The sequence below is a fragment of the Rhyacophila brunnea genome, unplaced genomic scaffold, assembly GCF_057557595.1.
Source record: "Rhyacophila brunnea isolate RB1 unplaced genomic scaffold, BYU_Rbru_1.0 scaffold_40, whole genome shotgun sequence".
NCBI classification, from domain to species: Eukaryota; Metazoa; Arthropoda; class Insecta; order Trichoptera; family Rhyacophilidae; genus Rhyacophila; species Rhyacophila brunnea.
This window is the reverse complement of record NW_028233069.1, coordinates 628,119-700,207: the sequence shown is the minus strand read 5'-3', so window position 1 is coordinate 700,207 and position 72,089 is coordinate 628,119. Positions and strand designations below refer to the sequence as shown.

The 72,089-nt window shown below is 25.4% G+C and overlaps 2 non-coding genes and 1 pseudogene across 2 annotated transcripts; 2 read left to right on the top strand and 1 right to left on the bottom strand.

Annotated features, from left to right (window-relative positions):
- Positions 1-27,111: 27,111 nt before the first annotated feature.
- On the top strand, positions 27,112-28,332 carry LOC147066701 (uncharacterized; annotated as a pseudogene).
- A 7,603-nt stretch (positions 28,333-35,935) lies between these two features.
- On the top strand, positions 35,936-36,007 carry TRNAP-UGG (transfer RNA proline (anticodon UGG)). The gene has a single exon. It is a non-coding gene; the product is annotated as a tRNA-Pro (tRNA).
- Positions 36,008-42,368: 6,361 nt separating this feature from the next.
- TRNAK-UUU (transfer RNA lysine (anticodon UUU)) lies at positions 42,369-42,441 on the bottom strand. Its single transcript has one exon. It is a non-coding gene; the product is annotated as a tRNA-Lys (tRNA).
- Positions 42,442-72,089: the final 29,648 nt, after the last annotated feature.

Sequence of the window (72,089 nt, the reverse complement as noted above, 5' to 3'; positions counted from 1 at the left end):
CATTCTTAGTCAGTGAACTTTCTTCTTTCCACACTTACTAGTTCAAGTGTATTCCTAAATCCTATTTTTATGCGATGCTTCTGTTTCATTGTACATTTCTATAACCTTTATATTGATTTATCATGTTCTCAATATAAAATTATATTTTTGTGTGTATGGTTAATTTTGGCATTGTGATTTTTAATTTCTCTTCAAGCATGCGGGATTGATTTCCCGCTGGAGAATAATATCCAAACTCTTGTCTGTTCTACCTTCTCATAAATCTTTTTCGTTGCGTATCTTATTCTTAAGGCCTATTAGTTTAATGATTGAAATTAGTTTAAAATTAAAATTGAATTTTGGCAATTCGAAAACAAGTCATTATTGAGATTTCAATAGATAACTGTATATGTGCTCAAATATAACTAAGGCGAATCTATTATATTAAAAAATCATGTGGATTAATTATTGTAAGCTCCAACTTAAAAAGGTTTTTTTAGTAACAGCGAATATTTGGAGGCTAATTAATGAAAAAATAACAAGCGATCCCTTAATACCGATTTTAAGTAAAAATGTGAAGGGTATTTGATTATAATAATGTAAGTTATAATACACACGACTCTTCGGCCTAATAAATTTCTATCAATATGTTTTACGTCATTAACTCAATAATATCGACATCACAATAAAATTATATTAAGCAATAAATAGCACTTTAAATTATATTAATGTTAATTTTATGTGATAAACCTGAAATCAAGATCTTACCAAATACGAATATGAACGATATCGATATTTTTATAGTTTTTGATATATAGTTGTCGGTAATTGGAGGAAAATCACGAGTACTAAGCTTTATTAAACTCATATTTAAGAAAATATGTGCACTCATGAATTGGATAAAAAAAATTTCATTCTAGCATTATTTAGATTGCAATATTATCATTCTTAGTTTAAGTATGCAAAATTTTTAATGTCCATTGAAAATTAGGTTTATATTCAATCTAATGCGAAAATAATAAAAAAAAAGCAACATAAAAAAATACATATTATGATGGAATATTTATTGCTAAGCGTATGTCAATCTAATTACTAATAACCAAAGTATATCTCTTTTATCGTTAATTTTATTTTTTTTATTGTGATTTTAGATTTTTTCTTCAAGTATATTTGACTGGCTTCCCACGAGCACATCTATACATACCTTTAGAGAACTTCTCATATTTTTTGTGGCTATTTTTCGAGAATTTACTTATGACGTAGTTTGAATTTAAATTTAATTTACAACATCAATTTCTTTAATATATTTCTCGTGATATAGTTTTAGAATAAAAACATATGTTACGAAGCATACAGCATTTATTAAAACAAGGGCAATCAAAATTAATAAGTATTAATACAGGGGAATGAAAAAAATCTAGCTTAAGGTGTATAATTTAAGATTATGAAACAATTATATCCCAAACGATTAATCTGACCGAAATCATTGCACTATAAATTTTGTTTATATTTAACCGAGAATTCGTTGTGCCATTCTCAAATATTTATATTGAAATCTGTGTCTATTGCAGGTTATTATTTTAATTACAATCGTGATAATACAACTTATTGTTTTCGATTTAGAATAAAGATAAATCATAGCGTGGGCTTGCTCGATCATAAGGTTTGCTAAATCCAATGATAAGGAGTCAATCTGCTATCTGAAGCGGAGACAAATGAAAACAATATGTTTAAAAAAGACACTTAAAACATACAGTATTAACTGAGAAGGTGTATGGTGAAAGTTTTTGAAGAAGATGTGATTGAAAGAAAGTTCAATATAGAAAACTCTATAGAGCCATCTAAAGTTTTCTGTGTTTTTAATGGTAGTGAAAACAAACAACACATAAATTTACATTGATAATTAAATGCACAAATATATTCAATTTCTTAAACTGTAGAGCTAAATCCAAAGTTAATGAAAAGAGCAAGAAAATCCAATTAACCGAATAAATACAAATATATTATATAATACACATATATATGATTTATCTACTCTAGAAAAGTATCACGAGTTTTACTTGATTGTAAAGAATGTGAAAGGGAAACGAAATAAATTCCAATTTTTTATTTTATATATAAATATGTGCGATTGTCATGCTCTAGAAAACCATTTAAAGTTTTTCTTGGGTGAAAGAGTAAAAAAAATAAGATAAAACAAACCTACAGATAAATTAAAACAAATAATCTCATGTCTTATGTTTAAATAAATATGTAACAAATATAATTTATATTTAGAACTGTTAATGTACTATAATCGGGGAGTGTATTATACCATGAGGATAATTATTTTATTAAATATAATTCATATTATGAATATGTTGTGCTTAAATTAAAAAACACACAGAAAATATTATGATATTCCAACTTTAATTGCTGTTTATTATGTTTTTCTTAAACGACTTATATTTTTTCTTATTATATATTGGGTTATAATGGACTTTGATTTTTCTTTATTGATTTCAAAATGATGATTTTATGATGGGTATTATACCTGTTTAAGTACGAAAATTCGCAAATTTACACATAATTACCATGATTTATAGCAATATTTTACACCTTGTTATTACTTTGCAACAGATACTTACAAAAAAAGTTATTTTATTTTTGATATTGTTTGTTCTTTGACGTAAATAACACATAAATAGAAAGTTCATTATATAACATGTCACGTTTCTGTTAAATTAATACAATAGTCTATGATGAAATCTTGACCCCGTTTGATTTTATCCATATAATAAACGAATCTTGATCAATTTATATTGAGTATGAAATCGTTTTTATGGTTACTTTAAAATATAAGTTTGTTGCATGTTATGTATTTGTATCTTAAAATAAATTATCTTTGATGACAATTTATGCATATTGACGTTATTACTTAACCTTCAAGTTTCCGATTTAACATAAAAATATTATATTTAAAGTTATAGTAAATTTTTATCAACTATATCGTTTTCATTGTGCATTGAACGCTTTCTCCAACCTTACCCAATTTTGTAACAATTCTAAGCGTACTCTTCTATCATTTTTTATTCTAATTGTTTACGGAGACTGTGATATTTTATATAGAGTTTGTAATCTCCATTGTAAGCTCGGCGAAATATTTTTTTTAATATAAAATCATTCAACGTATGTAAATTTATCTCTAAGTGGTTTTTTGTCATTTAAAAATCTGGGAAACCATTGATTATTTACCCGGATTAAGAAGCCGCGCCTCAAGCCATTTTTTTGAAAAAAAATTAATTCCATTAGAACATAAAATTTTCTTTCACAATAATTCAATTATGCCTGGAAAATTCTGAATCGTTGAGATACCCTTAGTTTTCAATGTTTGTAATCAATAAAATTAGCCAAAGTAAAATGTAGATACTTTTCTATATAGTAGAAATAAGAAGAAAAAAACTCCTTATAAACATGAAAATACCAACTTAAACACAATCATCTTTCAATTTAAATCCTTTATATACTATTTTGCCTTCGAGACTCGCCTAAACTTGTTATAGGATAATTCTTGATCAATGTCATAAGAAGATATGTAGAAAAACACAAAAAGGCATAAAAACTATTGAAATCATTCATAGATAATATTGGATATTGTTTTAATAATTAATAGTTTATCTTAATAAGAATAAAATCTTTTTTACTATATTTTTATAAATTAATAAAAATACATGATCAATGAAATATTCGACTTTTCCTTTCAACAGCGAATTTATTTTTTATTAGCAACAAACTATTAAAAAGTCACTTATACTAGATTTGTTTCGTTAGAGATTAATTTGTAAAAGTTTATTGTTTTTCTCTATGTTGAACCACGTAACCATCCTTTTTTATTAGGATTTAGATCGCCAAAAAGAAATTCATTGGTTTACTCAAATTATCAGAATGGTTTTCGTCTATTCTAAGTTAACACGAGCAATTAAAATATTGTATAACAAACATCCTAACTTATTTCTTATATTAATTTTATTGCTGTGTTTTAAATGTATGCAGAAATTGTAAGATATAATCTCATGTAAATATGCCTAAAAAACAGCCATTAAAAATATTAATTTACTGTAGAAACAATTTTATCATAAAATGTAAGAAATTTGGTGTTTTTTACTGTGAATTTCTAAATAAAATAATTATTGTTTATATGAGAAATAGTTGGACGAAATCCCAAGAAAAAACCACTATATTAGAGACTTTTGACTACTTATGTACACTGTTTCAAGAAAAATAAAATAATTTTTTGATTCTATTCCTAAAAAATAATTCATAATAAAATCCAGTTTATGCCGCTGTCGATGTGTTTTTATAAACTCACATACATAATCTTTGCTTTCTATAATTATTCTTGCATTGAGCATTCTTTTAGGTCTACTAAATAACTTTATATGTTTTTATCGCTCATCGTGTAGGCGAGTGTGTCTTTTACATTATTATTCGGAAAAAAACTTTACCATGGTAGCAATATTTAATAAAAAAGCCGCTAGTGCTAAAAAAAATTTGAAATGAATCTTTACTTTGCCATGGTTCAAAATGTAATTTCGTAGATACAATTTTTAACATATTATCTCTATTCTAATTATTTCTTATCAACACATACAAGATAAATTGAAATCACCATGTTTTCATATAACTGACTTTTTTGACGCCAAAAACCATTTTATACAGAATCTTTATGATATTTATGCTTATTTTACAAAATAAAACACTATATTGTGTTTATAGGTCGTATTTAATGCATTAAAACACCAAGCTCACTCTTTAAATAGTTTCTATGTGTATCTAGTAGTTTATTTATTCTTAATTTTCATTAATTTACACATCTTAATGGTATTTATTATACCTACCTCACTTTTAATGCAAAAAAATATATTATTCTGTTAAATTCGAGGTTCAAGGGCTGAAAAATCTTTTAAATAAAACATAATCAAGAAGTAAAGTAAAATTACTCAAATTATATTTTTTTTCGCTTATTTAAAATTGTTCTCTTGTATTTTTTAGGCTTAAAATTTGATTCATATTTATAAAGAACTTTTATAATATTTTTTGGTTGGATTGTCTGGTTTTATTTAAGTATAATGTTTTTTTAGACAGTGTTATTGAACATTATAATTTATAGCTCTTGATTTTGCATTAAAATGAATAAACATATTATCAAAATAATCTGTTTTGATTATATATAGGTAATATTAAAATTTAAAACATATAATGGTGTTTTAAATGTATAATTTTATCATTAAAAGTGTCTATAAATATTATTTGTGATAAAAGATATTCAATTTTATGAGCAAAGGATAAATTAAATTCGAAAATTGGGATGTGGGGTATAAGTCTAATAAATTAATGTGTTTAAATGCACTGTTGGATGTAGTTTTTTTGGCAATAATATATCTGCTTTATAAATATCTATATATACTGTAAAAATTGATATTAAAAATTAAAGTAAAATATTGAATGATAATTTTATATAAAAATTTTAAATGATAATGTATATATATGGTTTTAATAGTACGCCAATAATCAGATATTTTATTATATAGAATCAGAGAATGCATCGAAGTCGAATCATATTCTTATATAGTATTATATAAATGCACATATGAATTAAATATATAAATGCACTATATAATGAAGTAAAATGTTATTTATAAAAAAACAAACCTAAAAAAAAAAATTTGTTATAATATTATATGATATATTTTGTGTTGAATATATTTTATTTCTAATTTTAGACGAGAAATACGATTACAGTATGTCTAAATCTTTGATATCTGTATTCAAATTTAAGTCTTTGATATTGTAGCGTATGAAATTTTGTGGTTTTTAATTTAAAATAATAATTTTTATTCTTAAAATACTAGTTGATATTTAGCTTTGCTATTTGCGTAAACATTTGGTTTTTTTCCAACAATAGAACGTGATTATTTATTTCTGTGATATTTCTTAGTAGCTTTACTCTAATTCCTGATCGTCTTTATTCTTTGGTAGTAATTAATGCTTTATTTTATGATTTAATGCACAAATTCATTTTTTTAATATTGGTATTATCATAGACTTACATAATATGGAATTAGAAAGTATAAATAAAATTCCACTTTATTTATATTTTGATTCCATGGTCTACTATACATACTGTAATAAAATCATTTTTTTGTTTAATATTCAATGAATCAAGTGTAATAATTTTAAAAATGTAAAGTGTATTATTATTATACCGATATAAAGGTTTGTTAGTTTTTGTCACTAATTTAAGAGACATAAATTTGTTGTGGTGGTCACAATACATACACTAGTTATTATAGAAATAAAATATTCAAATTTTTTTTGATTTCCATTGAAAATATTTTTTTTCCACTTAAATTGATTATCATAGAGATTATTAATTATTTAAGATAATTGCACAAAAAGCATCTGTATGCAAATTATTTATTCTCTATAGTATGCATTTAGTTGTATTTTTTCTTTTATATGTTCTAGAATTTTTTGTGAACTACACATATCCTCGTTTTTAAATACAAACTTTAAATATAAATCATTTTTTTACGTTAAAAAGTCTACTTACTTATTTTTGTGTTTTTTTCATGGCATTAAATAAGTTTTTAGGCTTCAAATGGCATATTTAAAAAACATTATTGTGTTTTTTTATATTTTACAGTGGTTTTTATAATAAATAAAAAGGCTTTTTGCTGTACGTGTAAATTTTTAACTGGATTGCGATTGGTATTTAAAGATTTTCTAAATCTTCGCATACAAATAATAAGATCTGCTGGTTTCAATGTTACATAATTTCATACCATAGCTGTATGTTTTTATATAGTAATATTTTGAAACCATCATGTTTGCGAAATAAGGATGTGAAAGAATTGGAATAGAATAATCTGATTGCTTTCTAAACCTTTATAAAAAAAGAAAATCAATAGACAAATACCCAACGTCAATTTAATCAATTGTTGTGGAATATATTGAGCTAAAATTAATCTCGAAAAATAAGGGTAAAATTATTCGAATTAAAAATGAAAATTGATAAAATATTATAATTAAAAAATATGATTTTTTTCTTGAATTTTAATTAAGTCAAGTAGATTTTCATATTCTTTGCCTTTATTATGATCAAAAAACAAATAACCTCCAACTATTATTTAAATTGTTCTTTTTTTTGCTCCTTTATCTTTTTATAATGTTATTTAGCTTTTTGTTGTATGACTCATTAATTTGAGTATGTACTAAAGAATCTGGATCAACTAAACCAAATTTATGTGTGATCCTATGGTTTTCATGATAATTTAACGAATTATCATGATAGCCTTATCATTCATCTGTGTATACTGCATACCCTCTCTGACAACTTCATTCTAGAAATCATCAGTGTTTTTTTATCAGTTTCTAAACAACCGTGAAAAATCATTTGCAGTGAGATTTGCTTGAGTCTATAATAAACAAGTTCTGGTATAATCTGTTGTTTCTCTTCCTCTATGAAGCAAAACCTTATAGTTAAGCATGTTTCACAGCTTGCGTAGCCCATTAAAACCAACATTCTGATTGTATTTTACTATACTTTCTATTATTAAGTTCTTAACCATCCTTACTAACTCACTAGGGCATATATATTTGATCCCAACAATCTGGCATATAGCTATTAGTGGAAGGTTTTTTGAATAGAAAAACTGAAATATTAATAGTTCCCAGATTTCGATTAAAAATTTATTAACCGAATATTTTTTCCAATAGATAAAAATTTATAATAGCTTAATAAATATACCTATGGTTATAATAATCACATCTATATATTTTAGCTATTAAATAAGAGGTAAATGCTTCCTTAAAAGCCACACAACTTATATTTATTAATATTTTCTTATTTCTGGAATAGAATATAGAGTGATTGCTTCTAATTTACTTTATAAATTTGACAGTTCTTGTGGATTTTTTAAATTATTCTAAGCAAAAATAGACGAATCCTTCAGCTGGAGAGTCAAATTTGTCTGTGGGCCTAAAAATCAATGTTTATTTGTTAAAAAACCCTTCAAAATATTTCGCCATTTTAAAAGGAAAAACTAAAAATACAAAGATTTCTTGGGCATATATAATGAATTTAAACAAAATAGATGTATTTTAATATAAATTTATTTTTAAAAAATAAAATAATAGTTGGATAGTGCGCAAAATCCCATGTATGTTATGCTATTCTTTGTAGTGTTTTTATGATATCTTTTTTTTATTTCGACTATAACAAGAAGTAAAAACTCTAATATTTAAAATCTATGTTGGGAAAATAATTTTTATCCAAAAGAAGTAGTTTTTCGAAGATTGCAGCAAATTTTTGTTCAAAATACTAATCTACCGTATTTATCATTTGATGTAGTATTCAAATTTTTATATTTCACGAAAAGGCACCAGTGATAGAATTTTAAGTCATAATTTTATTTTTATACCGAACCTGTTTGACGAATTCAAGAATTAAAATACATACTCGGAAAAAATATATTTCAATGTGATAAAAAACATTATATATAGCTGAAAAAATTTTAAAAGCTTTTTATTTATTTTCATCGGCTTCGAAAGCAAATAATTACTTGGTTTTTATTGATATAAAGAGGATATGTCCAGATACATCATGCAAATATTCGCTCGAATGCAGCGATTTATTGTTTCATCAAATTCGTCCAGCTGCGCTTTGGTGAAACTTTTAAAATTGTAATCGGACATATTAGGGTTTCCTTTGTTAGACAGCGGAGTAAATTCTTTGTTTATTTCTTCTAAAAAAAATTCGATACGACTTACTACGGTTTCTAAGTTCTTATTCAAAGCAACATAAATGTTATTTTGAATGCATTTTAAAAAGTAAGATTTACATATATTAACAAATAAAGTGATAGAATTACATGAATTAAGAATATTAAACATAAATTTATCTTTGGAATCACTTGATTCCAATCTCTCAAAAAGTTCCATAAAAGTTGGCTCGTACTTTTGAGTAGAACAAATAAATCCACCCATATATGATTCGGTGGTAAATCTTAGAAAAGATGGTAATATAGGCTTTGATTCATAAAAAATTAATCTTTTTAATGCCATATAAACTAGTTGATAGGGAAATCCTTTCTTTTTGTTTGATATATGACAGTGTATTTTTTGGAAAAATCCCCTAATAGATGATGGTTTTATAGCCATAGTTTTTAAATATGTTGCTTTCCATTTATTATTCCAAATAAAGCAAGTCGATTCAATAATAAAGATTCTTATTTTATATTGAATATTAAAAAAAATCTCCGAATTTTGGTCTAATTTTATATTCATATTAAAATTGAATTTTTTGTTATTTAGTATTCGCATTATCGCAATCCAGTACGTATACATCACAAAATTATTAAAGTCTATTTGTAAGTCCATTTGTTTCGATTCAAAGTACATTTCTGACATTTCTTCTCTATCAAATTGAATGAACTCTGGCAGTATTTGACTTAGTTTATGGTTTTTTTTTATTTCATTTAACTCTTTAAAGGCTTGTTCTTTAAGTTCCGGAGAAATCAACACGTTCGGATTATTTACATTTGTTACGCGTGGGTCACCTTTAGCCACAAATTCTTCGCTCAAAAGCTTAATCACATAAATCAATTTATTCATATCATCCAACTCTTTAACGGAATCTTGTTCTTCAATGAAATTTCTGATTCTTGATAAAATCGACATATATCTTGCATGTAATATCAACCATAATTCCGAATCAAAGTTATTCCAAGTCTTTAATATGTCTATTCCTATTTTTATTTCCTCAATAAAATATACAAAATTCCTCGCGTTTTTCAATTCACAGACGCTCAAAACGTTGTTTTCCGCTACTCCGTTTTCTTTATTATGTATAAATAATGTTATTTCATCACTTTTAAAAATTCCACAGTTTATTGTGGCGTGTTCTTCTTGATCGCTCATACCTGTTCTTCTTTCCCCCTCTAAATTATGTGGGGGTATATCTGCTTCTACCGATTTTTTTTTATGTGGTTCTAATTCTGTTCTCATTTTTATAAATAAATGGGAATCCGTTGAATCTATTATTTGATTTAACATAGTAAAATCCGAATCTTCAATTTCAAGATTGTTTATCATATGATGGGGGGTGTAAACTTCCCAATCAGTCAATAATTCATCAAATAGCTCAATATAATTGTTTTCATTTGCCATTTTTGTGTCTTTGGCTTGATTCATTCCATTTTTTTCCGAAGAATTATGGAAATCCAATGTGACGGGTGTTGCCTGTTTTCTAGAAATAATGTTTTCGTGTTTCAATTTAAAATCTTCAATATCGGTTTCTTGTGTTTCAAACTGACTTTCTCCATTAACCTGGTCTTTCATAACAACTTTTTTTGATTCTGATGCAATATAAGGATATCTGGCTGTATCGGCTCCAAGAACTTTAGGCCTAGTTTTGCTCCGAGAGGGTTTAATTATATCATCTGTATTTTCCGTATTTAATGAATTATCGGAATGTTTCTGATCTACTGATCCGGTTACATATGTATTATAATCGGTGATAATTTCAGTTTGGGGCTGCGTGGTAGACGTTTCATATAATTGGACGCCTTTTGTCAACAATTTACAATCAAAAGGGGTGAAAGATTCAATACTTGTATCCGAACTAGTCGAAAATTTCGCTTTCTTGGCTTCTCTTGCTATTTTTTGATCGACACAGCCTGTTTCTTTGGCATTTTCTACTGGCATATTTGAATCAAAAGAAGTGCATAATTCTTTCTTTCCCACGGCTTGTTTTTTTCGTGGGTCATGCTTTCTTTTAAGACCTTGTGGAGCATTCTCAAAACTTTTAATGATATCAAACCCGCCTGTAATTCCAAACAAATAATTTTCTATTTCTTGAAGTTCATCTATACTATCCGAAGATCTATTTATCGGAAGCGCTGTCTCTAGAGTTGATATTAAGAACACAATAAAAGATACATTTGACCAACTACGCATATATGGCACCAAAATATTTAAAATTAAATATTTATTTTAGACAAATTAAGATAATTCTTACATTATTATTGGTTATTTAAAAAATCAATAGAGATATGGAATTACAAAAAAGAATATGCATCAGCTACAAAAATATTTTTATACCCAGACATTACAAAAATATAAAATCTTGGACAACCATAATTACAAATGAATAATAATAATGTTATAATTTTTATTATGAATTCAATTAATTCATTTCTATGGATTTTTTATCGCTTAATACAGATACTTTCCCAATATTATGTTGGCATAAATGGCATATTTATTAACTTATATAAACCTACATCATCGCTTCGCTATATATTTGCATGATGCATAAAATTTTTATTTTATTTAATCTCGAAAATCTGCTAATATATTCAAAATAGAGAATGGTAGAAAATTATAAATAAATGTTTCAATATGGTCCAATCAATTCATTATGACGTGGACTCAATTTGAAAAAATCTATTTTCTGTTCATAAATGATAATTAATATTTGTAATTTTGAATTCATGAATTAAATCGTAAGATACAATAAGATTTAACGCATGTATAATGATTAAAGAAGGCATTGAGGTTTTTTTTTAATATTCAATCAATCTTCGGATGTCACAAGACCTGAAGTCAAATTTGATCTGAAATAAAGCATTTTTTTGCTTTGTATATAAATAAGATTAATATAATTGCTTAAATTGCAGAAGAAAACTATAAAACTTCATATAAAGATGATATTTTTTTTAACGGATTGAGTATTCTGCTTGTTGTGTTAATTTTAGAGTAACGTAAATTCTATACATTAAAAAAAAGTGTTAAAAACAAAGCTACGCAAAAGATTTGTTCAGTTAAAGAATTAGAATAATAATAAAAAATTATGTGTTTTTAAGTATCTGCTCCTAAATTTTTTCGAAATTTAACATAAATTTTCCGTCGATTGCATGCAAACAAAAATTAATGTGTGATAAGATAATCAAGATCTAGTTTTCTGTGCGACAAAGGGGGTTTAAAAAATAAAAACTTATTGAATAATAAACTAATTTGTATTTTTTACATGAATATATTAGGATACAAGTTGTAAAAAATCACGTGCAATATTTTTTGAAGGATCATAAGATTATATGACGGTAAAATATACGACAAATATGTCTTCTATGGTTTCTTTCTGCTATTATTAATTTTTAAATGAATCTATGATTTATATTTTAATGATTTTAATGCACATGTTTAACTTTCTCGTATTATATATTGTTTATCGCAATCAGTCTTATAATGACTGGCTTTAATTTTGTGTGAATGTCATTTTTTATTTCATGTAGATATTTTACTATTAGCAAATTTTATGGTGATTAAAATTATGTAAACACATAATAGTTATTTAAAAAATATATTTTAAAGACAAAGATGTATGCTTAAAGTACTCAGTTCACAATAATTTGTTTCAATATTATATAAATAAAAATTTATCATCTTTTCAAAAAGGAAAGAAGTTACCCTTTCTTGACGAGTATTTCCACAAATCTTTATATTTTTTTATTCTTTGAATGAGAAAACACATTTATTTCATAAGTAAGCCATTATCGTTTTATTAAATCAAAATTATTTGGAAAATCGATAATTTATAGTTTTTAAATTAATTACGCGAAAAACCACAATTCTTGTATTATTAAGTGTTAAAAATGATTTATACTTTCTACATATTGTGTATTAGGATAAAAAAAGACCCCACTAAATAAAGTTAGTCATGTGGGAAATTTATTGCTAATGTTATTATTTTTATATCTTGAAATTATTTTCTTATTCATTTTAAGACTACTATTGATAATTTGAACGGCACAAGTCGTAAATCATTTGATGAATTCTTTTATTTTTAATATAAATTTGGATTTTTCTGATTTTAAAGTCAATTACTAAAATTTAATAAACATCTTTGCGAGAAATGATTATAACTTAAAATCATAGATATGCATAAATAGAATGTTGATAATAGAAATCTAAAAGGGGAAGATGATAAGGATGTATGTGGATTTTTTTTGATTGATCATTTCTAAATTTGAAGTGAAGAATCTTATCGAAAACCTTCAAAACATATACAACATACAACATGTATTCTTTGATGATGCTTTATATTTAATACAGCATAAGAGTTCACACGATTCTCTGATGCATAGAAATGTATAAAACATGATCCCTTATCACTTTCTAGATTTTTACGTGTTAAATATTATTACAATCGCTGTGTTCGATAACTTTTTTTTCAAATTACAAATGATTTTTATCTCTTTCTAATCACAGTATTCATGGCATTAAAAATGTATCATTGTTAAAAAATACCAACCGAGCGAAAATCATTAAACTTATTTCTTTAAAACGAAACTAGCTGTGAGCATATTAAAACATGCAGAATTATCTTACCTCTTCCTTTTCGTTGTATAAATCTTATTTGAAATGAAAAAATGATATGGTATAATATTTTTCTTTAAACAATTAATCTTTCGGCGATATCTACAAAGATGCCAGTTTTGTAATGAAAACATATTCTCAAAACTTATAAGAACATGCATAATTCACAATTTTTAAATTTTGATTTATAGTATGCTCTAATAATCATTTTACTGTGCAGATTCCAGATTTAACTTGCCATATTCTTTATACGGTATTAAAACCCACATTATGCATTGTAAATCGGCATTAATAGATATTGTTGGGATAAAATACTCACGCAAAAACATTTTGTTTGATTATTTAATGGTTTTCCTTAATATTTTTAAAAAATAATACATTTTGAAATCCCCGACACCCTTGTTGCAGATTAAATTATTAGTTTATATATTTTACAATACTGCATATCATCAAGTGTTTATAATTCGTCTAGCAATAGACCCTTCTAATCATTTAAAAAATTAAATTGCTATTATGGGCGGCAAAAATCATGTAAAAATTAGTTTTAATTTAAGTTGGTTCTGAGCACATATAACTTTGTTAAACTTTATTAAACAAATAGTTATTATGGTTAATCTTGGGTTTTTAATTCAATATTATATTTGTGTTGGGGGATAAGTTTGACGAGCCCTATATTTTTTTCACATATACATACAATTTAGTCACATTTATTTCAATTTAAAGGATAAATCGATTTTTAGATGATTTTAGAGCATCTAATTTCGTAAAATTAGATTTCATTAGATAATCGACATTTATAAATAGTATTAATGTTATAAAGTGTTATATTTTTGTAATAGAATTAAAAAATATTTTGAAGAAAATAAGCAGATTTCTGCACATTTTGTCAACATCTGAGCTTTAAAACTCTGTATAAATTAAAACATGGAATAAAACCATCATTATTCAAACTAAAGGCCGATTTTGTGTTTTTTTTATTTATTAATCTTATGAATTATTTTCATAATCATGAGATCGTCTTCATATCACATTTAACCAGTTATATTTAATTTTTTTGTAATATCATTAGATTTTGAATCTTAGAAGGCTTGATTTATTTTTATAAAACCGAAAAAAAAAGATCTATGATTGCTACTTTTTTGGTATTATATTTTTCATTTCGGAATTCAAGTAAATATCAATTTTGTCAGATTCTATAGCCATGGCTATAACTGTATCTGTTGATAAAGTAATTTACATATTTAAAAATCATACCAGACTTGGCCACATTTTGATTTATAAAAAAAAATTCTGGCAAAGAATTATCATAAAAAATGTTTAAAGAATTATAAATAAAATTACGACATTAAAGCCTAGGAATATATTACACGACAAGCTTATATGAATATTTATGGAATAAGATAAACCGCATTAAACAAGTATAATGGTATATAGAATAACAAATTAATGCAATTCTGATAATTAAATCATCACTTTTAACGCCTAAAAACATTATTATTACTGTAACTACCATGTAATTAACAATACTGAAAACTAGAAATTAGAAAATATGATTTTCTAGTATTAGAACAGTATTTGATACACAATCGTAATACAAAGATTATAGCAAACTTCTAATGTGTAATTATAAAGCCCCATAATATGACAAAAACTGCACGAAATTACTAGAAATACCAATCTAAATTGAGGCCTTTATTCCAAAAATAGGACGCGGAACGATGTTTAACTGATAGGTCCGAAAAAAAGATATAATAGAAGATTCTAGGGTTAGAAAAATGCCGAAAATATAGAACATCTATTTAAAGAGAAAATGATCTTTACACGTTTGAATAAAAAATATAAAAATACAAGAACAAAATTAGCGCATGAATAAAATGTAATATTTATAGCATCTTCGGTTGAATATATAGAAAAATATAATAACGTGATTTGTAACTTCTTAAATATAAAAGAACTCTGTACCTTAGACATAAGTAATATAATAATACCTTAATTTGTGCTTCTCGATTTTATTTAAAAGCAACCGTAGCATAATTATATGAAATTCAATAATAACTTAATTGGTAACTTTTAAATATAAAAACCTCAATGACTTAGATGAATTCAATTCAATAATAGGTTAATTTGTAACTATTTAAAGATAAAACTAGTGTGGATTAGATATATGCAATGACTTACTTTCTGGTTATATAAATATAAAAAACCCTTTTGGCTTATATATATAAAGTTAAATAACATTTTATTTATAACTATTCAAATATAAAACCGCTCTGACTTAGATATATGCAATTCTGCATTGACTTATTTCAAACTATTCAATTATAAAAGCGCTTTTGGATTAGATATATGAAATTCAAAAACTATTTTTTATTTATGAGCTAAATTTATACTTGTAATTTTAGTTTTTGCTCTCGGCACAGCTTGCTTGATTCTCTATGCGTACAGCGTATTTATAGTTAAGGATATCTTCTCCTCTCCAAAGTCTTCTTCAATACCCCTCCTTCTTTCGAGACCCATTAATACAAGGGTCTTTTACAATCCCAAGGTTTGTATATATGCCTCAACCTGGCTAGTGACATCTAGTTCCTTCAGATACCTTCTATGATATCGTGTCACTATACCGTCCCATGCAATATGAAATTCAAAAATACCTTTATTTATAACTATTTGAATATAAAAACCCCTTGTGGATTAGATACATGCAATTATGAAATGACTTATTTTGTAGTTATTCAAAAATAAAAAACCCTTTTGGCTTAGATATATAAAGTTAAATAGTACCTTAATTTATAACAGTTCAAATATAAAAACCCTTTTGACTATGATATATGACATTGTGTATTTTCGGCTGAAAAAGCAGCAAATTCAAAATATTCTGCTTTATCACTGAAAAAATACTGCACTCTGTTTTGTTTATTTATTAATTTTTCCTTCACTTGCAAACTATAAAATTATAAGATTTCCTTAAATTCAACTTGTGAATCAATTTTTTAATCATATTTTCAAGATTGCAATTGCAAAATTTTTTCTTAATCCTGTTATTTCTACGAATTTTATACTTACAAATCATATCTTACTCCTTAGGATATGATTATATAATTCATTGATTAATCTATCTCTGGTGACTACAAAAAAAACAGATAATGTTTTGTCTGATGTTTTATTCTGAATGACAATGGTTTTAATTTGAAAAATCATTGATTATTCGTTTTATCTGTTTTTAATGGATTGTATTTTCGGATCGTCACAAAAAAAAACCCTTGTGTAGATATTTATATACGCTCTTAATTTTATAATGTTTTTTTTTTGTTTTTGTTTCTGTGATTTTAAACTCGGCGCTGTTTACATATTTCAATCAATATAGTGTTTTTTCCGTGCTACAAATAAATGTGCCCGAATTAATTTTTATTTTGTAGGTTAATCGCTTGATGTCCTATATCATATACGAAATCCAAAAAGAGAGTGATGCCGAATACCGAAAGCACCATAAACCAAAACATTGGCATGCTGTATACTATAAACGCTGATCCTCGTGTACTTTCGGATATTTCTTGTATGCCAAAGACTGTTCCGAAGTAAAGTATTATAGTTATCATGATAGTTATTATTGAGAACCAATTAAAGAATCCGATGAGTCTTATTTGCCTTACAAGTACCGTACTAAATATTATTAGCGAAAAATAGTTATTCATAGCCGGATATCCACCAATTAATCCGTTTTTCTTGGTGAAGTCGGATGATTCTAAGATGAGGTATGATATCCAGAATATGATTGCTGCTTTTAATACAGCAAGAATGATGTTCATTATAATTAATTTTTTTGAGAAGTATCTGTTCCCTTCGATATACTTTTCCGGGTGTTTTTCTAGTGTTTCTTCATCTTTATCTTTATCGAATAAAGCTATATAGAAAGGGATCATTGATGTGAAGAGTACGTTGAAGTAGTTCAAGAAAAAAAAATTAAGGACAGGTCTTCCAGAAAATCCATTGAAGAAGTTGTAGAAAAATTGAACTAGAATGAGTAAAAGGTTTTTATAGAGGGAGTTTATGGTTAACTTTGAGAATCTGATGAAGTTATATCTTCCGTGAACAAGAAGTAATCTTTTTAAAACGGTAAAGGAAGGAACAGAAAAGTCGGCGCAGAGACTGGCCTGTGTTCCCTCCATTCCTTGAACACCAACACCAATGTTGCTTGCCTGAAGCATCATTACATCGTTGTTTCCATCTCCGATTGCTAGAACTGTTTTTCTATTTTCTACAAGTCTTTTTGCGATTTTAGCTTTTTGTTCGGGTGACGCTCTATAAATAATGGCTCTTTTTGTGTTTAATTCTTTGTCTATTTTTTCGACCATGTCTGAGGCACTAATGATCAAGACTGCTTCATTTAAATCATTATTATTACTTGCGGTATTTTTGTTGCTATTGTTCGTATTTTCATCAGTATAAGTGATGTCCTTACTATTATCATAATTATTGCTATTATCAGTATTATTATCATGTTTTTCATGTTCTCTAGCACTACTGCTGTTTCTATCATTATATTTATATCGTGTAACCACATTATCACCATCATCAGTAAAGTCACTTTGATTATTATCATCGCTACTCCTATTTTTACTGTTATTAGCTATGTTAATTCTTTTTTTTGATATTCCGCACATTATTCCACAACATTCGGCAGTTTCTCTTTTATCACCTGTTATCATCCAAATAGCGATACCCGCCTTGAAAAGATCACCTATACATTCTTTTACTCCTTCTGAAACGCAGTCATCAACAAAGGTCGTTCCTAGATATCTCATTTCCCTCTCAATTTTAATGAAGATATCATCTGTGGCTTCATTCTTTTCATCTATATTTATTTCATTGTATTTTTTAATATGATCATATACATCAATATCATTATTATTTGTTTTGGTGTTATGTATTTCTTTGTAAGCAACCACGAGGGATCTATACATTGAATTATCATCTATTTTACATCTAACAGAATCTATATTTTCGTCTATCATTTTTAAGATTACTTGGTCGCTTCCTTTCTCAAAGAGAAACATTCTCTCCCCTATTTTCACAACAACGCCCATTTTTTGTCTTTTGGATGTGAACTCGAGAGTCATTAAAACCTTGGCTTTTAAAATGCTTTTCTGATCATTGGATTGATCTGTTGTGTTTAATTTTGTTTTTTCTAATTTTATAAGTATCGTTCCATTTTCTTTTCGCTTTATAATACTTCCTACAGTTTTTATTCCTTCAATAATACATACTTCATCTTGCGACTGCCCTTCAATTTTGTTATTATACACATCAACAGAATTACATACAAGAAGCGCTATAATAAAAAGATTTTTTCGATTTGAGAGTGGGTCTCTCTCATTTGCTTCTATGCGCCATCCAATATTCTTTATCGATGTCATTTCATTGTCGTTCCAAAGATGTATGTATTTTAGGTCCATTTCATTTTTTGTAAGAGTACCTGTTTTATCTGTAAGAATATAATCTACCATTCCAATATCTTCTATGACATTACTGTTTCGACAATGTGTCTTTATAAGAACTGTTTCGTTGCTGTTTTCTATGTTCCTATTGTTTTCTGTGTTACTCGATGCATTATTGGCACGATTATTGTTGATGTTATCACCATCACGTGTTCTACTATTAGCTACATTATAATATCTATTATCAAATTCTTCGTTATTAATATTTTCATTATTAGTGCCTTCGTTATGCACATTTTCATCATTAGTGCCTTCTTGATCAATTTTAGAAACGGTCTTTATATGCCTAAACATTTTCTCATCATTTTGGATGTACAATGCCATGAAAACACGAGCAATTTCAATAGTAACGAAAAGTGAAATTGGAACAAGAAAAGAAAAAAGGATATAATTGGTCCCAACACTTCTTAAAGCATCGACGGCTGTATTTTCATTGATAAAAAGATATTGAATATTGTCTTTCGTCAGAAACAAAGTACTAAGAATGCTAGTAACCGTAAGAAGAATGAAGTAACCTAGAAATACAAATGCTAGTCTTGAATTTACTCTTCTTTCAAAGACTGAAGTAGTTAAATCTTTTATTTTTAAATTTCTTGACTGTTTCGTATTAAGACCAACGGTGAGAACATATCCCAGAATGTATGTTGTATTCTTTAGGGTGGATCCTTTTAAAATTATTGAGGTATGGTCATATGTGAATGTCTTTTCACTTGTTTTGACTGTACATTTGATGTCATTAAGTAGGTCTCCAAGAGATTCAACACTACAGGAATCGATTTTGAAAAGAAGGGAATTTTCTAGCGAAGATAATCCATTATTATTTTCGTATCTACTTCCACTGTCATTTTCGTCATTATTTACATTATTATATTCATTATTATTTCCCTTAATACTTCTGTTATCTATTTTGCTATTACTTTCATTATTATTTCCGTTATCAATTTCATTATTATTCCCCTTATTATATTCATTATTATTTACGTTATCAATTTCATTATTATTCCCTTTATTAAATTCATCATTGCTTTCGTTATTGCTTCGATTATAGTTATTTATACTACTATCATTTATATTTTTATATTTAGACTCACTATAACTGTTTATATCCATATCCTCCTTCTTTAACCCTCCTGTAATTTTTAATCCTCTAATGTAATTGTTTGTGGTTTTAGTGGAGTTTTCATTTGAATTTTGTAAAATTACTGCATTAAGATTTTTACTTTTATCACATATTCCACTATTATTCCCGTTATTATTTGTAGACCCCAGCTTATTCGCTTCTATATTTATAGGGGTACTAGATATACTCTCTATTCGTTCTAATACATCAGCAACAACTTTTCTCTTCAAATTAGACTCTCCATCCAAATTAGAAGTTTCAACAAAACAGAAAGATCTCTCACTACCCAAATGACCAGTAGCAGAAAGAAGAAGAAGATCTGCTGGAACTTCTTCTCCACTACATATTTTAACAAAATCCCCTGTATTAATATCCTCAACACAGACCCTCTCTAAATATGAACTGTTTCCTGATGCAAGGGTATTTATACCTGCATTATTTTGATTTACTCCTCTTTTAACACAGACCCTCGTACAAATTCTTCTATTCAACGATTTATCCGAAATATGTCTCTTCGAATCCTCAAAAGCGTCTTTGACCATGCTTATCCCAATAATCAACGAAAAAGCTATTAAATAGGTGAAGGGTGTAAATGGGGATATTGAAGGTATGCTTAAAAGAATAAGCGTGACGAGGAAAAATAGATTATTGTATTTTGTAAATTGGTAATATATGTTCAGGGGAAGAAAAGAAAAAATTGTGTATTTTGATGTTGTTATTCGGTTCGGCTTTTTCGTATTTCCACGCATCATTTTTTTAATATCTCGCTTTTTTTTTTGATACCGTCTTTTTTCTTTTTTATTTATTGTTTGCTATTTTGGTTATATTAAAATCTGGTATTCTTATTGTACCTTAATTTACTTTTTCTATACTCCTCGTTCTTTTTTTAATTATTTATTTCTTCTGTCTTTTTAGATAGTTAATATCCTTATTGTATCTAAATATATTTTTATCTATTTTTGTAAACTATTGATTGTTTTATCACGCCAGCCTTTTTAGATCTTTAATATCCTTGTTGCGCCTTAAATATGTTTTTATCTATTTGGTATGCTTAATTATTGTTTTGTTTGCTATATTATTTATTTCTGCTTGTTAAACTTTAAGGTAATTTCTATTTTATTCTTTAATTTATTGTTTTATATTGATTTATTATATTTGATATTCGTTTCTATAGTATTTTTTGTTTTTATATGTAATTCGCTTCAATTATATTTTGCCACAACTAGTCCCTATTATTAAATTTTTGAAATATTCGCATATATATTGGTTTTTTAATCAATAAGAAAAAGGCAAGATTCTATAGAATAAAACATAATTGCATATATTGAATTTATTTTTTTAATTTATACATAAAGTGTTATATTATAACATATGTGGCACCGAGATAACAAAAAAAATAGATATCTCATCTAAATTGTACATTTATAATTATAAAAAAGAATTGCAGCATATTAATAATATTTATTTGCCATTAAAACACAACAGAATTTTAATTTAGTATGAAATCTTAAATTAAAACACATAGATAGAAAGATGTCAATTTAATATAAAGTTCCTTCCATAAAAAGAATTTTTTAATTTAAATTAAATAGGTCTTATATTTAAACCTATAAATATAAGTACGCTATTTCTGAATAAATATATTAATCAAACAAAATTAGACCTGATATTTTTCTATACGATAAAAAAGAAAATATGATTACGCTGATTGAAATAGGTATAACTAGCCTTGATAACTTGACTGAAGTTGAGAATTAAAAATATAGGAAGTATGACATCTTGGCGAATTATCTTGGTTTAATTTACAAATGTAAAGCAAGAATAATACCATATGTAATTATTTGGGATGGGTGGTAACAAAATTTCACAAAAAATATGATAATGAGCTAAAAATTTCGGACGAAGTAGAAGCATACATGCAAGCTCTCACACTTCGCAAGACACTTTACGTCATCTTATTAAAGAGTAGAAGAGCAGTTGATGAAGATAGATCAGGGGAAGGTGTTAAAAGATGTATCAAGGAGTTGTGCAATATTTCCAATGAGCTGACCACGTCTAAATGAATAAAAAGAAAATTAACCCATAAATAAATAATAATTTCTGAATAAATAATATTCTATGAAAAATAAGAAACCTTAATCTCACAGCAAGCAAGATAAAAATCAATTTTTAATTATAAAATATCGTATTTAGACGTGATTTTCACACTGAAAAAATATTTAAGGTATGTTGTGCAGGTTTAACTGTTTTCACTTATCAAAAAAGATAAAATGACGCCTAGAATAATTAAATTTAATCATTTTTTATATATTATAATCATAATAATACATAGCAAAATCAAGTTGATATTATCCGAAGATAAGACAGGTATTAGAAATTTTGTGTTTGATATGGTTAGGTTAATCTGAATCCCAATATAAAAAAATGTATATATTTCTAAAAAATTTTTATTATTTCATGAAAAAGATGTAGGCACCATGAAATATTTGTTTTATATAAAAGGGAAAGATGCGGGAACTATTTTACGTTTACTAAAAGTATTACTATTTTAAAATGCAAAATGATCCGAATTAAAGTACATAAATTCTCTAAATTTCACTTTTAAAACTTTATAAAATCCTTATACATATATAAAAATTAATGTAAATATCAATACAATAATGTCATGTTTTCAAATTAAAATTTAAGAATTTTTTCTAAATTCTATTTTCGCTAATTTAAGATGGGATTTTTATATGTTTTAGTTTTTATCTAAATCATCAGCATAAACCTACATTTTACAAACTGAATATTATATCTTAATTTATAAACTTGGTTTTTTTAATTCAAATAATTGGTTGAAATCGGACTTACATTTAAAAATTCTAAATTCAATCTAAAAATGATTTTATTTATTATCTAAATAAATATATCATACATTTTAATAAACAATTAAATAATACTATTTTAATAATTATATTAATTTCTATGAAATATAATTTTATAAATAGTTTCGATCGTAAATATAAAGAATATTTAAGGGGCAATCATTTTATTATTGGAACGCAAATATTATATTATTATTTCATATTAACTTTTTCTGCATATTTGCTGATGTATAAGAATATAAACAATTTAAATTGGAATATTCTATATAGCTATATATCGATTTATCCTTGTGTCTGTTATTTGTTGTATGATAGACAATAAATATTTATAAAATTGAATTTGATGGGTAAAACTTGTATTGAAATATAGTTATGCTCAAACTATGTACGGGCTGAAAATCACCTCAGAATTGCTCATCAATAGTAACAAATATACATTCTAATAATACAGAAAAACCTCTGTTTGCCCGCAAAAAATCTATCGAAGTAAGGGGTATTAAAAACAAAAAAGAACCAATAGAGCAACTTATCATGTAATTATATATAAACATCAAGGCTTTCTATAGTCTATGCAAGTTATTAGTATAATGAACTCGAAAACAAGCTCAAGATCTACATGCTCAAAACCGAATTATACGTTCTTCTGTATAATATCTAATACTTTACTGATCAAATAGGCAGCCTTAGACAAACTATAACATAGAAAATACCTCTTCTACACCTTTAAAAGTTGTTTAATATTAGATAAAATATTTGTAAAAACTTCAATTTTTCTATATAAAAATAACAGTCTGCTTATACTATAAACTCACATTTTTCAGCCTTTATAAATTGCAAATGCATAAAAAACCAATGTTGTAACCACCACCTATAAACACAATGAAACGGTATAAATCCAAAATAGTATTACAATCACTTTATTATATCTTATAAATGTGAACCTGTGGCTCTAGTTTCTTAATAGTATTGATTTTAAGATGAAATTTTATGATTTCTTTCTTTGTTAGCATGTATAGGTTCTGAATTATAAATTTAGCTCTTAATTTTTCTGGATATTATAATTTATTACAGAGTAAAGTGCTTTTTATAGCATTATTGTTTTACAAAGGCGAAATCTGAAAAAAAAAATTTAAATGTAGATATTGAGAGAAAATGCTTGAAATAAGAAAGAATCAAAAAATATTTTTATATGATATAAATTTTTCAGAGGAATATCTTATGCAAAAATTTAGTGTATCTAGAAAAATTATTAAATTACTGGCTAAAAAAAATGTTACCAATGCAATATTGAATATAATAAAAACAATATATTGTAATTATGTAAATTATTTGATTCTGATCAAAATAATTTTATTAATGAAGTCTTGAATATAATTAAAAAGCTTAGTGAAATTGATAAAATATTGGATTGAATTTCAATAGAAATTTTTAGGAATAAAATATTATAATGGTAAAAAAATATACATTACTGTTAAAACTTAATTTTAATGCAATAATAAGCATTTTTCAAGAAAATTATTGTTTCATCGATCATAGCAATATATTTTTATCCATTTATAAAATAAAATTGTTAGGATTATAAGCAAGCATCATCGAGTAAAACGAACCAAAATAAAATTTCGTGGTTTTTTTTGAAAATTTTATTTATATCGTATATTGCTTTTCAGACAGTAAAAACTTCCAGAATTTATTATTATTATTATTAAATGTTTTACGCAATAAAACCATGATTTGATCCTATAATAGCGCCTCAAAAGATTTTAAATCGTAAGTATTCATGACTCTATGTTAGTTCAAAACGTATAAAATTTTTTTCTGCATCAGGAAAGCTAAAATTTCATAATATTAAATCCACGCTAAAGAAATTGAAGATCCCACAACCCCGAAAAAAACACATATTTCAAAATAATACAAACATTCTGTATTAAATTTATAAAAGATCTCAAACCCTGAAAAATTCCCATAGCTCATATTAATATAGGTAGAGTAAAATAGATAAAATCATGTAATCTGAATGAGTTAATATTCGTAAAATGTATGTTTTTTGTACAAATTTCTGATATTTAACATCCATTTTTTTTATATTTTTCTATTAATTAAATATAAGTCACCATAAAGGTTGAAAAATGGATTTTTTGTTTGTAAAATGCGATAAAAGCAAAAAAAGACGACAAATTCTGAAAAAAATAAACTATTATCATAAAATTTAGCTAGTTTATTAAAAAAAATAAACAAATGGGAACAGTCTGTAATACATCAGAAATTACAGGAAAAAAATATAAGCTAGACAGCATAAAAATACAATGAAAATATTATAAAATAAATAAACATCGAATCAATTTTAATAGATACCAATAGAAGTATATTTGTAGTAATAAATAACTTTCGTGGAGGAAATAGAGGCATTAGAAAAGGTTTAACCGCTATGTTTTTTTTTATTGGCAATAAATCTTCTAAACCGAGAAAAAGCTTAAAAATTCAGATAAAACTTAAATATAATCTATAAATGCTATTGCTAAAATTTTCAAGATTCTTCTTCTAATTAAGCTAGAAAAAATATAAGTGAACAATAAACATGTTTTTTTAAAATAGACGTATTTGGTGAAATATATCAAGATATTACAATTTATTATTGTATCGTGTGAAATTATTTCACTGAAAATATCAAATTATTAGAAATATTTTATGCAAAATTTGATCATGTATTTTAAGTACTTCTAATTCAATTAATAAAATATATTGGCTGCGTTTTTAATTAAAAAAAAGTGAACAGAATTTTTAAAATATTTATACTTTTATATTAGAGTTTGAAAAAATAATAAAGGATTTTCACGGTTCGGATTTAGTAGAACTGTATATTTTTTTTTGTACTAAAAATCTACTTTTCAATAATATCCTTAATGGTAAATTGCCGGCATTTATAAATGAAAAAAAGAAATATTAATTCGACTAGATCCATTATTCTCGCTTATATAATCTTAAATTTGATATCATCTTTAAATTTCAAGTTTTGAGGGAATTGACACATTTAATACCAAAAATAACTTTGACTTTTTGAATTAACTTGTAACAAAAAAAAGGTTTTTGATATAATATATCCTCATGAGGCAGGATATACAATGTATAAATCTAAAAGAATGTTTATGTGTGACCACATGCAAAGATATATTCGTAATAGATCGAATTTATGCATTTAAATCACACTTGAAACCGGATTCTAAATTTTGTAGTGTGATATTTTTTTATTTGACTTTTAATTATATTTTGATTTTTTTTCAATGTCGAAAGGATTACGGTAGTTTTAATTTTTCATTATCAAATATTTTTATTGTTGAAGCCAAAATTTTTAAAGCTAAGTGAAAATTTTTTCGATGCCCATAAGGTTGACGATTCGCAAAATAAGGAAACATTTCGATTTTACAAACAAATTTAAAATATTTATGTAAAAAAATAAATTGATTTTCTTCTATAATCAATTTTTAGTTTAAATTTCCATAAATTGAAGCATGAAACTTAACAGTGTTAATTTAAGATACTTTTAAAAAAAAACTTGAATGTTAAGATTATAAAGATATATTTATGATAAATGTTATATGTAAAAATAAAATCCGCGATTTGCATATAGTTATGAAATGATTGGCATATATTTTATTGTTTTGTAAATTTTCTAATATCGGAAATTCTTTTTATATCATTATTTGTTTCCCCTTAAAAAGAGAGAACCAGATTATTCGATACGGTATAAAAGAAGATGGTAAAAAATTGTTTAAATAAAGAAAAAGATGCAGATGTAGAAGAGATAAAAAGTTTAAATACGGAATTCCAAACGGAGATTGATCCGAAGATAATGCGTAACCAAGCAACAATAAATATTGGAACGATAGGACATGTAGCCCATGGTAAATCGACACTTGTTCGTCAAATAAGTGGAGTTTCTACAATTAAATACAAGTCAGAGCTCGAAAGAAATATAACTATAAAGCTTGGTTATGCAAATTCTAAGATTTATGTTTGTGATAATACAGAATGTCCACGACCTGGACGATATAAAAGTTTTGGAAGCGGCGAGATGAGAGAATCCATTCCTTGTAAGAATTGTCGAACAGAATTGGCACCGAATGAAATTATTTTAAAGGTTAGAGGATCTATTGATGAGAGCAGCTGTGGCAGTAGTGATGGTTCCGAAGATTATGATAGTGATGAAATGGTTTATAAAAAAGAAATTGATGGTAAATCTAATAATAACTTAGAAAGTTCACAGTCAAAGAAAAATACAGAACCGGAAAATACCAAAAAGGAAATTTCAACAACGAGTTCTGAAAAAGAGATTATGGAAGAGGAAGAAAGTGACGATAGTTATAGATTTAAGACAAATGGGTATTTAAAATTAACAAGACATGTTTCATTTGTTGATTGTCCTGGTCATGATGTCTTAATGGCGACGATGCTAACAGGAACCGCAATTATGGACACTGCTATTTTGCTTATAGCTGCAAACGAAAATTGTCCCCAACCACAAACACAAGAGCATCTTTTTGCTGTTGAAATTATGGGTCTTGATAAACTCGTCATTGTTCAAAATAAAATTGATCTAATTTCACGTGAAAAGGCGATTGAGCATCGAGAAAATATAGCGGAATTTTTAAAGGGTACTCGAGCTGAAAATTGTCCGGTTGTACCTGCAAGCTGCCAACTGAATGTAAATGTTGATGCCGTTTTGGATTACATTGTTAATTACATCCCAGTGCCAGATCGAGAAAATACATCTAAAAATAATAAAAATGAAGAAGATAATAAAAAGGATACACAAACTAAAATGGTGGTTATTAGATCTTTTGATATAAATAAACCGGGTTGTGAAGCGGAAAATCTTCAGGGCGGGATTATTGGTGGGTCGCTTGTTAAAGGTCGTCTTTCAATAGGAGATGTAATTGAAATAAGACCCGGGCAAGTTGTTAAAGAAAGAGGTAAAACATTATGTAAGCCCTATATTACCCGAATAATATCACTTAAGGCGGAATCAAACAACCTCGATATTGCTGTTCCAGGGGGGCTTATTGGCGTAGGAACAACTCTGGATCCCTTCTTTTGCAAATCAGATAAGCTTGTTGGTCAAGTAATGGGCCATGTCGGAAAAATTCCAAATATCTTTTGTGAAGTTACAATTCAATTTACATTGTTTAAGAAAATGGCCGGTGCTGGTGCAAGAGAGGGAAATATCGCCGGATTAAACGAAAACGAGCAGTATTTACTAAATATAGGGAGCACAACAACTGGGGCGTGTATCTCGAAAATATCAGGCGATAAAGAAGCCGTTTTTTCTATTGCTAAGCCTGTTTGTTGCGAGCTTGGTGAACGGATCGCTATCAGCAGAAAGGTAAATAATCACTGGAGACTAATAGGCTATGGTCAAATTTTAGATGGAAAGATTATTGATCCCATATACAAGTGAAATTAAACTTTTTTTCTATTTAGTTTCTCAAAAAGGCGAATTCTTGGTTATTCGAATCTAGCATAATTGTCACAATAATTTTTATATGTAATTATTTATATATTCATTTATTGCCCGAATAAAAACGGATATTTTAATCAAACAAAATACACCTGATATTTTTCTATACGATAAAAAAGAAAATATGATTACGCTGATTGAAATAGGTATACTAGCCTTGATAACTTGACTGAAGTTGAGAATTAAAAATATAGGAAGTATAACATCCTGGTGAATGAACTTGGTTTAATTTACAAATGTAAAACAAGAATAATACCATATGTGATGACTTGGGATGGGGTGGTCACAAAATATCATAAAAAATATGTTAAGGAGTTAAAAATCCCGGATGAATATAAGCATACATGCAAGCTCTCACACTTTGCAAGACACTTGAACTCATCTCATTTGAGAGGAGAAGGGCTGTTGACGAAGATAGATCATGGGAAGTTTCCAAAGATATATTAAGGAGTCATTCAATATTACTTATGAACTGTCTATATCTCAGTAGATTGAATTTATAAAAAGAAAATTAGCCCATAAATAAATAAAATCTATTCATTTGAGCTGATTGTCTTGTGATGGGGTGGTTACAAAATTCCATAAAAAATATGTTAAGGAGTTAAAAATCCCGGATGAATATAAGCATACATTCAAGCTCTCATACTTTGCAAGACACTTGAACTCATCTCATTTGAGAGGAGAAGGGCTGTTAATGAAGATAGATCATGGGAAGTTTCCAAAGATATATTAAGGAGTCTATCAATATTACTTATGGACTGTCTATATCTCAGTAGATTGAATTTATAAAAAGAAAAACTTAGCCCAAAATAAAAAATACTCTATTCACTAGATTTACAGAATTCCATAAGTTCTTTATTAAGGTTTTACTAATACCAACGGAAGCAGAAGTATAGTCACAAACAATGGGATTTGGATAGACACTTGGTCTAATTAGGCTTCAGATAAGAATATGTATTGAGAGGATTGTAAAGATGATCGGTGGGAAGGAGTATCAGCCAAATCTGTGTTCCACTGATAAATCCTAAGTTTTGCTTTAATAACTATAAAATGCTAAAAATTAAATTAACCATGCATGTCATTTTATTATTCACTTGATTGTGTCGGAAATTAACCCGCTTTGTATTTTTATTACTGACTATGATAAAGTAGAATTATGAAGGGGCTTCTATTGCAGTAAGCTTTCTTGATATTTTTTGTGAATATATTCGCACTCCCATACGATTTTAGAGTTTATTACTTGGTATAATAAAATAAGAACGATCAAGATGATCGTTATGCGGTAAATTTTTTTGCTATTTTTTGTTAATATGCATCCATTCACTAGCGATTTTATTAATTCTTGATTTTTAAACACATAAACTGTATCTTTATCCTTGATTGGTGGCATTCGAATTCAAACTCATAAATTGAAAGTAGGCAAAAAATCCATCAAGTAAATTCGGGCTTTTATTCATTAAATATTCATAGATTAAACATTTACAACAAAAAAGATACAGCGTTTAATTTGCCCACATCAATCGAACCACCGCTTCTTTGAAGCATCCCCATCATGCCAATAATGGCTTTGATTACTTTGGGGTTTAAGTTCGTCAATCGATTTATGTTGTACGAATGGCAGAATCAAGTCTATTTTAAGTTCCGAGACCTTTATTATACCTTAATCGGCCTACCAGTATTGGCTGTATCTCCAGCAACCATGCAGTATATATTACCAGTTTGATCATTTGATAGTGTCCTTGCGTTTTGAGCATTTAAACCTTCACTTATAAAAATTGAAGATCCTAAGTTAAAAATTTGCATCACTCGGTTATAATTATTCACATTCACTCTATTTTTTTTTACTAAAAGTTTGAACTGAGAAATGATTTGATCATCATAAAACCAACCACATAATTCCCTGTTCATTTTATATATACGCAAAGTTCTAGTATTCGGATATAAGCTTATTCCGTTGTTTCAACAATGAAACTAATCAAACTGATTAAAAAATATTATCAATGGCTTTTAATATGCCAAAACATGGGAAAATAACAAAAGATTCTACAAAATATTTACACATATATTATAACTTAATCATTAAATTTTTTGCATTTTTTGTGCATATTAGAAGAAGAATACTTGTCCATAAAAAATTATAGTTTATAAAAAAACATAAAGAATTGATTATTGATGTTTTTCGTTGTAAAGAAAATTATGTCTGTTATTCTTCGTGTGTTAGCTAGTGCAAGCACTAAAAATGATGTTTCTACAATTAATATAGTTTTTGCAAAATATAATCTTTAATATATGTGATTGTATTGTGTTAAATAAACATTTTTTTCGGTCAACACAAGTGCTGCCCAAGTATTGGTTTATTATTTGATTTGATTTTAATTATAAACAAAAAAAAAGAATACAAAGGTGTTTTTATGGTGCGCAAAGATTTCTAAATAAATTCGTAGTTATTTGAATTTTTTTATTTTTCAAAGACCCATCGGAGATAATAAATCCTCAATGTGGCCCTTTAATGTATTTATTCTATCAGTTCATTCAAAATAATCAAAAAATTTGTTGTTTGATGGCTTTTAAAAATTTTAGAAAGCTAGGTGGTAAAGCTTTTTGTGTAGTTAGGAAAATCTTGTAGATTTTTTTCTTTTTAGTTGACCTAATCGTAAAAAGTAAACCCCATTTAAACCAGTCGATTTTTATCACTCGTGACCATTTAATATTACGTAATTATCGACGAGACCCAAATAATTATAATCAATATATGCTCATACTGGGCACATAGAAGCCATCTGTAAAGAGTTAATAGCTTTCTGTGACCTGTTATTTCTCAATTAATAATAATTTTTCTGGTTGATTAATTATACAGTAAACCATAGTATTTGATTTATTTATTTATACCAGATATGGTTTATAGAGATTAAATGTATTCTGTGATTGCAATCTTTTAGTCCAGAAATTTATTAGTAAAATCTTTGGTATTACATCTATTAAACTCTGTAACGAACTCAAATTGTTTTTTTTTTCGTCGCAATATATAAATACAATCTGGTAAATCTCTAAAAAAATATAGCTCAGAATTTTAATGGACACAAGGAGTTCAAAAAAACGATTTATATTTGTATTTTAAACATTCAAAACATGCATGATGATTCTTATAGAGCTTCTATGAAAATATTATAAATTAATATCGCTTAAAATTTGAATCGAGATGGCAAAGTAGCATTGAACATGTAGATCTAACTATTGGTAAAATTTAATAATCTGAGAAAATTATATTTTGAATCTAAATTTATAATATTTATGGTCTTTTGACTATGATAATCAAATTATCGATAAAAAATTAACCATTTTCAATTACAAATTTGTATTTTTTCTCTGATAAACGGGGGTAAAATATAATTTAATCCAAAGTATTATTAAAATAAATTGAAATTATCTATTACAGCGCAGAAGCATACGCACACACAACAATATTATATAATTGTGAAATTAATTACTCGTGTAAAAAGAATGGGCATGTAAAAATATTTTTAATAAGATGTACTTGCAAGAGTATAAACCATGTCTATTATATAGAGTATTCTGATGTTTTACATTTGAAAAATCAAAAAAGAGAAAGACAAATTCAACTATATTAATGAAAATTAGGAAATAAATTAAAAGATTATACGTTTTAATAAGCGATTTTTAAATGATAGAGACTTAAATATTTGGTGTTTTAATGTATATTCAATGATAGGCCATCTAATAATGAGGCGATAATGACTAGAAGAAAGGTGAATTTTAAACTAAAAAATTACAATCGGTAAAAAATCAAGAAAAGTGTGTTCATTTCCATTATAATAAGAGGAAAATTGATTGAATCAAGATTATATGGATATATGTTAAACTATTAAAAATAAAAAATTCCTAGAAATACATACACAAATAAAGACATGGGTGATTGAGTATAATATTTTTTAATTGAGCATAATAAATTTAAGAATTTATAAATCCTAAAGATTATTTTTTTTGTTATTTTGAGCAAAGTAAGATTTAAATTGTGGTTCTTTAGTTTTAAAAACCCTGGAAGTTTGTTTTAATTTTTTCCACGGTTTAGTTTTATTAAAATACAGCTGATATAACACATATAAATTTCAGGAAGAACAATGGAATATGCATTTTTTTGTATAAATTTATCATTTTATACTTAAATATCCAGATTGCATTGTTTTGCTTGTGAATTTTACGTATTAATACAGCGATAGTCCAAAACATGTCACTGAAATCATATACTACGATCATATAAATTATTTATGCAATATTTTATTATGGGGTAAACTTACAGGATGCACAAAAAATCGTTTTTAGTGTAAGAAAATTTAAAAAATCCGCCAACCATCTATAATTTATGGTGTCCCAGCATATAATTGATTTTTTTTATTTTTATAAAAAATTTTCTATTTATGTGGGTTGATTTTGTTGAAATTACTAGCATTCGCCTATTTAAATATAAAATGCCATAGAAAGATGGCACCCCATATGTAATAATAAAAAGAAAATTATAATACCAATAAATTACATGAATCAGGTGAATTATAAATATCTTTTTGATAAGTTAAAGCATCATTATGTATCTAAAATTATTATGGTTATGAATTATAATTATTTAAGCATATTAAATGTTCAAAAAAACATAGGATTGAGAAAGACTCTTGAACTGATTATTCTTGACTGAATAAGGGGTATCAATGAGGATAAAGCTGAAAAAGAGATAGTCAAAAGTATTTATAAAGTATAATCCAAGGATTATATTACAGTATCAGCTTGAGAAATATAAATGTCAAATCAAAAATTAACCCATTAATAAAATAAATTCACTTCACTTTTAATGTTCAATAATGTTTTAGAATGCTTATAGACCGTAGAATATATTAGAATATACCTTTTCTTTGTTATATGAAATCATTCTAATCTAAATATTTCAAAAATATGCAATAAACAGTTACATATCGACTAATAGGGATATAATTTTACTAGTAGCGGGACTTCTTTCATATAAAATACATAATTCTTTTCGATAAGTATTTTTAAAATAAATTCATATAATATGCCCATCCACGTCGATTTATTATATACATACCAAAATTACATGCATTTTTGAGATAAAGCAGATAATATGAGATAAAAACATAAACATAGATCTTTATTTTATGATTTAAATATACATACACCAAATATTTGTAAAATCGTTCATAATGAGATTTACTTCATATTTTAGCCCAAAAAAATTAAAAAGACAGGAAATAATTTTAATTATTTCATGTCTTTGAATTCTATTAGGATCATTTATACGTTATGTGAATGGTTTTTAAATACTTGACCTCTGCTTCTTTTATTTTATCATTTGTTAGCCTCAATATATTTCAAGATATTTATAGGCATGGCACGACTATTTCCTTTTTTAGCACATAATTTCACTTTATGTTTTTAATAAATACATTCTAATGATGAATATTAAATTTAAGAATATTTCTTATTGTTGCTCTTTAATTCAAGCACACGCATTTCAGCTCTAATATTGTTATTTATATCGTATAAAAAAATAAAACACCAGCAAAAATCATATAAAACATACTATCTGGTATTTTATATATAATAGATATAATTTAGGCATAGGATTTTAATCTTTTTGGATATAATAATATGCATTAAAAATATAATTTATACATATCTAATACAAAGTGATGGTGCTAAAAATATTACAACAACCATTTTTTTAGAAATCATTTATATTTTTTAAAAATATCTGAGATTCCTATTGCCTTAGGTGTATTTTATTTAATTGAATGATAATTTCATGATACAATTATCCGCCAATAAAAATATTTAATTTTTATGACACGCTAGTCCTCTATATGCATCACTGATTATTAATTTGTGATTTTATTGTGTTAAAACCCATTTATAGATCTATTGGGGTTCAATGTTTAGTTACATCATATTTTATAGTAGTTATATTAGATACTGTATATTTAAATTTTAAGTTTTACGCGAAACAGTACGTTTTAATGTATAATTTGCGGTAATTTATATTATATTCAAGCTTATATTGGGGCTAATTTATTCGATTTTGCTTGTTAAGGTTTATATCGGCCAGTTTTGATTATATTGAACAAAAAAACTATGTTAAAAGATATTAACTCTAGAAACGATCATGCATAATGCAATAATTCAATCATCCCTTTTTTATAATTTATAAATTTTTCACATAAGAATTTTACCATAAAAGGTATTTTTTTAATCTTATATGCATTGGATGTTATCAAACGAATGTGGATGTTAAATTATTCAAAATACTAATCGCTTGAAAATTATTGGGCCAAGTTACATATTTATAGGTGAAAACTGCATCCTACATTGCATAATGTTATACACAAAAATAATTTTATTTTTTCATTTCTTGAAGAATTCTTTCCCAACCTTCCAAGTAAGATATAAACTGGGGATTTATAAATTCGAGCATTTGTACCCATTATTTTAATTATTGAAATTTTCTTAGCAAACATAAGGCTGTTTATTACATATTTAAACTAGATTTAATTTGCTTAACCTTTTTATTCACTATACGAACACAAAAACAAAGTAAATTCTATGATAAAAATAAAATATTTTGAAAAAATAAGCAATAAATATTTGATAAGTTTTGTTCCTGCTATTGTAAATTTATAGATTATTTATATTTTATACGACATTTTAGACGAAGCAAAACTTTATATGAATCTATCAAACGCTCAATTGTATATATTTGTATTTAAAAAGGTTGATTTAATATATTTAAAGGACATATTTTATCCTATTGCTTTTTTCTTCTTTTCAACTAAGCGAAATATATGAGGGCTCTATAGAGCAGACCAAATAAACACTTCGTTTAATCATTCTACTTGACATAAATTTTTATATGCATATTTTTTTAAGACTTATGGATAAATTGTTTTCTAAACTTTATTATGCATCTTCCTGGTTGTTTCTATTCCCGATTTTTCAGTGCATGTTATTCTTATGTGAATTATTGATTTAAGTGTCTTCGCAACCTTATTATGCTTATTTCTTATTAATGATCTTCTCTATACATATGTTTCTTACAATAATTATTAATTCAAGTGTTTCTCTGCGATATTATGATTCTTCCAAGTTGATTATCTTCGTAATTTTCTATATTGACTTCTTCTCTTCAAGTTGATTCAAAATTCTTCTTAATCCTATTATGATTCTTCTAATTCTGTTTTTTTTCTAATATTCTCTACATTTAATCTTGCTTCTATTCTACTATATTATATGCCTGCTAAGACTCGTCTAACTCACACAATTTCTAGTACATTTTTTACTTTAAATAATTATAAATGAAATCTTACAGCCTCATTAATATTTGTATGCATGATAACACTTTCATTTTAATTCTCAACTCGCTCATATACATCCAATTGTACTCAATTGTTTGGATTTTCATTTTTTATATAAATATTGAAGTTAGAAATACGTAATATATATACTATGCCTTACATATTTGTAAGGCCGCGTGGTTTAATGGTATAATTCTCGCTTTGGGTGTGAGTGGTTCCAGGTTCGAGCCCTGGCGTGGCCCACTTTTTTGTCGACTTATTTTAGACAAAATAGCATTATATTATTTATTGAGCTTATACCTGTATAATAATTAAAAACGAAAGTAAGATAATAATTTAATTAGTAGAAATCTAACTTTAATATGAATCTAGTATGTCTAAGATATTTTTACATATCATATATACTCTGGTAAAGAACTCACAGCAAATTAAATCCACTATTATATTATCTACACTGAATTTCGGTCCTAAAATAGAAATTTTAATTTTGCAAGTTATACTATCATGTATTTTGGTATGTATGGACTATAATTTTATTATTCTATAAAAATTCATTCTTGTAAACTTATTAAAGTATTATCATTTGAAAACTATAATGTTATTGCATGGGATGAATGGCTAAATACAATGGGAGTTTTATTTTAAAATTTTAGTAACGCTGAAAACCGAGTAAACAATATTTTTGGTTTATAAATGATAATTCTTGATGTGATTTATCTTATAAATGTGGGCGATTAGAAAAATTATTTTTATATTTTCTGCTGATAATCACCATGTTATGGACTAGAAATTATAAATTGTAAACAATTACTAATTTTTAAGCTGAAACCAATAATTGTCAAAATAAATTATGTGAAACAAATTCCAGAAAAAAAAAATTTACTTATGGGTTAATCTTGGTATAAAAATGTTAAATTTTTTTTTCACCATAATTTGATTGATTTCTCGTGGGTCCATCCTATATAACTCTTGGATTTATCCTCTTCTCTTGCATCTTCTTATATACCTCTACTCTTTTCAAGTCCGATTAGTTAAAGAATTTTCTTCAATCCTATAGTTTGAATATATGCCTCGATTTGGTTTATGACTCCGAGTTTTTATCAAATACATATTATGATATTGTGTTTTCACTAGATCCCATGCATGCATTAAAAATATATTTGTTTCAAAAGAATCAATATTTCTATAGGTAATCATTTTTAAGAACAACTTCAGAAAGCTAATGGAATACAATGATACTTTATTTTCTATAAAATGTTTTGAATTAAGTAAACTTGGGATTTTTTTGTTACAAAATATCATAAATCGTATATTAGGAGTTAGGAATACCAACTAAAGCGGAAGCATACGCATAAACAATAGGATTAGGGAAGACGCTTGAACTAATAAGTTTTGAGAGAAGAATATACATCGAGGAAGATTGTAAATATGATGAGGGGTAAACAAGCAACAACCAAATCCTTTATATAGAGCAATCTAAAGTTTTATTTGAACAACTATAAAAAGCAAAAAATTACCTTTACCGCATAAATAAGATCAATTTGAATTAAATAGAAATTACAAAATTCTTTTAAGATAGCCTACTGTAAAAACCAACTTTTTTAGCTTTATTTTATTTTTTTTTGTATTTTTTTCATCTTATTCTTAATTTTCAGAATGTTTATTTTTATAATAGCTCGCTTGGTTTGTTTTTACCTAGCATATTGTCTTAAAACATACATTTTAATAGACATTAATTAATATATATCATCATTACAGACGTTTACCAATTTTTATTTTTATTTAGTTTGCGACGCAATATAAAATGGTTGTATCAAGTTGGCTTGTTCTTTTTTTAAGAATAGCTCTCGCATGGATATATAAAACCACTACAACTAGCGCAGTTTTAGATGAACGGGTGTTTTTGCGAGTCTTCTACCCCGATAATCAAGCTGTAATAACACATAAAAGTTGTTTTGTGTTTAAACAATTCTAAATATCTGCTATTTGTATATATTATGAAGCGTTAGAATTTTAAAGGCAATTTCATCAATTTTTTTAGGTGTCTGTTTTATTTATTTATATTGTGTGGATTATGTAAACCTAGGTTATGTATAAGAACAGAAACAGATCTATTTTATAAAATCTTTCTTAAATAAGCCTAAATCAACAAGAAAATTAGGTTGTCTGAAATTATATACCAAACTTCAGAAAAAAGAATTTTCAATAAATTTTTACACGTTTAAAAATATTATATTTCTTTGGTATTTTTATACTACAGAATCTTTTTTAATAATCTTTATAATTTAAAATTTTTATGGATTTTTGGATGTTTTTCTTTCATTTGTTCACATAAATTTTAGAAAAAAATACATTTTTTTATTTACAAGAAATTTATTACGATTAATTTATTTAGCAGCAAATTTAATAAACATAATCTATAATTTCAAGATTTTTAAATCATGTTTAGAAATAAATTATATTTATTAATCTAAAACTAGGTGACAAAATATATAGATAAGCATTATAAGCAGCAGATCAACAGAAAAAAACAACCAGTAATAAATCCATGACAATTTTCTTGAATTTTACATTTTTTAAGACAATCAAACCTGAATATTCTGGCATTTTCATTTTTAAGCTTTTATTCTTTAGTAAATAAAGGTTTTTTTTATCTTGAATTTAAAATAAATTATTTATTTTTATTTATTTCTTATGCATAGTGTTTTGGTTTTTAGAATAAAATAATCACTTATAATAGGAAATTTTCAAAGATTTGGAATGTGATTACAAATAACATTATGACTATGGCTTTAGGTTAAAAAAAAATTTATGTTCGTAGATACATATCCGAACTTTCGACAATAAGTCAATTAAAAAAAAAGCTGCCATACAAAAAAAGGTTCATAAGTGTGTTCTGTATAAAGAAAAATATTTTTAAAAAATTAAAAGACATATCTAGTTTAAGACCACTTTACAACTTGCCAAAGAATCTATAAGATCTCTAATGCCGAATTTTATATGGTCTAAGCTTAATTTTTGTGCAATGGATCCTATATTACAGTTAACAAAATCCAACACCTGTACACACATAATACATATATAATCTATTTGGATCGACAAAAAACACGGAGGCTTACAAGGAAAAGAAGAAAATAAATTTTCCTTATATTCTGAGATTTGCAGCTCTATAGTATAAACAACTACGAATTTTGGTTTTATATGATTTTATAGTTATTATGATTTTTAGCCTTTTTTAACCTTAAGATAATGTTGTAAGGGCGTAAAAAATAATACAAAAGCTTAAATTACAAAGGAAAATGCAAAAATTTCGCCGGATATTTGGCTTCTGGCTGTAAAATTCATAGAAATCAACTTCTGTTACATTATTCAAGTGTTTAGAGCGGTTTAGTAGTTTTTGTTAAATTTTTAAACAAAAAATCAAAAACGGTAGCAAAAATAAGTTTTAAGGCGTTTATAACACACATTAAATATAAATAATCGAAAATAAAACTTACATTTTTTTGATATTTTACAATTTAAATTGACTTCCTCACTCTTTTTTTTGTTTTCATGATTTATAAAATATGCTGGTAATTAAAATTAATTTATAGGCATTAAAATAGACAATAGGTGCAGGAAAATATTTTAATAAATAATAACTATCGTGATATGGCCATATATAGGCTACTTTAAAGTCAATACGTTCTGCATATGTCAAGCAATGTAATCTATATCAGTGGGGTAGCTTTATTTTAGTGTAAAGATGGATATAAAGTATTTAAAAAAATCAAAATGCACTTTTTATGTCAATAAATTAACATATATACTTAAGTAAAAGGTAAATTTAAACCTTAAAAATAGAGCTTAAATTCATGAAAACATAATTCAAAATTCCGTTTAACTTTTATTTAAAAAAATAAAATTGTAAATTAAGATATTATGTCTGTTTAAACGCAATTATTATGTATTTATACATCTAAATACAGCCCCATCTACTAACACAAAAAATGTTATAAAAATAATTTATTCGCCATTTACTTTATATTCAAACACTTAAACCTTTTTAATTATATAAAGTTAACCACCTTTAAATATCTTTAATATTTTATAGTATTCATAACCTTCACTATGTTTTTAAATAAGCATTGAGTCCTGGAATTTTTAAAATTACAAAAATAAATAGTGCGATCTCTAGGTAGGGTTTATTAATATAAAAATAAATTTATAAGCATCATTTTTAATTTTTCGGGTTAGGAAAAATAATATTTTTTAAACTCCCAGCTGGGCATTTGTTAATATTAGGGGGCTCATAAATGTCTAGATATGATGAATTTTGTTTTATATCAGGAATATTTCTATCAAATTTTCTTCTTTTATGGCTGACTCTTTCTGTTATACTTTGATATATTTTATGTAGTTTCTCATTATATTTTTTTCTATGATCACTAAAATCAGGTAATCCACATAGCAGAGCCTTAAAATTATCCAATAAAACAGAGCGCAAATTTTTCGTGCTTTCTTTGATAAATAAATGAAAATTTGAACTTATATTTGTTGTTAAAATCTGATTTGTGAAGGCATCTATCAATGCCCTTTCATTGTAAAATTTACAAGATTTTATCAATTTTATTATTTCTGTATTTTTTATTGAATCACTCAAGTACATAGATGCGCTATTATTATACATCAATGAATCACTTATGGATTCGATATATATACAATTCTCTACATTTATAATTCTATATACTATATTAGTTGTATTGTTTTTAAAATAAAGAACTTGCGATTTAAGTAAGCTCAGAATTATTTCATTATCTGTATTGCACAGAAGCATTTTATCTCGAACCACATTTTCATAATTGTAATCTTCATATCTACATTTGTTTTGGCCTAAAACTTCATCTGTATTTTTTAAGTAATCTAAATGCACGTATCTTACTTTTAAATTGGGTTTTTGGTAAACAAAAATATCGATTATGGGCTTTATCTTTTTGCCCGATGAATCCTTAACTGTTATTCCTTTCAAATATACTTTATGGAAGTTGTATAGATTATATAAAGTTTCTGTAAGTGTTACTCCTAAAACATCACGTATCACTTCCTTTCTACATATGACATGTCCATCTACAACGGGATAATTTATGTATGTTTTATTGGTATTTTCTTCATTAAAACAAGAACTTTGTTTGCTTTCGGATTTATCAGCTTTTAATATTATTTCTTTTGAGTCATCTTTAATAATATTTTTGTTATATCTAGAATCAAGGATATTTTCATTTTCTTCATCTATTATTTTGATTTGGATGTGTGTGTCTATAATGTTTTTCTCAAAAATACCTATGGATATATCATGCTCTACAATCTCCATTCCACTTGATAAAACTCTTTCAATTATATGATCCTTTGCTAGCCTTAATTTTTCAAAAATAGCGTGGATATTCGTGTTTGCCTTTAAATTCTCTGCTTCAAAAATTATTAGTATTATCATCACAGGGTATAAATTTAATGAGATCAAAAGAAATGGCTTGAAACTAATTAAAGATATAAAAAAACCTGTAAATTTAATATTTTAATTATATTTATCAGACATTTTTTATGCGTAACATGGCATATTGAACTATATTTGTAATTATAACGACTTAAATTTTAAAAAAACGAGCAGTGGAAATTGCAATGGCATTGTTGCTACTGCGAACTAATTTAATCGTATCAATAATCAGCATTTCTTTAAAATTTTATTAAAGGCCCATTAATCCCTTTTTATGTACAGCACAATATTTTTAAATGGTATTTCATATAAAATTGAACAACTACCTTTTCAGCATTGTAAGGTAAAAATAATATTAAAAGAGCAAATTGTAAAAAAAATTCTAATTGAATTTACTTTATTTATTTATGTTTTACTTCTATTACCTTTTAGGAAGTTCGCTTTATACTAATAGGAACTATTGCTTAACTGATGCGTCTCTCTGTGGAACTCCCCCAGTACTCATTGTCACCCATAATCACCGTGGATTCGACCCTTTCTCATAGTCGGCAGTCATTATGTGGAGGGAATGAGATTCTGTCTACTGTTCATCGCTAAGAGTGTCAAGTTACAACCACAATCTACACTTACCTATATCCTTGCTGAACGGTGTGGGATCTTTTTCATTCTGGAGACACAGTTAAACGGTTTACACAGCAACCTCCTATTTCTCATGGCTTGTCAATGCTTTAGGGTTTATCTTTTATTGTTCACTGGCCGCCCCTTGTGTATTTTTCTTGAGAGTAAATTCGTTTTGGAAATTAGTGGGGTGGGTGGAATCCGCGACCCCTCACACTGAGGTCCGACTTATAAACCACTCAACCATACCACCCCCTATCCTAAATTGAAAAAAAAAATTATAAAATTATTCAATGTAAAAAGTATAGATCTTCTTGAACAGCTTGTAATCTCGTATCAGGAAAAGTATAGAAAAATTATATGGTCATTCGAAAATCTAAATTCATCGCATTTATAATTTGAAGATTCTTAAATTTATTTTATGTCTTCTGTTCATAAATTCATAGATTATTTTAATTGATTGCCAAACTTCTTTTATAAATAATTTATTTATTTTGTACGAATTTTAAAAACATCGCCCCCTACGGGGATCGAACCCACAGCCTTTCGGTTAAAAGCCGAACGCTCTACCGATTGAGCTAAGGAGGCATGGAGAAATATATTATCAACCATGGTATTCTATTTATTTTATGTTTATAAGCGGCAACATGTATATAATAAAAAAAAGTCATTATAAGTTCTTAAATGATAGAAAAAGAGTTGAATATATTAGTCTTGAACTTAGATATGTATTTTATAAGACTGTAAATATTATGTGCTTGAAAAGAATATACATAAAATCTATAATATAGAGTAATCCAAAGTTTTGCCCGAGCAAACATGCCAATTCAAATGAAAAAATAGCGTTTGGATTATTATGTATATATATAATTACGTTTTTTATCCAATAAATCGCATATTAAGGAGTTAGGAATACCAACTGAGGCATATGCACAAACACTAGGATGATAAAGGCACTTTAACAATAAGTCTGGAAATAAGAAGGTGGATGAAAAAGATTGTTGAGATGGTGAATTTTGAAGAAATAATAGTCATATCTGCTCTAAAGAGCATTCAGAAGTTTTACTTGAATAATATTAAATAGCTAAAAATAAAATTGACTCATAAATAAATAAATATACATATAAACAAATCATATTTTTTTTGTTCTTCAAGTCTTATATATCCATAAAAACTTATGTTTCCAATCCTTTTTTGCGATAAAAACAAATGAAATCAATATTAACTCCAATTATCGATAGATCTAGATCTTTAAAATGGTTAAGAATCAAATGTGTAAATTCAAAGGAATAGGCTAGCTTTTCTTTAATCGATATAGAAACATGATTTTTGAAGAAAAGTCAAATGCCAACACTACGGAAATACATAAAGCTACTGATCACTTTACAAGTAGATGTAAAGATTTTTTTCGATATAACTATAAGCAGAAGCATCATGAATTATTAAAGTGTATTCAAATTATTTATGTTCTCAAAAAAATTTAGCTTACAAAATTACAATCAATCAGAAGATATTTATTTAAGAAAAAAACAGAACTAAATAATAGTAATAAACGTAGATACTAGAATAAAAACATAAATATGATTTTCGCCACCCGCAAGATAAAATTATGCATTATTAAAATAAAAACCCTTGAGGATATTTACAGAAACTGAAATAACGAGCGAAAATCATCTGATTAATGTTATAAATAAAAAAAAAGATATATTAGCTAATGAAATCCCCCTAATTTCAAATCCTTAACACGTATGATACCATATGTCATAAAATAGGATAGTGGTGATCATAAAATATCATAAGTTGTATATTAACAAGTTAAAAGTCTACCGAAGCAAAATCATCCCATAAACAATATAATTGGGTGAAATACTTGAATAAACAACTATTTAAAGAAGAAGAGCTATAGAATATTGTACTAATGAATAAATAAAAAATTTTAATTAGCTAATCAATTTCATCTACAAACTAAAGTTTTTATCGAACAAATTTAAATGGCAAAAAATATATTTTTTTATGGGCAAATATAGTCTAAATTTATTGACCAGCTGGTTAATCTAAAAAATGAATAGAAGATCGACATGAAAAATGCCAAGATTACAAAATTTTAATTTTTGATAAATATCCGCCATTTAGATATAAATCAAAGGATACATGTGCTGCTAGATGCATTGGACAATTATAATTTAAAAAAAAATAAGTCAGAAAATTTCTGCTGTATACTATAAAATACACCTGTACTGCCAAAAACTTCTATAGTTTCAGATTTGGTTTTTTTTCAGCAATATTTGGAATAATCAAAAAATCAAGATAAAGCTAAAGAACTTCCTGTAAACAGAATAAAAATAGTTTTAATGAATAAAAGGTTTTTTTTACGAGAAAATTTAAAAATTTTAAATTAATGACTCAGAATTCGGAGTTACAAAATCGAGACAATCAAACACAAGCACATTATTAAGTAAAATTGTGATTTTGTTTGTTATTTTACAATTTAAAAATAATATATGCGCAATGTGTGTATTTCATGTGTTTTATATGAGCATTATAAAATCAAGGAATGCTTGAAACAAGAATCGAGTATAATATGCCACGTCAGATCAATGTATCTAATAAATTAAAATTTTGATCATTTTAGAGACTTTGGTAAAAATATATTATATGTAATGAATAAAAAAGGCATTGTGACTAAAACTTTATCAATAATCAATTTTTGTCAATTTAAAATAATTTTATTTATAAACTGTACTACTAATAACTTTATTATGCAGAAATATTTTATGGATATTGACCTAAACCATATGAATGATTATCATTGTCATTCAAATCTTGATGTAATTACAATTTAAATCATATGACTAAACTTGCCTTAATTACGTTAGCATGTAAATAAATGATAGTAGAGTAAGTAGTTCAAAAGTTTAGATTAACAGATATTTTAAAAAGTTAATTATATTACTATATGATATTTTTGTGAAAATTTGAAACTGGTTATGACTATATATCCCTATATTCAACGTCTTGTCTTAATTTTTCATACTTCATGTGTCTTTAGCTCTAAATTATAGTACTCTTCTTTTTTGTGGCATTATATCTACAGAATTATGCAAATACACAGACTATTTTGCGTTTGCTCAAAGAATATTTTTTCAGCATAAAATAATTAGGCTGCTCTCATTTCTATATTAATGAATCGATTTGAGATGATTATGTCTTAGCTATGCAACGTAATATTTTTAAAATCTTTTATCTGTAATTCGTTCAATTCAACCCAGAAAATCAATACAAGTGCCTGATTAGAACTATTCACAAAAGATTCCCTAAAAATTTTATCATGAACAAAAATAAATTATCTATATAAATGATAAAAAACAGTAAGAAATAAAAGTGGTAATATTCGGGCAGAATATGACAAGATAAATACCCTAAAAAAGAAGAAGATAAAGGATTGTAAACTTAAAGAGGTGATTATAAACTTAGAACTTGAATAGATTGTTCTATTCTAATAAAATCGGCTATTTTTAGATATTCTAAAACACTCTGAATTTAAATAGACAAATTGTAATCTATCACCTAAATTATTTTATTTTATGTTAATACTAAAACTTGACCACAGTAATATTTACATGACAAAAAAAAATTTTCGTTCCTTTACAAGGGTTCTTTTAAATGGGCTAAAATACTTGATTTTAAACAATGATTTTTTGTGTTCGATAATTTCTTTCCAAAACATAATTCCTTTACATAGGCTAAAAATTAACACATCGAGGACAAGAAAATACGCCAGCCCAATAACGAAAAAAAAATCATCTACTTCTAAATTTATATGTGGGTCTTCTATCAGATATAAATTACAAGAAATGATGTTAATTAATCCAAAAAATTCATTCTTTCCTCTTATTTACAGATATGTATCATCTAACTTTGCAAAAATATTTATAAATTTTTCAATAAATTTGATAAATAGCGTTTTAAATAGTCTAATATAGTTATTTTTTTTACTTTATCTTAGAATATTTTATCTAAGATATTTTTGTGTAGATAAATCTGCTCAATATTTTACAGTACAAACCAGACACATTTATTGCCAAAAAAAGAAAAAAAATATCTCTCCGATATGGTAAACCTTATATACAGAATACTATTTCAATCAAGTTAAGTAAAAAAATTGTCTTGCACAATTGGATAAAATCTTTAAAGAATAGCCAAGGTATATTTATGCTAAAGGTGACTTGAAATAAAATAAAAACTATCGAAATACATCATCTATTAATTTATACCAATTCAAACAATTTATTTGAAATCAATTTTGATACTTAAAACAAAATTATGTAATTACTGAATTGTAAAAGCAAATAAATTGCACATAAAACCACTTAATCCGAAATAAATTTAAATAATCCAAAAGTATGAATATGAAAATTCAAAATAATGATTTATTTACAATCGTAAATACAAAAAAAGTGCTAATATTATCATTTTGCATCTATAGTACATGAATACTGCTCTAATATTGTTTCTTAAGCTATTTATAAGGATATAATAAAGGCGAAATTGATAATTCTATTGCTAAAAAATACAAACAGAAACCATGTAAATGCGATTTCTATTAAATAATTTTAACATGCAGCTAATTTTGTTCCAGATTAAAACATATCTATCGATTAAATATTATAATCTAGTAATCGTATTTATTTTTATATACATACAAAAATGTAATTGATGTAAGGTCTTCTCTTACCTTTAAATCGGTCTAAATTATGAATTTTTAGAACCGTTATTAAGAAATCGAATTAAATAAGTTTTTTAACTTTAATATTTAAGCTGGAAAATAATTTAACTAGCAACTTTAAATATGCATGCAAACGATAACACTCATCACAAATTGTCATATTTTTAAAAGATGAATAGATTCCAAATATTAAAAATAATAGTGAAGAAAGAAAAATATATTAAAAGACTTAGAATGTTATATTTGATTAGTAAATATATAAAATAATAGTGAAGAAGCAAAAATATATTAAAAAACCTTTTCAATGTTAAATTTGATTAAAAAATATTAAAAATAAGAGTGAAGATATAAAAATATATATAAAGACTTATAATGTTAAACTTTATTAAAGAAATAAAAATATATTTAAAGCCTCTTTTTGCATAAAAATTTTCTTCTTTAATATTATTTTATATTTTTGTAACCATAAAATTTTTCAATGGTCTTGATAATCTAGTTTTAAGCAGAAAAATGGTAAATATCTTTACAAGCGATAATAAGTATTTAGGGTAATAAGCAAAAATGCCATAATTTACTATTTATAAGCTAATTTGAAATACAAATAGACTATAGAAGCTATCATTCGGAATATTTTATGGAATATATGTTTTTAAGATTCATACTACTTTTCGGTGAAAATTATTGCCATAACATAAATGTACAATATAAAACTACAAAGGAAGAAATTTATTGCTAGTCCTCAAAGTAAATCTGATGCATTTCAAAATAACAAGTTTTTTTGTGATGATTATTATGGTAGTATACGCTTATGCTGTTTTTATTGATGAGTTTCATATATTTAATGGTTTATTTTAGGCAGTAATCTCCGCATTTAAAGAATTGGATTCTTTAGGCAATATTAGACATGTTTTTCGCAAAAATCTTTTTGATGTTATTATTATTCCCAATTGAATAATTTAAAGGAATACAGCAGAAAATTCAAAAGAGCTAATTTAAAATTTCTAAAATGCATTACCCCAATTTAGAAGGCTATTCTTTTCTCAAACCATGAAAGAAATTTTGCAAGCTGTTCTTGCAAATTACGGAAATTTCACTTCTTGGATCTTTTTATAAAAACTTTTGATTAATCTTTATATTGTTACTTACTTATTGCCTGAAACCAATGAATTCGTTTATTTAAAAATTCCATCATGGAAAAAAAATCGAATTCAAAAAAATATATTTTACATTCTTAAAAGCATATATGTTTTTCACAATCTTGCCTACAAATTTATAAATTTTTTTTGGTTACAAATGAAATTTTTTCTGTGTTTTTTTATATATATTTTGCAAATAAAAGTCTGATTTTTTTAATGAAATTTTTGTATTTTATAAATAAAAACAGATAGGCTGACTGTTATTTAGAATATCAACATGTAGGCAGACTTTTAAATTTAAATATTGTCTAAATATGGTACATTTTATTTTATAAAAAGCTCTTTTTAAATGAAGTACCAATGTTATTTTATCAATATCATATATTTTTTTATATAAGAAGCCTGTATAAATAAATATATATTTTTTAAACAAAAAAAGATTTATTAAACTAAATGAATGTACATTCTTCAAATTTTGAATTCTTTTATATATTATGATACCCTTAAATATGCCAATAAAAATTTTTTAAATAATTTAAATATAATTTTTTTTTAATATTGCTTTAAATTTTTAAATTTCCAATCTAGGTATAAATTATTTTTTTTAAAATTTTCTTTATCGGTTTTTTTTGCAATTAATTGGGAAAGATCATATTATAAATCTGATATAAAATATTTCTGTTTATTGATTTTAAAAAATATAAATACAGCTAAATATATTCATATAATGAATACTAAAATATATTGTTTTATTTTGTTTCTATACGTAATTTTTAATGTTACGGCTTTAGCTAAAATGTACTTTTCGAGTGAAGCCACAAGAATTCAAAACCATAATAATAGGAAGTGTAAGAATTTTGGGTTATTTCAGAATTTTGAAGCAATAAAAAACATTTATCCGGAATTCGAAGATCGCTGCATAGAGAAGAAAAAGCTTCGTAATTACATAGAAAAATTTCCTACACTTAATTACAATATGTGCTGTGGTAAAATTGCTGTTAGAGATGCATGTTTTGAAGCTCGCAGAATCGCTTGTATTGAGGCTGATAGAAAATACATCAAAAATAATTGTTATATAGCAAATCCAGGAAAATTTTTTAAAGACTGTATTGAAAAAAAAAACAAACACAGATATGAAATATAAGACGCTTTAATTTTTCATAGAATATTTTAGTTAAGATAAAAAATCATTGAAGTTTTTTTTAATTTTTAGCGCCAAAAATTTTTAAATATACGTTATACAGTTATTTTTTTCAATTATTAAATAAAATATTAAGTATTTTGAGCAAATATTCATGCTTTTCATGTATTCAATTTAATAGAACTTAAATTACACATGAATAAGTTTGAAAGAAAATAAATAAGAAATAAAATTTAAATTAAGTATAATAAAATTAATAGTTCTCTAAATTTTTAATAAAAATAAATAAATAGTTAAAGAAATTAGAAAACACTTATTTTGTTCTTATTATATATAAATTATAGCGAAAGAAGTAAACATTAGCCATTATCATCTATAAATAATAATAATAATACCAATATAATATATTGACAACAGAGGCTATTAAAGTTGGATTTTAAAGGTCATTTAAGTGATATGACCCGGGTTAAAGATTTGAAAATCCTCTAGATATTTTAGAATATTAAATTTAAAAATTTTATAGAATTTATAATAGAAAATATTTATTAAGATTCATATACCATTATTTACCCGTTTTTTACAAAATTTAACGGGGTTTCAAAACTGTTATTTTAATAACTTATTTACTAATTTTACCCTTTTTTGATTTAGCTACTATTTAATTTTCGATTAAGACTTCAAATCTTCTTATAATAATTTTTTCAATACTTTACTATTTTCTTTTAATAATATATTAATATTTCCTTTAGCTCCAAAAAATAAATTTTTGGCGTTAAATATGATACTAGGAGTTCTTTGACATGTGTGTTGCATTTAAATTTACGCTCGACGATATTTTTACCCCATATTTGACATTTTTATCAATAATTTTATTTTTAAAGGGATCTCAATCTCGTGTGCACTAAAAATCGGGATTTATCTAGTGAATTTTAGCATTTAACAATGTAAACTAAATCCTAAAATAATAACATGTAAAATTTTATGAAATAACTAAAGATTTTTTTATTTCAAAATGCATGAAAATTTATTCTTAGCCGCGTATTACGTAAAACTCGCTGTTTTTTTCGTAACTTCTATAAAGTTGTAATATGATTTATATTCAAAAAATGTATAGAACAATATAATTTATTAGATGATATCGAAGTTTAAATTATAGAAAACAAATATATCACAAATAAAATGAATATGCACATTTTTAAAGAAACGATAACAGTACAAAAATACAAAAGATTTAATATTTTATAATACATAATCTTGTTATATCCTAAAAACGGGGGTCATGTATCGGAATTAAATATAAATTGTAGATTGATGCATAGTATTTTCTGATATTAATTAAATCTGAAAATATATCATAAAAATTCAATTTAAAACAAAAAATAATACAAAAACTATACAATTTTATATTACGGCCATACAAAATGATAAAAAACATGACTAAAAATATGTGTGTTATCAAAGCTTTAAAATATAATAATATATAATTCACAGGCGTCTAAGGTTTTTTTGATATTGCTCATTTTAATTGCGTATTAGAGTTTAGCATAGTTTTTTGCCAGCTAAATAACATGTGTATGTATAAACTGGGTTATGAATTAGAATGTTGGTTTGCCTTTGTGGGTAAATTACCTATTTTTTAGTCATATAAGAAGGAGTTTTGAATGATTCTCAAATAATATCTGCTTTATAACTCGTATATTTATATAAAATTATATTTTATTTCATAGTTATTCCACATTAATGTCTTTCTCAGTTCTATTATTTTTATATATGCTTCTTCCCATTGCAATCTCTCAATATTTATATATATAATGTGCGATTTTTTACCCTAATATCCCATATTATCACACATTCTTTAATCATTATCTTGTTAAATTTTTATAATACTGTTTAATGAGTAATTCAAGCCTTTTTTATATTAATATATTTAAATACATAATGATAGAAGAAAGGAGAGGAATCGAAAGATATTTAAGCGAAAAGATGTGATCATGTGTATAGATATGACGTTCATGCGGGAAATATATAACGTTATGCTCGAAGAGAAAATATAAAATTATAATGCTAAAATCAGCACATAATAAAACTATTTTTTTAATGATGGTTTATAAATATATTTCGATTCATCTATGCTTTGTATGTTTCTAAGTTATTCACCCACAGTGTTTTAGTATTTTAATTTAAATCTCTAATAATGAATTTTTTTCAAAATTTTTCATATATTTTTATCTACTGCCTTCATAAAATTAAATTTACGCCCGTAATATATCTTCCTTCAAACTAGTTTATTCTGTTCTATATCAAATTTCCGCAATAATCATATTTTCTAATGCTTATTTACTCATTTCATTATATTTTAAACGCCTAACTCTAATAAATATTACAAATTATAGCAAAAGGTCATAAATTATTCGCATTTTATTTGATTTTATATAGCCAGGGTGTCATTATATTCGAATAGCATTGTTTAATAAAAATTCATAACATCGTTTTTATTTTTAATAAGCGCAACAATTTATGACTTAAAATAGTTAACGATGACTATGTATCTATATTCTCAATTTGTATTTGCGTATTGGTGCCAAATTCGCTTTAGTCATATAACAAATTATTTCCATCTTTACTGTAAGTTATACGTATAATATAGTAAAGTGTTTGTTTACAGATTATAGGCTCTTCGTTCACAATTCATATACACCGAAAATTTTGAAACCAGAGAAGATGTATTTATTTACCTTTTTAAAAGGAAAAAATATGGTGAAGCTCAGAATTTTTGAATGGTTGTATCTCTTTAACTCGATATTCATAGATAAATTAAGATGATCTTTTTATAAAAAAATTGCATAATAGCTCTCAACATTTATATGAATATATGTATGTTCGTCATTTTATATACGAAATTCGAGATGAACTTCATCTAAATCTCTTCATTATAAAGATAAATCATCGAGGTCGTCCATTTACATATTCTAAAATTCTATCTACCCTTATAATTTTATGATTATCCAGGATAAGCGACTTCCAGTTTTCAATCACTTTCATATATGATGCTCTGAAATAAATATTACAATATTTATCTCTTTATTGTAAAAATTCTTCCTCATATTTCAAAAAAATCACAAATAATTTCATTTTTATTGTTTAGATCAACCACACACAATGTGATTTTTACATTAAATTTGTCAAATAAATACGACATTTACTTGTCGGAATGATCTACGCCTCATTTTAGAAATCAAATATTTAATAATTTTAACTTTTTTATAATTTTTTTTTATGCTGTAAAATATGAACAAAGATAAATGATAAATGTGAATCTTTTAAATACATAATATATGTTTCCGTAGTAATTTACTGATCATTTATATACTTTCATCAATTAAATTTGATTTTAGAAAAGTATCACAGTTTAGTTCAATAAAAATCACACCTTATAACGAATACTTTGCAAATAAGATATTCGCTGTCTATCACTCAGAATAAATTATTTTGCGATAATTTTTTTTTGTTTTACTCGTAAAATTGTCCTTGGGATTACAGAATATTTATATATATTTTTTAATATTAAAATCATCAGTATTACTCTTTAAAATAGATGCAGAGCTTTTTATATTATTCTATTCTTCCGTTTTTCTCCTATATACATATAATAAATGTAATTCCTGCATGAAAATATAAACATTTAGTGTTACCTTTTATAGTCTTGTGTCAAAACTACTAGCATCGATTCAATATATGCCTGTTAAAATTATACAAAAAATATTCTATGGATTTTTCAAAGATATATTCATAGAAGATTTTCTATTGATGCTCATTTTAAGTTAGTGGTTTAGTGAATGGAATAAGTATATATAATAATTATAAAAATATATATTAACAAAGAAATAAATGCGCTAACATGATGTTTGTTTCAAAAACATAACTTACAATATCGTTCTATAAATAAAGCTAAAATCTCTTTAATCCGGAATTTCTTTTTTCGCGATGCTAACAAAAAATAATTTGTGACTATAGTAAAAGAATATTAACTTACTATTTTTTTATCATTTAAATTAATACATACTTCGTAAGGCATATTCTAATATATCTTAAAATGTGCTCATTGGTTCAAGGTGTTCGCCTATATCGTTAGATATTACATCAAAACCATACATTTTTTAATTCATATCTATTTTTTTATAAACTCGCGATAATATTAATAAGATTTTTACATGTTCATTTATTTTTTTAGCTAAAATTTAATAATTTATGCATAATGTAAACTCCAAAGTATGTTTTTACAAGATATCGCTTGTGATCTTATTTTAATCATCAAAATTTATATTATAATTAAAACAAAATATCGATATGTTATATAATTTTAAAGTATGCTGTTATATCTCATATAGGCAAAAAAATCCCAGGATGATGATAAAAATACAGCGTACTTTTTTTTTGCTGATGTCGTCTATTATTTTTTGAATAATTATGCTATTTGTTTTTTCTGAAAATACTCTTGTCGTTGCGGGATATTTTATTTATTTTTACGTTTGAATCCAGCAGAAAACTTGATTTTTTTTAATTTCAAGATGTTTTTGCATTCCCTTATCCCGCAAAAGTTTTGAAAGCTTAAAAATTAAGTTTCTAAGAATAAAATTATACTTGAATGGTCAATAAACTTCTAATTTTAATCATATATGCTCTCTAGTATCCCCACGGGACAAATAATTTGAAATAAAGTTCGATGAATTCCAAGTATATCAATTTAATTGCAATGATAACAGAAAATAACCTGAATTTTACTTATAAATCGCAGGTATATAAATAAATTGTATACTTACAGCTATAAAAATAAATAGACTTTGATAAGATTTTCTTTATATTTTTAATATATTCTGAAACGGGACTATTCGTAAAATTTCAAATATAATTTCAGCATATTTATTGTCTAATTATATTATTTATAAGCGGCAGGTAAATTATTTTCTTTGGAATCTTCGAATATAAATAGTCAATATTTGAGTGAGTTTTAGATAAACTCTTCCTAACAAAAATGATATGTTCTATTTAATATATACACAAATGTCACAAACTTGTTCTTTTAATTTAAAATACAAACATAAATTTTTTCCATAAAATACCTAAATTTGATGATTTTTTGCTTAAAAAAATCCAATAAGCATAGAATGCTTAAAATATGTACGTAGATGATGTTGAAGTTATTTTAAGGGGATATTCTATCATTAATATATTTTCATTGATTATTTTTAGCTTACCTGTAGAATATATAAGCTGTAAATTATTTTAATAACTTTTAGATACTTAATTTTAACAAAATTAAAATGTAATTCCTCAAAAAATTAGTTCTTTAAAACAATCAGTATTTATTGAAAGTCACTGCTTTTAATTTGCGTGCTTTATAATTTTATATCCTAAAAAAATTCCAACGAATTTTTAAAATTTTGTTTTATAATTTATTACTCATATAATATGCGATTATTAGATAGATAAATATCAGAAACTTTTTTTGAAATATTATTCTATATGGTCTCAAAAAAATCTAGAAAATCATATAAAATATTTCGTTATTAATAACTATATGAAAATTACAGTTGTAGTCTTTTTCTGCAGAAAATAGACACCCATAAAGTTATCACTATGTATAATATCGAAAATAAACGGGATACGTGTGTTTCCTTTTCTTATAATATAAATTTCATGGAATGCTGTTTTTTCAATATATTCATCATTTTTTCTCATTTTGTCATAGAGGCTTTTTAAATACGTATAGAGCAATAAAAAGCATATACATGAGAATATATATATCTCATCATACATATTTTTATACAATAAATTTCCTATCAAATTCCATTCCACTGATTATTACTGGCTAATTCTGTAAACCTTATTATTGCTCCATTATTCAAATTTAGTGAGCGTAAATACCCATTAAGACATGAATTAAAAATCATATTATCAACTAACGGTGGTTTTAGTTAAATTTTCTGATATAAAATCTCGAAATTTTATCTGGTAATAGCGTTATATTCTATTAAATATAAAAATCTAACAAAATCTTTTTTTTACCTATTCACTGAATTTTAGTTTTTTTTGCATCTACACCATGGGTGAATATGTTATATTCGGCGTAAAATCTGTTTCTGGTGGCCTATTTTTATGTTATCAATCCTTTCTATATTGAAATATCTTTTTTCTTTTAAAGTTTAGTGATAGAGATGAAAAATTTGAGTAAAAATAGTATGTAAAATTAATTAGCTATTTAACCCCTTAAATATTAATGAATGTATTTTTTTATCCTTTTTCTTGGATTTCACGCAATTTTTTTTTGTTGGTTTAAAATTTATAAATGCGGTTTTTGTTCAATTAAAATTTCTTCTTCACGTCACTAGTTTTTTTTTTGAAAAAAAACGCTTTTTCTTGTTAGGTGATTACAAATAGATGTCAAATATTTCCTCATCTAATTTTGGATTAGAATAATCCTATTGCCTTTGATGTAATTGTGGTTACTTAGAAACACCAACAGCAAACAATAGTTAAATAATATCAATTTTAACTAAGTTTCAATTTTAAGCTATTATTCATTTAAGATAAACTAAAATTAACATTATATTAAAAAAATGTTAACAAAGAAAATATAATTATAAAATAGTGTTCAGTAACGCAGAATTTTAAATTTTGTGAAATATATTGGAAAAAAACCACTATAGTAGACTATTGATGCTAATGGTGGTAGAAAGAGGTGTATAAATAGCAGCATTTCGTGAATATACTGAAGTGGATAGTTTTTAAAATAGATAGCCCACAGAAGATGGTTATACAGAAGATTAGTTGGAAATAAGAATTGATATATCCTGCTTTCTAAAGTATTATCAAGAAATATTTACAAAGTTCTAAAAATTTAATATTCATAATTAAACATAAATATTTTACTACATTATTAAAAGCAATATGATTTTTACAAACTATTCTTTATCGTTTTAAATGCGATATATAGAAAATAAACGTTTCATAAAATTATAGGACATAGTGCCCATGTGTTTTTTTATTTATAATTTAATCAAAACTTTTGTATAAATAACAAAAGTAAATATCATGTAAATACATAAAAAAGAGAATGATTTTGTTTAGAAACTTCGAGAATACTATCAAATAAAATTCATGAATTCAGCTTTTTTGTGTAAGAAATCATGTTTATTATTTTTTTATTTTTGTGTTGAGATGTTTTATCCATCTTCAGATATAACACTAAAGATCATTGTATTTTCTTCAATCTATATATTAAAATTAGTTGTATTTGTATTCAACTTAGTTTACTCTGATATCAAACCAGCAAGGTAGTATGTGATTTATCTCGGTGTGTAATAGTTTAAAGCAATTCAGGTAGTGTTATTTTTTGATTCTAACTAATCCTTGGATATCATATATGTTTATATAGCTTTGATAATAAAAAAATATAATTTTTCATATTTATATACTATTTTACGTGTATTAATAATTTGTAAGGCTAAAAAGAAAAAAAATGTAAATAAAAAAAGATATGCGTTTCACTCCTAATACCATATTAAGTGTTACATGTCCATAAAATATCATCAAAAATATAAATACAGATTTTGGAATCAAGATTTACTGTTTTAATGTTTCGTACATTCTACAGTTTGTTGCTATTACATAATTTTTTAATTTATAAAGAAAAATGTTTTTTTATCATTCTTCTTATTTATTATTATGTTAATTTTAGAAACTATTGGTATTTATATATTTTAAAGTCAACTAATCGATGTTTGGATAAATTTGATATTTTAAGATGACTTTCACGTGATTTGTCAATATTTATGGGTGTAATATTAAAAAAAAAAACGTACAATAAATGCTTGTTTTGCAAAATAAAAAAATTGTCATGAAATATTTCGGATAAAAAATTAGTTATGAATAAAAATGGAAAGTATTTTATTGTGTGACATAAATTATTTCATCTACTAAAATATTAATATACTTGGTAGTTCAAAAATATATATTCAAAGCTGTATTACTTACCTTTTAAACCGGATTTCGAATTATTTTTAAATTTGAGACTAATTTTAAGCCCAAAAAACAGTTGAAATAGGTTCAATAAAAAGATAAACACACAAACGAATTTTTTTTTGTATGTTTTATACATAACTATGATTGGATCTTCATGTAATTGTTATACCTTTATAAACCTTATATACATTTTTTAATCTAAACTATATCAAAAATAAAATAATTGCTCCTAAAATCTTTAAACCTTCATGTCTTATATCTAAAAGGTTTTCCAATCAAAATCTATTATTTGAATATCCTCTAGTTCGCATAATACTTCTTGTCATATTCTCTTCGCACCTTCTTCATCATCATCTTTTCTGTAAACTATAGTTCAAATTTCTTTCTCAAAACTATTATACTTTCATTTATCTTATCCTATTTTCAAAGCTTATTCCATGCATACATAAATCTAAGACATATTAATTCAAGTGTCTTTCACAATCTTATCGTTGTGATATGATTCTTGCTTAACTTGGCATATTCAACTCATTAAAAACATATTGTTATATTTATTGACCACCACATGTTATGATGTATAACTTATGTGTTCTGCATCTGTAAATTTTTGTGTTTATTTGCGCAACGATCATATTTTCTTGTCCTCCAATTTTGAACATTACTCGGAAATCAATTTTCTTTATTCTTATTTCTATTAATGATTTCAAGTTCTTCTTTTTATCGTTCACAAAAATATGTTTGATCATCCGATTAAATTTTTTTCTCATCATAGTTTTTAGAAATAAAATATTGTATTTTTGCGAAAAACAACAGAAAATATGATAAAAAATGTAATAATCGGAATATATTTTATGAAAGAAATTATAAATGTAAAAAAAATGAGAAATTAACTATTTTAGAAATGTGCCAATTTTTTCATAGAATGAGTATTTTCGAATGTCTTTTATTCAATATTAATTTTGCAAGTTAGTTGTATTCAAAGCTACTTTTGTTTTATAGGTACAATTTTCGCCTCTTTAAAAGTATTTGATAGGAGTCTACAAAGTAACTTGAGTCAAAAATTTGTAAGAACTTCAAATACTAGACACAGATTTTTACACTCTTATAATACCAATATTCTTAATTCATCTACTTCTTCTCATATTTGAATTCGAGTTTTTACGAAAATATTATACATTAATTGATGTTCGATCGGATGTGACTATTTATTATTATTGTGCATGGCTATTTATAAATAGATTTTGGAAATTTTTTAACAGTTTTAGAAACTTAGGGGTCTCAAAATATCTTAGATACGAGATATTTCGGATCAGAAATTTTAGGTAAAAAGGTTTTCTTAAATTTCAATCAAACCCCTATGATTTATTTTCATAAACATAACATGTTAAAGGTAATTTTAAAATGTTATTGAAATATGAAATTATAAGCTCTATGATAATTCCAAGCTGGTTATATTATAATATGACCTATAAAAAGTGCTAAAAACATACAATTGCTTAATTATAAACAATATTTAGAATTAGAATATCTCGATAGATACAATCCTTTTTTTGCATCCCATTCTGATGATACTAGGTCATTAAAACCAAATTCGATATTTAAAAGTAAAAACCTATTCTTAGGACGAAATTTCAAATTTATGGGCTAAAGTACGGGTCTTATTTATTATTTTTTCAAGCCGTAAATGAATTTTTTCTCTTAGATAAAAAGCAGCTCAAGATATGATATAAATTTACATTATTACGATTTACATTTTTTAAATTAAATGAAACAAAAATAATATTTATTTTCGAGTTTTACAAGCCAAGGTAAATTTAATTTGTTTATTTATATCATCTAGCTTATATACTTCAAGAAATAGGCGTTTTATCAACTATTAAATTTATTTTCAGCTGCTACATCACTCCGTGTGCCTTCAAAGTAACGTCTTCATTCGTAATTTCTGCTAATTATACCATTTTTCAAAGACGGAAGTCGATTAGAAGATAATAAGATTTTTTCTACTTTTTGCCTGAAGGAATTGATCCAATATGTTCTGCCTTCAACTATATTTTTGCTATTATCTAGAGATTTTCCACTCATATCGATGGAAGAGTTCGATTACTTGCACAGAAACTTCTTCTTCCAGTAAATAAAATTAACTTCATTAGTGATTTAACCTTTTACGGCTAACAAACTGCTCTTTATGGTGTTTTTCTTTATAGTAAATTGTGATTCGTATTTATGGAATTAAATGAGCATCAGTAGAATCTGCGGCCTACAATTAACCGTTTCTTTTAAAAATTCAAGCCGTTATCACCGGCATTGCGTTTTAATATACAGATTTTGCATTGAAGAGTGGTTATTTATTGATTCTTGAATTTATTATATAAAACGTAATTTCAAAATGTTTTTTAAAGAATATTGAAATCGAATACGTTTCCTAATAAATTTGGACGCGTTTAATTATTTTAAATATTTGGTTTAATACACGTTTATTTTGCTTAAGTCCTGCGAAATATGTTTTAATTCATATTATATTGATGCATATCTAAGCTTATATCTAAAATTTTGTTTGTATAAACCATATTCTTAGAACCCTGGTTATTTCGAAATATTTATTCGGCCTTTTTCTTTCTTGATTTTAATTTAATTATATTCTCAGCAGGTGGTAGTCTCGAGATTTCAAGTCGCTTAGTATTATCCGTGGTAAACCAATCACATAAAACAACAAATTTATCCAAAAAATGATTTGTGGATTTTTTCGAACTTTCTGGTGTAGAAAAATCACATTTTTGAAGAAAATCCACTATTTTTGCAACGTTATTGCAATTTGAATCAATCCTAACAGATTTAGCCGACATATTATTATTCAATGAATATAAAAGACCACCACGTGTGAAATCTTTTCTCAGAAGCAGTAGTTGATAAAAATCATCGATTTTGATTTCTTCTGATAACTCTTGAATTTGTTTTGCTTTAGGGTCATCTTCAAACAAATATATATTTTCCAATTTCTCTGTAGACGGGTATGGAATAGTTTTCTCATGATGATAATTTGAATAAATGTATGTCTTTCTATCTTCTCCGAGTTCATTTAAAATTCCAAGCCAGTAATTCAAAAGTTTTTTGGGGGATAAACTTCCTTTCAATGGATTCTTTGAACTTCCACCAAAAATAAGTTCAGTTTTAGGGTGCGAGAATATTTCCAAGAAATCGGGACGTAAGCCTTTTAAAATAATTGATGTGAAATTTCGTGTAAAATAACTACTTTTATTTCTTGGAATTATATTTCCTGTTGTGTCTAGGCCCAATATATACATTTTGGATCCTTTGAATCTACTGTTGTTTACCAAATTAACAATCTTGTGCTGGATATATAAGCCATATATTAAATTTGGTGTCTCTTTATTTTGAAAAATCAGATAAAGTATTTTTGATTCGTCTACAAACATTGAAACGCCAAATTCGATACTTTCGCCCAGTTTTTTGAATTCTTTAATTAGATCCTCCATCCGCTATAAAAATTTATGGGGCTTATAATTTATAGACTCTAGCATTTTAGCAGAATGCATAAGAAAGAGTTGTGGTTTTACTCAACCTAGAATCTTCTATTTAAATAATTAAAGTTTCGAATAGTCTTCATGTAAGGGCTTTTTAAATTACCAAGACAAATTAATCCAGCCTAAATTCAAGCGATATATAAAAAAACAGGCAGGCCGAATCACGGTAAAAAAAATTTTCAGCGTTAAATACACATTTTATTGTAATACCGAAACAACTTATCTCGATTCCCGAGATAAATGCAAATAATAAAAGCTATTATTACTATGGTGGGGATGTATCTCAGAAGCGATGCTCCGATTGTGAGAGCCTAATTAAAATCGATTAACCTTTCCTCTAAGATTTAAATATCTTTTTCAATCATAACAAATATCCACCTAATATTAAAAAGTAAAGATTACTAAACTGAAAATTAATTTCAAATCCATATTGGTACAAAATTGGATCGGAAATTCAATATATGAAATAATTTATTGTAATTATACTTATAATTCATATTTTGTGCTATTTTACATCACATTGAAATATATAGAATATGCTGAATGATAAATGCTTTTTTTATCAACCAAAAATCACATTTGAGTCAATAAAATATATATATATTAGAAAAATAACCTGTGGCAATGGTCGAGGGGTTTAATTGACAATAATTGAGTAGTTAAACATTCGACCTAGAATCTTCAAAACATATAATTGAAGGTTCGAAATACCTTGACGAAAGAAAATTGATAAATTACCAAACTATAATTACTTCTGTCTAGCCTTAAGGTATAAAGCAAACAGTATTAGGCTGATCTACAGTGGAAGAAAGCTTTTTTGCTTTAACATACACTTGATTGTGGCTCTGAAACAATTTATATATATTCAGGAACTCGATTTCAAGCAATCAAAGCCATATTGGTATAAAAAGGATGTTTTATCGTAGAAGTGGCCTGATTTGGCGTGGTCAATACGATTAACCCCCTTTTCGGATCAGAATTGTATAAATAAAGAACTAATTGCCCCCTAAAAATATTGTACTTATTCATATGTGTCTAATTTATATTCAAATATTTTAAGTTCATATATTGTAGTTTTCAATTTAAAATAAAATTAGAAACTTGAATCGAATTGAAATTCTCATGATCACCAGAAACATTATAAACAAGGAATTTTTTTCATATTATATATACGCTTGTGAATCATAAAACTTAAATTCTTGGGAATTTCCATCATTTAGGCCTATAATTAAATTATAGTCAATATTTTATTTATAATGTTCCGTCAATTTTTTTCGTAAATACCAAATAGAAAATTAAATCGACTTTGATTCATTATAAAGATCCCAAAAATATTTTACTATATTTTGGCGTGTAAAAAAATTGTTTGAAAGACACGGAACCCCAAATGAGCGTGTGCTTTGATTCTTGTATAAAGTAATCTTTTTTTTTATTTGAGTAAAAAAAATCTTAATCGATGTATTTTTTTGATCATTCTATATCTCTTTTGCTGCCATTGGTGCATAAAAAATTAAAATATTATTTTAAATCAAGGAAAAAGTTAACACCATATATATTGAATTTCTAAACACATGATTTCTTTAAACATAATTTTTTTGTGTTTTATTTTATCATTTAACAATCGGATTAGGTTTATTCGATTTTATTACAATTTAATAAATGTATATATTAATGATTCATTAGAACATAACACCATAATTTTTAATTCATAAAACAATACATTTTGCATTTATTCTTTGATGCATATTAAACCTTTGTTTTAAATCAATCCATCGCAAAACAGGATTACAAAATCGATTTATACATTCTCTCAATTATTATCCGTTCCCTAACTTGTAATTAAATAAACATGCCCATCATTCGAAATCAGTTATAATTGTTGTAGTTGATGATTTAAACTTCATGGTATTTCTTAAAGGCTATATTGCCATCGCAAACCTTAAAACATATGATTTTTTTGAAATTATATAACCTCTATATATTTATTCTGTAATAAAAAATGATTTTTGTATTTTTATGATATCTTCTATAATATTTTAACATATATTCTAGTATAAATTAAAATTTTCCCATATGATTAAAATTAAAAAGAGATATATAATAATTCTTGTAAAAACTACGAAATTTTGATTTGCAATCAATATTTTATAAAAATTTATTAATGTATATATATTAAATGTCAATCTGGTATAAATGAGACTTTTTCATCTATTGTATGTGGTTGATTATTCTAATAAACTATTTTGGCTCAAATATGGACCAAAAGGTATGATATAAAACTTATTAAAAGTGTTATTACATTAATTTGATTTTTTCTTCATGTGCAAATTTTTACTTTCTATGCTATAAAAAATATCAAGATGATATATCTTTCCAAATCAAGTTACGCGAGATGATGAAAAATGAATTAAAAACCTTCTTAACCTTCATTTATGCAATTTTTAAATATGTATAAATTTTTGAAATGTGAAGTTGCACAATTATTTTATCTGATCGGGCATGGTTTTACGATCTTTCATAATAATTACTACAGTTTTTAAGAATATATGAGTATAAAAATTTGTAAACTTATAATTTAAATACGCTAGCAAATATAAATTATCCCAAACTTTTTTTTTTAAATTTTTTGCGTTCAAAATTCTTGTAAAGCTTAGATAATCTGCGATACATCTTTTCACGATACAGTATTTGCAAAGTTTTGATTTCTTATTACAATAAAATGAACTAAAAGAGTTTTGGGATTATAAATTTTACATTCATTTTATCATACAAAGATATTATAACTTGTATTACTTGCTAATAAATGATCTATCGCCGTATTCATATTTATAGATGTATAACTGGTGATTATATGTAGAAAACGCCATCATATATCGTTTAAAATAAAACAAGACACAAAAATCGTAAAAAAAATATTATTTGAAGCTATATTTATTAATTAACGTGCTGATATACAACGAATCTATGATTAAATTTTAATGCATGAGCTAAACAGTTTGTCTAAAAATACATTAAAATTTTGAATAACAATAAAAAAGCTACATTTATATAAATTTCATGCATAAAGCTATTATTTTTGTTGGTTTAAGGTGGTTAAAAAAACCATGGAATTACAATAAAGATATAAATAGAACAGGGTCATAAAAATAATATGTATATTTTATAATTTAAGAAAATATTCGAGATTAAAAAAATACCGTCAAAAGGATGAGATCCGTGATAATAGTTTATACTTTAGCTTGTGTGTATAGACAGATCCAGATTTTTTTTCAACTATTCCGAAAATTATAATTAAAGAAGATATTTTTTTCTGTACCATTTAGCAGATGCTTTTAATTTTTATATTAAGACTGATTCTCAAATTATCTTTATTATAATTAATAGCATAATTTTTTTGTTGCTATTATTGGCATAAATATCACAATCTAGATCGAAATTTTGGTATATTTTACTATAAAGTTTGTAAATGGTTTATTTATAGCCTTTATAGCATCTAGAAAATTCAAAAATAAATTTCGGCTTGATTAAATGTAGGTTACAGACAAGAGAAATTTATTTAATATAAAATATAATTGAAAATTATTCTAATAAGGTCAAATAATAATATGTGTTTTTTATAAGAAAAACGTATTATGAGAAAAGGTTCTGGTTTATTATTAACTTCGCTTTTTTTTATAATTAAAAAAACGAAGAAATAATCTAGAGAAAAAATATATTTTTTTGCATATTGATGTCGATATATTTATGTATATGTTTTTTTATGATCTGATAGTACGAAAAAACCTTTTAGATTATTAATATATTTTTAATTTCAGTGTGTAATTTTAACTATATAACCATTGAAGGATAAATAAAAAATACATAAATTATTAAATAAAAGAAACAAATAATTTCAATGAAGAATAAAAAAATCATGATTTATAGGATAAAATATTTTTTATAATAGAATAAATATATAAAACCTTAAGAGAAATATATCAATAGTAATAAAGTTTGGCAAAATATAAACAAGTTTTACTAATAAAAAAATATATGAACGAAACTATCAAGAATAAATATCATTTAAGTTTAATATTATATTTTATAAATTGTTCTATATTTAATTAAGAGCTATTTTTTTCAACTTTTCATGTTTCTTCGCGAATAACTTTAGATTGCTATGTATTACGTATTTTTGTATGATTTTATAAAGCTCATCATCCTCACTCTTTTTCTTAAATAAATCTTCCACGCTCAAGACTTATAGAGTCAAGAGTTTTTCTCAATGTCTTTATTTGTGCATATGCTGCCACTTCACTTGACAAATCGAATTTATAGATATAATATATGTGATAAATAATAATCGAATTTACTTTATTTATTTTTATTTTACTTCTATTACTTTGCGGAAGTTCGCTTTATATTAATAGGAACCATTTCTTAACTGCTGAGTTCCTCTGTGGGACTCCCCCAGCACTTCTTGTCACCCGTAGTCACCGTGGATTGGGCCCTTTCTCATAGGCGGCAGTCATTATGTGGAGGGAATGTGATTCTGTCTACTGTTCATCACTAAGAGTGACAAGCTACAACCACACTCTACACTTACCTATATCCTTGCTGAACGGTGTGGGATCTTTTTCCATACTGGAGGCACAGTTCAACGACTTACACGGCAACCTCCTATTTCTCATGGCTTTTCAACGCTCTATGATTTATCTTTTATTGTTCACTAGCCGCCCCCTTGGGTATTTTTCTTTAGATTAAATTCGTTTGAAAATTAGTGGAGTTGGTGGAAGTGAAATCCCTCACAGGAGTCCGACTTGTAAACTACTCAAATATACGTGATAAATATATTTAATTATAATAATACAGCATAATTTAGAGTGTATTATTAGATAAAAAATAATCATATATAATAATGATATTAATATGCATATAAAAATCATAACATTTTTAGAAATTCATATATCTAAGTTTTATTTCGAAATAATATTGTTTTTATGAGCAAAAACATATTCTAAATAATTATATACCGAAAAAAATGATTCCATAAATTGTAAATGTGATAAATCTTACAAAAAGAGATTACATTTTAGAACTCACCCACTAACTTATATTATAAATTTATTCTGAGATTAGGTTATTTCAAAAAAAAAGCTTACTGTCTTTTGTTTCATATACAGGGAATGTATTGGTTTTATACTTGTTTACAGCTCGTTATCGTTGTAATTATATCAAATAACATTTTATTTTTCTTGAAAAGAATTAGAGTAAGGTTCATATCATTGTTACAATTGCCTAAATACCATCAGAATTTATTTTATCACATTTAATGTGTACTTTTTGTGCCATATATTTTTTTTCTCCTATTTTTATTTTTTATATAATTTACTGGATTATAAACAGACTTGATTTTTTCTGTGTTTCTTATTTAAAATTTTGCCAAGAAATAGTCTTTTTTTTCCATTTTTGGAAAGCAAGATGCCATTAAATTATTATTCTCTTATCACAGAGTATTTTCAAATATAATTATGGGTATTTTTTTATCAACATTTGCAACTTTTAAACCACGCAAAGATTTAGACGGCGATGTAGAGTTTTCCGTGTTTGGCTTCTTTAAATTCCATAATATTCCCAGGCTTACTTTATACGTCTTCTCAGCATAAGATTATTATAATAAATTGTCTTTCCCTGCTCTATTATTTGTACTTGTGCCTGCCCTTCGTTATTCATGCGACTACTAAATATACAACTGGGTGTATTTTGTGACCCCCTCTCACATTATTATATATGGTGTTATTTATTGCCCCGAATGATAATTATTAGTTATAATGATTGAATTTATATAGTTTTTCGCATAAAAATATCATATAAATAACTTTTTTGCACTAGGTCAAATAGGTATTTGATTATTTCTCCATATCATATTATTTCATTCATTAACATTTTTTTATTTCAATCAGTTTATGTAGCATATAGTAACATGTAAATTTTAATCATTCAACCATATAGAAAATTGAAAACCCACTATTAAAATTTTTCATTTTGTTATACTTTTATGGGTATAAACTATATTTTTAGTTTTTCTTCGTAAATTGATTTATTTATGTTATTATTTTTAGTTTAATTTATATTTATAGTGTTCAGCTTCTGCTATTGTAGTTAAATAAGGCTAGAGATCTATTCTAACTTCAGATAAACATATGAGAAATGCGAATTCAAAAAATTACTGGTGTTTATGCCATAAATTAGTTGTTTGTTTAGAAAAAATAAATTGAATGTGGCTTTGGATTCATGCAATTTTTCAGCGGGATCAAAGTTTTTATTTTTATGTATGTGGCACGTATATGTAATCGCCTAAAAATTCGAGTCTAGTAAAATTTTTTTGCTATCAATATAAAGTAGATTAGGCGCTAAACTTCCAATATTTTTATATAATTCGGGCCTGTTTATTGTGTTGTATAATTTGAGCTTTTAAAACAAAAAAAAAATATTTTCTTGTTCTTTCATTAGCAAGTGAATGAAAATTATACAATGATCAGATAAAAACAGAACAATACTATTTTAGAATTTAATTTTATAGGATAAAATAATTAAATTAATTTAGTACAGGTAATTTTATTTATTTCCTGAACGATTATTAAATTATCAAAATATTTTTTTTCTTCAATTTCATATCTTGCACCATCAAAACGATACGATATTTATTTTACATAATTGCAGATACAATTTAATAATATATTTGGTAGAATTAAGAGTATTATTTTGTTATTTGATGTTAAAAAAATGTCTTTAGATCAAAATACGAGCTTTAATTAATTATAAGCTATATCTCAAATTAGTCACCTTTCTGCCCCCAAAAAAATTGATACTTAATATTATTCTCCACAAAATTTGAATTAACTAACTCCCATGATGGTCTTTTCCCTCTATTTTTTAAATGAACATCGACCGAGTCTGTTATGTTTACGAGATCAACATTGCATTCTGGAAAAAAAGTATCACCCTTAAAGTCTTTATCCTCGATAACAGTGCTAAACAGCTGAAAATCATGCCTTAATGCTTCTTTGTAGATATTTGTCCCTCCGAATATCACTATTTCGTAACCCATCGATTTTGCATAATTAATAGCATCATTTAGATTGGAAAAACATTTTATAAAGGGATTCCCATTATGCTTGCTTGAGGCAAGATAGTTTTTCTTTCTTGATAAGATTATGTTGTGTCTATTCGGAAGTGGTTTGGGTAGACCTTCGAACGTATTGCGACCCATAATCAAGGCGACATTTGGTCTTGCTGTTAATGTGTTTAAGAACAGCAAATCTCCACGAAGCTCTTTTTTCCAAGGTAAATCATTATTATCACCTATAAGTCTTTTCGTTTTAGTGTGTGCAACTAAAATGTTTATTTTGTGTGGGTCAAGCTTGAGTTCAGCAATCATAGCTTCTAGGGGTATAAAATATTGCAGTGGATCTTTACAATATGTATTCATGTTTTACTGTTGAAGCTTGCTAATAGATTAATCACAATAAAATTTTAAATTACAATGTGCAAGATGAAGCCTTGCTCATATAATTACATATATAAATATTTATAAGAAATATGAAAATTTGCAATTATATAAGAAAATAAAATTGGGAGAAAGTAAAATAATAATGCTTCAATATAATATATACTGCAAAAGATGTTAAATTAGACTATTTCAAATTTTTAAAGGATATTGTATTTATTTTCGATCAATTGAATTGATTTTGGCTTCTCATATATTCGTCAATTATTCTCCAAAATTACGTTCATATCAGCATTCTTGCTTATTGTGTTGCGTTTACAACTTTTTTACATGCATCTTCTCCTTTAAACTTCTCAACTATGGTATTTTTCTTAATTTTTTTATTTTGTGACCATATGTATTCATTGGTATCCTTAGCTCCATAGAATAATACTAAAAGTACTTTATGACGAGTTCATCAAAAGCAATAAAGTTTATATTATAATATCATTTTTGTCTAAAAATAAGAAATTATCTGAATTTAAGAAATACAAAAAAATTCGCACAAAAAATATTTTCAATAAATTATATTTTAATAACTATAAATTGTGTTGATTTCAAAACATTTATCTAATTAATAGGTATATTTGATATTTATCTTCAAGCTTAACTTGATTGATTTCCCGTGACCGAATTTATCTATAATTCCGCAATTTCTTCTTTTTGATCCATATCGGTTCTTATTTTTTTGCGATTCATTTAATAAACCATTATTTTATTAGGCTTGCAATTTTGAGCTCTTTCTGATATCTTTTGTGATACCACATCCGAAGTTATGAAGTATGCTATAATTTTTGTATCAAATTTGTATAGTAACAACACTTCTGACGCTATAAAATAATATTTTCTTAATTTATCTTCGTTAACAAATTTATTATAGATCTTAGTTATAAAAATTTCCATCAAGAGAATTCAATTCATTTTAAAAGCATGTAGCAATATCTTGAGTCTGTATATAGATAATCTGAAGCCTGTTTTTATTCCAGTATCAACTCTGATTTATATATATTATTTCCATCATTTTTGCACTGCATGACAGTATTTTTTTTGTCTTTTTGAAAGAATAGCTTATCGCTAAAATAAAATTGATCTATCTTACTATTTTTTTTCTGTAATATTGACGCGAAACCTTTAGAATCTTTATTTATGTGTTTAGTTTGTTTAAAATGATTCATTACAATGTGAATATCTTGATTTTTCTCTATAAAAATTATTCCAGAAGTGGTTCAAGCCCGCTCCCACTGATTGTCCAATATTTTAAAATTGTAATTATTTCGAGGATTCACCAATGTCTAGTGTCGCTATTTATAAAAAAATTGGCTTTAAGTAATGTAATAATATAACCAAGTATAACAGATATAGCATTTTCTCTGTTGGATTACCCGCTTATAGGGCGATTAATTATAACTTAAGTGCAAGTTTTTTAAAAAATGGTAGTTTTAATTCCTTAAAAACCAATATGGAACAGTGCTTAGTTTATACCTATAAAATATTTTCATGATAAATAAATTCGCTCATACTTTATTGATCTGTTGTGTTTAACAGTGAGACTGTAATGTTGGATAAAATCATTTTAATCTCATTCCCGTTTTCCCTTAATGTTATGCCAGAAAAATCAATATTTACAAAGATTTTTTAATAAATCGCATAATATTTTGTTCATGTTGAAACATAATGTTTTATTCATGTCGAATCATAATATTTTATTATATTTCGAATCATAATATTTTATTATATTTAGAAATATAATATTTCATATACCGATCCGCCGTAATATATCTACTATTTCGGTATTATTTTTTGACACAATATATTGTCATAAAAGAACGCATACTTTATGCTTCTCTGATTTTATTTATTTACTAGAAATTTTACTGCTATATATGTGAATTTTAATGCACAGATTAAATATATTACTTAGAAAATGATTTTTATTTTTCAAAATTAAGGAGTTAAGAAAATCCCATATCAACATATAAATGGTTAGAACATATATTTCACAAAAAAAGTTGGTATTTTTATCTGAACTTTTGCGTATATACATCTTGGACGTTATGGGATATCTAAGCCTCTCAAAAAATGTGATCATAACAAATTAGGGAAATCCTAGCAGTATGAGTATTTTTAAACCTATTTTTAGCGAATTTTTTTTTTAAACCTCATTTAAAATTTTATTAATCTATACGATATCTTTTAAAAATAATAATAATCATAAACACAGTTTTTAATCATGAATACATGGTATTAATGTACGTTTAAACGCATCTAATATGATTTTCAATATTTTATAATATAAAATGGTGCGTAAAACACATTGAAAGTATTTTATATCGATTCAAAATAACTTTTATCTATTTTTTTATAAAATATAAAATGTTTTGATGATTTTATGTTCATCTTAGGGGAAATAGTTTGTTTTGGATTTCGAAAAAACACCATCTTATGTATAATATATCTAACCGATATACACTGAAAAAATTCTTACATTTGATTTCTATCTCATTTATAGACTCAATTTTGTAAATTTCTACATTAATATTTATAGCTTGTCACGTTTATGGTGAATATAATGAATTTTATATAAAAATATTTTAATTCAATCTATATCATTCGATAATAATACTTTAAACAGTTAACTTTTATATTTTAAGTAATTATAAAGCCAATATAAAAAAATTGGAAATAAAGTAAGATTCAGAATCAACTGATGTAATATCAATTCGATATAAAATTATATATCTTTTATTACTTGATTTTTATAGTTGTAGTTTTATATATGTTTATTAAATAAAACTATCAATCATTAAATGTTATATTTCTATGTTTCATGCACTATATGGGTTGTATTATACTTTTAAATAAAAATTTATGTTTTATAAAGTTTTTTGATTTTTCATAATTTTTTTTTTACTAAAATGTAATTTCAAGCTTTTTTGCTTGATTTTTATTTTTTTGAATTTTATTTCGGTGTTCAATTTTGATTTGGATTCCATTTAAATTTTTTATAACAAACAATATATTTTGTCTTTTATAAATACCTTTACACGCATTTAAGGACATTAAATTTAATCACTAAAATATTTTAGCATGAAATAATATCAATATGGTGATTTTTATTGTAAAATAGCAGATTTTCTAAGATGTAATTATATCTGGTCAACAAAAAGTTTCTAGAAAAAAAAATTTACCCATAATGCAATAAAAAGTATAATCTGACATAAGGTTAGACTTGTTTTATGTGAAATAATAGATATCCTAAAATAACATATTATTGGCACTATTTCAACAAATACTATTCTGAGTTGCAGCAAACTTATTCAAATAAACCAAAAGGTATCTAAAAATTATTGCGATCGGTCAAAATATATTATTAGTAAACAGAGAAATCTGCGCTTAAAAAAATGTGCTGCAAAATCTTAAAAAAAAATAAAGAAAAATTAATAAGAAAATACATAAAATTTTATAAAAAAAAGTACTATAAAACTCTAAATAAAAAACATAGAAAAATTAATAAGAAAGTACATAAAATTTTATAACTTATGCAAACTATTTATATGTTTCCTACTGCAACAATCAAAACTTAAAAAAAATAGAGAATATGAATTTTGTTAAATACAGCTCATTTCATGATACAATTATAGCGTTTGATGTTTGTATTATAATCCAAGTACTATTTGAATTATAAAATATAAAAATTTAATAGTGTAAATTATCATTAAAAAATAACCATAATGATTGATAAAATTTTTATAAAGATGTACAAACTGGATTAACTTTTTAAAAATTAAATCAAAGAAAATTTTTATGCTACGATTCAACTATTTGTTAGGTGGTAATACATAGTTTGCTAATTAAGAATATCAAAAGACATCTTAATGTTTCTTTTACATCTTCCTGCGATTTATTCTATAAAAAGCCGTTCGGATCCCAAAGGATATGTGTTTAAATGTCTTTAGAATTGTGAGAGCTTGGATGTATGATTCTAGTTTGTCAGTGATTTAAATAAAAAAATAAAAAGGATATGAATTTCATTCCAAAATAGAACTAAAAATAGATAATATGATAAAATTAATATATGAAGAAAAATATCCGAAATGATAATCAACTAATATTACGTAAATTATATTATAATATTTAATCT